Source organism: Gordionus sp. m RMFG-2023, chromosome 3 (genome assembly GCF_954871325.1).
Source record: "Gordionus sp. m RMFG-2023 chromosome 3, tfGorSpeb1-WG-v2, whole genome shotgun sequence".
NCBI lineage: Eukaryota > Metazoa > Nematomorpha > Gordioida > Chordodea > Parachordodidae > Gordionus > Gordionus sp. m RMFG-2023.
In genome coordinates, this window is record NC_088777.1 from 3,147,554 (window position 1) to 3,216,132 (window position 68,579).

At 25.0% G+C, this 68,579-nt stretch overlaps 1 protein-coding gene and 1 long non-coding RNA gene across 3 annotated transcripts; one reads left to right on the forward strand and one right to left on the reverse strand.

Moving 5' to 3' along the window:
* Positions 1 to 10,385: 10,385 nt before the first annotated feature.
* On the reverse strand, positions 10,386 to 19,144 carry LOC135927593 (uncharacterized). 2 transcript variants are annotated; one of them, XM_065463682.1, is made up of 17 exons: positions 19,034 to 19,144; positions 18,963 to 18,977; positions 18,750 to 18,782; positions 18,658 to 18,705; positions 18,564 to 18,590; positions 16,468 to 16,491; positions 16,383 to 16,412; positions 16,308 to 16,331; positions 16,230 to 16,259; positions 16,160 to 16,183; positions 15,803 to 15,835; positions 15,000 to 15,020; positions 13,216 to 13,251; positions 12,592 to 12,615; positions 12,502 to 12,534; positions 12,402 to 12,428; positions 10,386 to 10,563 (listed from the first exon to the last, which is right to left on the reverse strand). In XM_065463682.1, the coding sequence occupies exons 1-17, from the start codon at positions 19,080 to 19,082 to the stop codon at positions 10,544 to 10,546; spliced, it is 498 nt and encodes a 165-aa protein (XP_065319754.1). In that variant the 5' UTR covers positions 19,083 to 19,144; the 3' UTR covers positions 10,386 to 10,543. The 2 variants fall into 2 exon arrangements, with proteins under 2 accessions (XP_065319754.1, XP_065319753.1); XM_065463681.1 differs by lacking the exon at positions 10,386 to 10,563 and adding an exon at positions 11,677 to 11,798.
* Positions 19,145 to 25,433: 6,289 nt separating this feature from the next.
* On the forward strand, positions 25,434 to 43,960 carry LOC135927302 (uncharacterized). Its single transcript, XR_010572033.1, has 3 exons — positions 25,434 to 25,688; positions 30,322 to 30,371; positions 43,793 to 43,960. It is a non-coding gene; the product is annotated as an uncharacterized LOC135927302 (long non-coding RNA).
* The last annotated feature ends 24,619 nt before the right edge of the window (positions 43,961 to 68,579 follow it).

Sequence of the window (68,579 nt, forward strand, 5' to 3'; positions counted from 1 at the left end):
AAATGAAAAATATTAAGGATAATCAGTCATATAGTATTTTATAGTTTATTTATTTTAATTTATTTACATAATGCTATCAATCATCATCATCTGATTCTGAAGATGATTACAGAGAAATTTATTTACCATGGCCCAAATGTAATTAATACTTTTTTAAAATAACATCCTATAGATTGTGATACAATTATGAAAGGCCATCATGTTGTAGTGTATTGAGCGTCACATTAAAAGAAAGTATCCTATAAAACTCGTTAAATTAACAAAAAAAAATAACAAAAGCCAAAAGAAATATAAAAAATTGATTAGGATGTTATCTAGCCAACAGACATTTAAAGGAAGTATTTACAGAAAACACTCATAAATAATTCTCTTAGAAAGAGAATATTAGAAATATTTTAGTTAATTTTTTCTAATGAAAGTCGTCTAAATAGAGATAAAAATCTGACTATTGACAAAATCAGATCAGAGTAAAATGAGCCAAAATTATATAAATTGTTGGCTATTATATTGGGTTATATATGTTTTTTTGATGGAATAAAGACATAATTCCAATGCAAAATTTTATATAAAAAAGTTTAAATCCATTTTTAGCGGTTTGAACCAAACGGATATTGTTATTCTTTTACAAATCTAACAGCAACCATCATTTTCACCTGAACCGAGCCGATATTCGTCTCGACTCGGATTCCTGCATGTTTGTATAAATATATATTTTTCAAAAAAAATTAAATTTTTGATCGATTTTATTTTATTAATATTTTTAATGTATATTTTAAATATAAAAAAAAGGATACAGCCAATATTAAATTTAAAAAACAGTTTCGAATCAATTAAAGGAAACTGCCTCTCAGTTAGAAAAAATAAATTAATAATAAATAATATGAGAAGGTTATGCTTTATATTATCGACATCTTTAATACAAAATAATTAATAATAAAAAAATTTTTTAAATAAGTAATATATATTTATAATGATTTTTTTAAAAAAAACTTGAATATTGAATATTAATCATACTGAAATAAACATAGTAAAATAATTAATTTGAGATAATTCATTGTTTTAAACTGTAAATTTTTTGTAAAAATATAATTCATAGCGACGACGTTTTATATAAATAGATTATATAATAATACCTTAGAAAAAAATTCCATGGAAGATCAGCAACTTTGCTCTAATTATTCCTTAAAAATATTTGATAATTACGATATGAACTCGTTTATCAAAATTTTTTACATACTAATTTTGATTTCGGGACTCGTCGGGAACATACTCGGAGTAGTTTTAATATATGATCCATCCGTGATCATCGGTTTATACTCTCATATAAGGAATCTGATTAAAGCCGTAAAGAGATCGACTGGAAAATTGTTTTTGAAAAAATCGCCGAATATATTTATCACATCTTCACGCCCTCAAAACCTGTTGTCAATAAATACTGGATTTGTAACTAATAGTGCATTTCCAGTAAAATAAATATTCATTCTTTCTTTCTTTCTTTCTATCATAACATTCTTATAATTTTTAAATATCGGGAAAGTGAACTTAACTAATTTTTTGATATAAATAGGCGGGAAATTTTTTTTAAAACAACATCAATGGTCAGATGTACAACAGTTAAATATTTTTAAAACATTGGTGAATAGTAGTGGCAATCACCCGCCAGGAAAATATCACACCCCCCTGAAAAAAAACCCCCAGGAAAAAAAATCGCAGAAAAAAACTCCTAGGAAATAAACCCCTGGATTTTTTTTTCATATTTATAGAATTTACTTAAGACCTAATATAGTGTTGTTATACGGTTAGTTTTGAGCCGATTTTTAAAAAGGGCTAATTAAATATCTTAGCAAGAAAAATATTGCTTAAGCCTAGAGATTTTGATAATATATGTCTAAACCTTTGTTCCTTCTATGAGCAAATTCTTCAGGGTTGCGAAATATTTTTCTAGATGAAATATTGAGTTAGGCGTTTTTAAAAATCGGCTCAAAACGAGCTTTAACACTATCTAATAATATAAGTATATTTTTATTTGGATTATAATGGATATACTCATATTTATAATGCATAGAAAAATTAGTATTTTAGAAAAAAATATTATAAAAGTATAATATATTAATAAGCTAAATTTCTTTAGGCCCTAATTCATTATTTAAAGATTAATCATATACCCTTCCATAAAAAATGCTTAAACAAGATAAAATGCTGAAGTTCAAATTGGCACTGGGAAAAAATACCCCAGTAAAATAACCAATGTATTTCTTATTTTCGTAAAAATTATTTGCTACAGTAATAAATAAAATATCCATCCTTAATTATCATATTAAGTAGACTAAATTTGACAAAATTTTGCAATAAAAAATATTTATTTTATTGGTAAATCATGATTATGTAATACAAATTTAATAATTTAGAATAATAATTATATGGGTTGACATCGAAGGAAATCTCTCTTATAAAATCTGGAAGGCTTCGCACCCCATCACGGTATTCCGTTCTTTAACCGAATCTGGGTATTATAACTCTATTTTGTTTTCGGTGCCCAACTATCTACACGCCATCGTTCAAGTTTGGTTTCATCGGTAGCCATCTCGCATTCCATTTTTTTTAATCAATACTCAGATTGGTGTTTATTCACAACCAGATTAGAAAACGATGATTCCAACCCTCTTCATTGATTATTTGCGTTCTACGTCGGATAGAGTGCTCATTCCAAGTTTCTGGAGGAAATCTAATCTCAATTTGACGTGTTTGAAATGAATTGCTTCTTGTAAAAAATTCTATAAATCTGAAAAAAAATCCGGGGGTATTTTTTCCTGGGGGTTTATATTTAGGGGGCTTTTTTTCCTGAGGGTTTTTTCCGGCGGTTTATTTTCCTGAGGTTTATTTCCTATTACCTTAAAAAATATCTCTTTTTTAAAAAATTCCTTATGCCTGGGTGGAGTATAACTGCTTGGGTCTATATTTAGAATACCACTCTAAGAGATAATATGATTTTTTGAACTTATTTATTAAGGAGATAAGGAGATCAGAAACAAAATATTTAATTTACATTTAAATATTAAAGATTAAAAGAAAAAGTATCTAAATATCGAATTATAAACTTAAACATCACTTTTTATCGTAATATAATAATTTATATTAAATTTTGTTCATTAATTTATGATAATATTTTGCCAAAATAAGTATATGATGTATAAAAAAAAATGAAATCATTAAATACAAATTAAAAAAAAAATTCACCCATTGTGAAAAAATAATATAATAGTTAAAAGCAAAATTATAATTTAATAATATTGTATAATTTGATTATTATTATTTTTTTTGTAACTTATTTGTTAATTTCATAAATATATATACCTAATAAAAATTATAATAATTAAAGAAATTATGTGAACAATTTAAAAAGAAAAAAATATAAGAACTATATATAAAAAAAAATATATATACTGGGTTAGAGGTCATTGGTAGAAATAACTTTTAGGATTATGTAATAACCAGGAAAGTCAAGTTACTTTCTAATTTTTGACCTAAGTATATCTAATTATTAAATAATTTTTTATAAGTTTATAATTGCCAATACTCAAAAATTTTAATTTTGAAAGATATTTTTTAAAATTCGGGTGTATATCTTTAATCTTTCTATGATCAAGATTCTGTAATTGGAATTGAATAAAAAGTTGATATAAAAGGTACAGCTAACGTATATATATCTAAACGCTATAAAAACAATAGAAATATTAGCTAGAACATTCCGAGAATATTTGGTCACCAAAATATCGACTATCATTTGAACGATTGATATTGGTAGCAAAAGAAATATAAATTGAGATGTTAAGATGGTTAAAGTTTTAATGTTTTGCTTATTTTCGGATACCTTTTTGGAGTGCCATCTATTAGAGATATTAGTTCTAGAAGGTTCTATATTTAGTAATAAACTGATGACTCTATTATTTAAGCATTCGATTAACTTTGGTCCATCCTCAATTATATTAGAATTTTGGGTAAAGATGGAATCATTCCCAATTACATCAATATGGAGGTTCGGTTTTATATAATTGTCAAGATTATTTTTAATACCACAATTATCTTCTTTAGTTTCGTTACCAGACACGCTTATAACCTGCTTACTACTAGATGATTTATAAATATTATCAGCAACTTTTATACCTCTTTTGATAAGTATAATTTTGCATAAAACCATCAGGGAAAAGGGCATCAACACAGCAAAAACTTCTCTACAAATTTGATAAGTTATCCAAAGATACCTAAAGCTAATGTCCTGAGGTTCAAATCTACGGTATCGATAATAATAGATATAATCTTCTGTGGGATATTTATTTCCTCCGCTTACTGGTGTTGTACATAATTTTGTCTTATACAAAGCAAGCCATTTATAAGTAGGGAAATACCATATAATAGAATATATGAGACATAAGAGCATAGCAATTCTGACTCTTTTAATATTAACTAACGAGTTATAGTTGAATGGGAATACAACTGCAAGCAGTTGATTAGCGAAGAAAAGCAAATAAACGAAAAAACCAAAAATTAACAATGTATTAGATATGGGATAATGATAAGAGGTCAAATATGTTATCCAATTTTTAGAAGTCCAGAATGGGTTTTCTCGATGCTCACTGCCATAAATTTTGAGCAAGGGTGAAATGATCATGCCCAAGATATTTATAAAATTTACTATGTAAAACCACTTCAACAAATATTGATTAACATTTATTTTACGTTTTATTCCGCTGGATGGTAATGCACTATTAGTTAAAAATCCAGTATTTATTGACAACAGATTTTGAGGGCGTGAAGACGAGATAAATATATTCGGCGATTTTTTCAAAAACGATTTTCCAGTCGATCTCTTTACGGTTTTAATCAGATTCCTTATATGAGCGCATAAACCGATGATCACGGATGGATCATATATTAAAACTACTCCGAGTATGTTTCCGACGAGTCCCGAAATCAAAATTATTATGCTAAATATTTTGACAAACGAGTTTATGTTGTAATTATCGAATAATTTTATTGAGGAATAATTAAAACAAAGTTGTTCCTCCTCCATGGATTCCGTCTAAATGAGATCTAAGGGTATATTATATAAACTAATTTATTTAAAAAGCGTCGTAGCTATGAATTACTATTTTTTTTAAATAAAATTACAGTTAAAAAAAACAATGAATTATTTCAGATTAATTATTTTATTATGTCATTTCAGTCATATTTTAAGATTAATTTTATTACAATATGCAATTTTTTTTTAAAAATGAAAAATCTTTATAAATATCACTTATTTTTAAAATAATAAATTAAATTTATTAATTATATCTTGTTTTAAAATTTCTGATAATGTATATAAAAGCATAATCTCCTCCTAATATTTATTATTAATATATTTTTATTTTTCGCAACTGTGAAGCAGTTTCTTTTAATTGATTCGAAACAGTTTTTTAAAATTAAAAAAAAATGGGCTTGTATCCTTTTTTATATTTAAAATATGCATTAAAAAAATAATTAATAAAGATAAAATCGATCAAAAAAAATCAAAAAAAATCAATTTTTAAAAAAAAAATAAAATAAATATTTTCTAACAATATTTCAGGTAATCTAAGTTGAAGCGAATATAGGCTCTATAAAAATAACGGTTTAGACTAGATTTGTACCCTTACCCTAACCCTTACCCAGTTTGGTCCTAACCCTATAAAAACTGATTTGAAACTCTATTATATAAGATCTTGCATTTTAAAATTATGTTTAGAGAAGTAAATTTCTTTATTTCCTTATATATATATAATATATATATAACGTAGATTTTAATTGCACTTTATTTTTATAAATAATATCTATTAGAGAATATAACAAATAAATACGGATTATTAACTTCTATATTGAACCTTTTAAAAAAAAATATATTGAACTGTACTATAATTAAATATTTTCTACCTATTTATAAATTACATTTTCTATATGGAGAAAGTATTAATTTTATAGATGAAAAAAAGCTCTCTCTCTCTCTATGCTATTTTCTATCAGACAATTTATATAATTTAGCGTATTTTACTCTGATATTTTGTTAATAGTTTTGAGATTCTATTCTCTATTTAGGAAAAGGTTCAGTAGAGAAATTAACTAAAATATTTCTATCTAATATCTCTTTCTAACAGTTTTTACTGCAAGTTCTTCAAATGTTTGTTGGCTAGATGGCATTCTAATCTTTTTTTTAAATTTCTTTTTGGCTTTTGTTGTGATTTGTTAATTGTTTTAAGATGAAACTTTCTTTTAATATGGCGCTTAATATTTGCGAAATGATGGCCTTAATTGCATCATAATCTATAGGGTTTATTTTTAAAGTAGTGATTATATATGGGCCTTGGTAAAGTTAATTTATCTGATTCTTAATCTTCAGAATCAGATGATGAAATTCATTCATGCTTATGCTATTTCTAGATAATCTAAATAATCAAATGAATAATTTACACTATAGAACTGATTAAGTTTAATATTTTTCATTTCCAAATGAATTTAAAAAAATAAAAGGTTTTTTTTTAAATTGAACGAATGTAAAAATACGAAAATTCTCATCAAAAAAAAAGATTGGCATTCATATTCAAATTTTGTTAGAAATAAAAGGAACATCGTTTATCACTTTAAAAAAAAATAACGAACTTCGCAAAGTGGCTTATGATTGGTTTATAACAAATAATTATAATAATGTATAATATTTAATTACCCCCCTCCCCACTCCCTTACTTTGTTTTTGCATAATTTAATTAACTATCCATCAATGAATTTGAAAGCGCCGTTGAATACAAATCAGCTGTACCCGCCATTTTGGTAACCTAATATTGTAATTATTTACACTACATTAAATTGATAACTGCTTCCTTATTATCTCGATGATCAGGCAATTTAATAAATTGTGCGCCACTTAGGAATGAATTGACCTCTCGTTAAAAAAATTTTTAATAATGATATGGGTAACAAAAATGGCGTCCCCAGCTGTTTTTATTGATGTACACCTTTGATGAATGCATCGTCGGGATGCCCATCAATATAAAGCCAACAAGTTATGAAATTTTTAATTAACATAAAAACAAAATCTCTAAATATATAATATGGTTACACCAAAGATTCAATGGATGAATCCTGCAGTCCAAGTCTAAAATATCTTACCGGGATGTATAATATTTCTATTAAATTAAACTCGAATTTTTGAAAAGGATGATAAGCTTAGGTCGGAAAATCTTACGAGACTGGGAAACTGGTATTTCAGAATTTTTATTTGCAGTATTTGTACCACCAAAATATGTTAAATTCTTAAATCACAAAAAAAAATCATAATTTATTTTTTAAGATTTTCTCTTTTTTGTTCAATTAAAGAATTCAATCATTATTTTTTTTCTCAATAAAGTTATAAATAAAGTTTTATAAAAATTTTATTTTATTTAAATTAAACTATAAAAATCTAAATCTCATTTTTCCATTTTTTTTTCCTGCCTCAATTTAGACAACAAAATAAAATAAAAATTATATTTTATCTTAAAAAATTTCTTATTGGGAAAAAACTTTATGATTTCATCTTTATAAATTTTATTTTTTTATTTTTAATAAATTCATTTTATTATATTAGGAATATCATGGATTTATATAAAACTATATCACAATTTTAAAATAATACTTTGAACGTTTAAAGGTAAAACATATGTACGTAATTTAAAAAATATATATTAAAAATATCATGCAAACTATTTGTAAAGTAAAATCTATATAAAAAAACTGTATAATTCCATTAAAAAGGTAAATAAATTAAATAATAATCTTATTTCTTGTAATAATATCCATTGATATTTTTTTCATCTTTCATTTTTTAAGAACACCTTTAAAGTAACGTTGTTTAAACAGCTCAATTTAAGCCTTTTTAAAAATCAACAAACTTAATATTTTAGCTAGAAAAATATTGTCTAAGCCTCGAGAATTCGCTAATAGATCTTCAAAACTTTGTGCCTCCTATGAGAAAATTCTTAATGTGCTTCCATAATATTTTTCCTAATAGAATATTGAGTTAGCCGTTTTTCTAAAAACGGCTCAAAATGTGCCGTTTAACAACACTACGTTTAACGTATGCTATAAGTGAACGGTGGATCAAAACAACTTATTCATGATGAATATTCGGGAAAAAAAGAGGACGGTAAGTTGGAAAACAATATGGAAATGTGAAGAGTTTTATAAATTATTCATTTAGATAATCATGTGTTAGATGGTACTGAGGTCCTTAAAACCTAATGCTAATGCTAATTAAATTATAAAATCGTGCAGACACCTCAAAAAATATAAGCATTACAATAGGAGGGACTTTGCCATTCATTCATACTGCACCTCCACCTGTTGCATCGATAAAACGGATTCAGAGTGCTAGTCGCTTATCGGTTCCCATTACCTAGCTCATCGAACAATTATGATTCCCGATAGCTGTAGAATAACATGTTAGGGTTTGCCATTTCCTCAATATGACACCAATTATTTTTAACCAGAAGGGCCAGGAATTTTAATATTTGCCACCGCGCGAAATTTTACATTGATGGAGGAAAGCAGTTACTGGTAAGCAGGCTCCCTTTTTAAATTTTTACCACCTTTGGATCCTCCATGTTCTATATCATAAGACGATTGTATCCACCGTTTTTAAACTGTTTCAAACCCAGATTACATATATAAGGGACTTGGATGTAGTATTGTTAAACGGCTTGTTTTGAGCCGATTTTTAAAATAGGGCTAGCTCAATATTTAACTAGAAAAATCTAGATTTAGTAATATTATTCTGGATAAAATATTGAGTCAGCCGTTTTTTTAAAATCGTCTCAAATCGAGCCGTTTAACAACACTAGTTGGATGAGATAAAAAAAATTACATAGTAATCTACTAAACCCTATATCGATAATGATAGAATTTGATTAGGGGAAAAAAACTATAAGAGGTTGTTATTTTTTTTAATATAACTCAAGCAATTTGGAGGCACATACAAATGTATAGCGAGTTACTATCGCATTATTTAGATAAAGATGCGCGAGATGAGTGGTCAATAAAATTAAGACAAATGTGATAATTACGATGTTTACTTTTTGCATAGTAACGTGCAATACTCGGAAAAATTATATATGCTGTGTACTTTTTTTTATTTAAGATTCTCTACGTCATCAGTCCCTTAAAGGTCATCTATCCCGGACCATCCTAAAATAAAGGATAGATTATATGTGCCTTCAGTTTATTTTTAGAAACTCTTATTTTTAGTTGGTTCTCTATCTATTGACAATGGCAAAACTATTCTTTCAAATCCTAACCCAGAGCTAGGCGGCTTAACAAATCCTATGACTACATTCACCGCTCCACGTCCCTTACTCTAATTAATCCCATGACTTCAAATTCAACAGTTTACACCCTTATAATAATCTCGCACATGCTTTTAAAGATAATTCGTTGATTTTCATCTTCATTTGATAAGGAGTCGCAATAAAATATTTTTTTAAGTGCCAAAATGTGCTGCAATTTTTCATTCACCTTACACTTTTATATTACTTAAATTTTTCTATTCAAAAAAGTTTTATGTAAGGATCTTTTTAATCTCATTCACACCCTTTCTAATGAAAATCTGATCTCATTGGTCCTTCTACAAGAAAATGTATCTTATCATATTTTATAATACTTAGGTACTTCTTTTATTTGTAAAATATTTATTTTTGATTTCTCTCCAAACTCTCGACTGGTCTGAGGGCCACAAATATATCAAAACATATCTTTTACCTTCCATTGACAAATTTACCTAATAAGTTTAAGTACAAATTACCGCCACACCTTACTAAGTACTATTTAGACAAGGTCACATTTACGCGATATTTTTGCAAGATACGGCACCATTAAATTTTTTCCATTCATAATGGTGGCTGCATTCGATCATCTAAAATCTGCATAAATTCCCTTTGGAAATATTTAAACTCTCATGTGTACTGGAAGAATTCTTCTTTTGATCGCAAGACCATAAAACTCGATTTCTAATATCAAAACATACTTTACTATGATAAATTGTCAAGAAAAATATTGCTGTTACTAAAAGAAATCAAAGTTTTAAAGGAGACTAGAATTAACCGATAATCGTTAAAAACTAATCGTATCATGTTTTAATCGTAAAGAAATACTTGGTTAAATAATTTTTAATATAAAAATAAAGTATTTATTTTTAATAAATAAAATATAAAGAGAACAATCGCTATAAATATAAGCGAAAAATACAGATACTGTTAATGAAAACCTATCACTGGGTTTTCCACAATAAATTAAACACCAAAATAAAGATTGCAAAAATTTTGTTGGTTGAAAGTATATATTGATAACTTGTAAGCAAAAAATTTTATTGATAAAATGATCAATCCATTTCATTTATATTCATATATATATTGGTATATGATTAATGCAATCCCCAAGATAAATATAAAGTTTAAGCATTTCTAAGATTAATAATCATGATTTCTCCAATAGTATTGATCCATTAGAAGTTTATTGTGGTGCCTTTGCCAAATAAATTTAATTATATATAGTAGTGATATGTATTGTTTTAATGGGGGAATATATGTAAATATTGGTTATAAATTATGTATTAGTAAAGAAAATGAAATATTTATAAAATTAATAAATAGAAATTAAAAGATATAGGAGTTCTTTTTTATAATGCTTAATTCTTATCAAAGTTAGTGTTGTTAAACCACCTATCTTTAGTCAACTATAAATCAGTTAGCCATATTTTTATCCAGAAATATTCTAATCAAACTTCAAGTTTAGACTCACCTTAGAAGCTTAATTCAATTTTTAAATCTAAAAGTTTGACTAAGACCAATATGGTCATAATTAGGTAATTTAAAAACACTAATCAAAAATCATAATATACATTAATTCTTAGTAGCAATTTGTACAAAATTTATTTTTAGAAAATTAGGAAAAACTAATAACTGTTGATAAATATTATTAAGATATAAAAAATTTGATTTGCCAGTAAAAAGTATTTTTTTTCTATCTAGTAAATGTTCTCAAATTTTTTAAATTTTATTATTTTCGTCAATTTATTATTATTTTCGTCAATTTATTATTATTTTCGTCAATTTATTATTATTTTCCTTACAGTAAATATTATTATTTTTTCTAAATAATCAGGCCACAGGCGCAAATGTCAAATATATTTTATTTTTTAAATTTTATTTGGATTTTACTTCACCAGATGGGTCTTTAATTTTTATAAAAGCGCGCGATTATTTCCTTAATCTTGTGTCATCATTTTATACAAAAGATTATTAATATTGTAAATATTACAAATTAGATTAATCTAAGATAAGTATATATTCAACTAGCTGTAGCAGTTCTTCCAGTGAAATAAGAATTGGGGTAGAGTAATGGTAATAACATTGAATAAAATTAATGATGCCTATACAAATGGTAAGTAAAAGATCTCAATAAATAATTCCTTTTCAAATTCATTATGATACTTTGAACAATTTATCCTTCAAGAAATTTTCAACCAATAATATAAAAAATTTTATAAATATATTATGCAGACCTAAAATAATTCTATATATTTCTAATGCAAGCTTAGCAAAATTAAAAATATATTACTTCTAATAATTGAGTTATAATTAATTAGAATAATCAAAAAAATGTAGTTAGGACAATCTTTGGACTTTTGAATTCTTTTACTTCTAGTCTCTTTCTCTTATAATTGATACTGGAAGACGGTTTGACTGTTTCAATCCTTTCTATATAAAGATTGAGGATAAAAAGTAAACAGTGTGTACTAGTATTATAGTAACGTAAAATAAAAACTAATTATTTAATGATATCGTTTTATCATTTATTACAATTGAAATATAATGATTTGAATAAAAAGATTATTATTATAATGTGAGTTTTTTCCCACCCCATAGAACAAGATACTACATCATCTATAAAATAGGATATATGGCAGGTACTATTTTTTTTTATACCTAAATATTAAACAAAACTTCAAATTTAAGAATTTGCCAATTTTTCAGTATCAAATTGTCTTGATGTTGCTTATGTAAATTTTTGTTTTTATTTTTTTTTATAAATATGATCTTTATAGATGGTAATGAGTAGGAGGTAATATATAGGAATTGACTATTATTATTTTGACGCCTGCCTATATACTGAGTGCTGCTTAATATATTCGCTTAACAAGCCAATCGCCTTGGAAAAATCTTGGATCGTTTCATTTATTAAAATATCTTTAATTTTTTAGAGTTATATTTCATCTCCCCTTTTAACCATATTAATTTCGAGTCATTGAAATTTTTGTTTTAGTTGCAAACAGTATTAAATGATATAATTGGTAATATTACCGTTATGTTGAAGAACGTAAAGCATAGCTGTAAAAAATTAATTATTTTAAAAAAAATCCATCCTAAATTTGCCAATTAAAAAAAAAACGATTTTTTGTACTTCTATCGGATATAATTGTGACATTTCCCGAGACTAAAATAATTTTATGGAATTAATTAAGTATTTTATCATATAATTTACATAATGTACCTGACTCACTTAACATGGCAGTTCCTACAAAAAATAAGAAAACAAAATTTAATTTTTTTTTTTGTCATTTATATTTACTATTTTTTTTTATTGGCTTTATGAGTTTGTGTAAATACTTAATTAATTTGGCGGGGAAAGGGGGTTAGAAGGTTTGTGGTGGTCTCTTAATAAATTTAATTGAAAGGCAGTTTTTTTTTTTAATTTACTCATTATTTTTGTATATTTTCGGATAGGTCAGAGGGGAGGGGGGGGGGGTAAATTTAATAGTTTAAAATATACCTTCAGATCATGAGACCTACAGAGTTCAATATAGCCACTCTGTTGTGATTTATAAAAATTTTACATATTTTTACTATTTTATTTTTAATAAGCCCATTTCTGATTTTAGAAATTATAAAATTTCTTGGCCATTACTGGCGGGGTTTTGGACCACGCCTTGCAGGTAACTGGTGTTTAAATAAATTTTTCAAGCCCTAAAAAGGGACATTTTTACGGCGTCCCTAACACTCACTTTGTGAGTTACTATAAATGTATAAATTGTTTATACACGTGGGTAGTATTAACAAGATACAAAAGTACCAATAAATAAGATTATATATAGAGATTGATGATAAATCTAATTACCTCCAATAAATATGGTTAGGATGCCGTTTACAGGTCCTAGATAATTAACATATTTCATTATTATAACATATATTGGTTATTAATATATATGCTTTAGTTAATTTGCGTTCAACTAAAATTATTTGACAAACTACCATAAAAAGATATTTAAATCTTAAAAATAACGAGTTTGATTTATATAATTTAGCATTAGGCTAGAACAGTTTTAGAAATTTATAATCAACAAATTTAAATGTTATATAATATTTATTGCATTTTAAATAAATAACGTAAAAGAAATCATTTTAACAAATTTAAAACAAGATAAACATTAAAACTACTTTAAATTCGGTTGTAGATATTACTTGAGGAAGATTATATATTTTAAACGGATATGCTACTTAAGTGGAAACGACTAGTGATACAAAATTGCTCCATTTGAGCCAAATATTTATAACGGGCTAATTCAGTATTTTATCCAGACAAATATTACGACATCTATCTGCGAATTTTTCTTTAGGCTAGGGAAGTAACATTTTCCTGGCAGCCAATTTTAAAAAATTGGCACAGATAGAGGGCGTTTGCATCACTGAAAACCACAAGTCACCAAAGCTATCAAGATTAGCTAGAAAAATATTGACATTTCTAACAACTAGTACTTCTTCCTTCTAGTATTTAGAACATAGAAGAAGGTGTTTGAATCCTGAAAATGTGAATTCATTATTTATTGTTTTTTGCATTATAATTACAAATAATATAAATAAATATCATTTTATATTTATATTTGTTGAATGAATGGGCATATTTAAATTTTATATAGGCGGGCGTGGGTTAAAAATTTTTTATAAGTATAATGATATGGCTATCGGGTAACAAATTCTTGAATAATGGGTGTGTAAAGAATTTCATGGAATGTATATTCTTTTAAAACTATGAGCGGGTTGGGACGGGTTTGACCCTTCAGCGCTCGGCCTGGGCCACCCGTTCTAATTTATTATGGGAATTGAATGCTGGACAGTTCACAAAAGATAGGGAAAAATGTTATGGGCATTACAGAAATAAAAATGCCAAGATTAATGCTGAGAGAATCTAAGAATGGGCAGGTGAGGAATAAATCTTTTAGAAAAATTTTGATATTCACTCAAATTTTGGCTAAGATAAAGTATGTTTCGAATGATTTAGTCATATAGAAAGGAAAGAGACGGTATATATTGGAAAGAAAATAACTTGAATTAAAAGCTGAAGGTAAACCCAGAAAAGATTTTTAAATTAAAAAAAAATGAAAGTGTTATCAAAAATTTGCGGAGTGTAAATTTAATTGGTAAATGATAGAAATATGTGGAGGAATAGAAAATAGAATATAGGATACGAAGTAAATAGCCATTAATTATTATACTTTTTATAAGAAGCATAGGGGATAATTTTGTATGCTTCCTCATACTATATATCCAGTTAAACATAAACCTTGTTCTATATAAAATATCTATTTCCTCTATTTTTTAGCAATTTTTTTTTAAAAAACTCAACTTATAATAATTCCCTAGCATCTAATAATATTAATTTTAAATTTAATTTATAAAATTACATTTTTTTTTATATTATATATTTATTTTGCATAGGAAATTATAAAAAAAAAAAATTATCTAATTTATTATATAAAAGTAAACATATACAATTATAAAATGGGCATTAATGTATCGATGAATTAAAATTAAATTTGATCGACATATTTTTTCCCAAATTTGCCCTTAATTAAAATGCTTTCCAGGTATATGAAATCATTTATTTATTATTGCAAATTTTACTTAATAGTATTCTTCTCAGAACTTAATCGTAATAATAAAAAAAAAAATTTGATTAATAATAAATAAATACTATATGATATTTCAATAACAAATTAACCAATCATTCGCTTGGCTATTAAATTTATAATATGTTTATTGATATTAATCTGAAAATTTTAAAGTCTAAGCTTTTAACATCACCAAACTCGAAATTTGCTAAAGAGCAAACAATTGACAAATTTTTGCATAAATATTTTTGGACATGGTAAAACTAGATAGAATATATATTGAAAATACTATAGTGAACAACGATTGATACTTTAATTAAATTACGTATATCTTGAAAATACTGATAAAATCTTGAAGATATTGAAAAATAAACTATCAAAGGAGATTTTTTTAAAATTATTTGCATAAGAGTTTTTGTAAAAAGATATATTAAATATATCCTAAGCCCTAAGGATATAATGCTGGAATGGTAATAACGTCAAATAACCCAAATTTCTGCTATACTATTTAGAAATTAGGTTGACTTTGTAAATGTTTTAGGGGGGGGGTAACCAACACCATCCACAAGATTGTATCTTTTTAATAGTGCCACCAAACTTTGGATAACTGAGCTTAGCTATAAATTTATCTAAAATATTTGCCTCTATTTTCAAGTTGAGGGTTCAATTTGGAGGTTTATAGTCATTTATTAGAGAAGAGAGGAGCATTTATTAAGAGAAGAGCTTGATAAAGTTGAATTAGAGTTGGCCATAAAGGTGAAATAAATATTAATTTTGATTACCTTTCAATTTATATATGAAGTAAAATTAATCTACCTCTATTCCTAAAATTCATTGTTCTATTAGATACTATTATATTTAAAAAATACAATATATTATCTATTATATAATGATACATATCAAAAATTAATTTAAAAAAAATTAAGTGGAGTTGCATAACTATTTCTTAATAACAACAAATAATGCTTATAGACTAGATTATTATCTTGATGAAAGGTATCATTTGTAAGCAGTATTTGGATCTTAGGAATTTCACATAATTTTTTTTTAAATTTGATACGTATAAAATAGTACAATTAATTAGGTTATTATCTTATTGCAACTTCTTGAATGATCTTTCTTTCTTTCATCCTTCCTTCCTTCCTTTCTTACTTGAAAATAAAAATATTTTACTAATTCTGAGGTCCATTTCTTGTACTATATTTTAATTATTCTATAACAATTTATTTAATTTTTTTTATACCTAAATTAAACGTAGGATTTTCATTTGATTCTAAAGTATTAAATTAGATCACTATATTCATATTTTTTCCTAATTTACTCATTCCAATCCACAAATTTAAACCTGATAATAAAAGATTAAAATAAATCTATTGAAAATTTTTTAAATATGTACTTTCGATGCAATAGCTCATATTTAGAGAACCTATAAGAAATAAATAAATTTTATAATTATGAATTATCCTATAAAAGGCCAATACCTAAGATAACACCTTTAACATTTGCTATAATAAAAAAGAAAGCCATATATATAGAGAATTTTATACAACAACAATAAAAATAATATGATTTTCGTCCTGACCCATTTCAGATTTTTAAATATTTTGTATATTGATAGTTTAATAAATAAAAGTTATAAATTTTTGAGATTTTAAACTCAATAAGGGTTCGAATGTCTATCTTAGAATTGCGAAATATTAATAAACCGTTGAATATTTCAAATAGAAATATCACCGGATACTTTGAGCCAGGAGGACTAGTAGCTTAATAATACCTCTCTATAAATTTGTAGAGGTGTTTACAAAATATTAAAGAATATAGGGAAGTGCAAAATTGGAGCGTTTTTTTTTCTCTAATATTCATTTATATAATTATAGATATATGTAAAAAGATACATCTGTATAAAAAAAATAATGGTGGAACCATTTTTTTTATTAAATATATTTTTAAATATAACTCAAGTTTGAGATATAAAATCCGTAAATTTTTGTGTGAAATAATTAAGAATTTTAATTCAATATTTTGTTGAGATATTCCTAAATAATTTTAATTTACGAGCAGCATTTAATATTTTACTCTCAGAATAACTATGCTTATGGAGATTCAAACTAAGAGCTCTACAACTGATAAAAGATAAATACTCAATGGAATGGAGAGGGAATGGAGGTGTTAAAATATTTTTAAAACATTGGGCGAGAGTAGTGTTGTTAAACTACCTAGCTTTAGTCAACTATAAAACAGCGTGGCCATATTTTTATCCAGAAATATTCCAATCAATCTTCAAGTTGAGACTCGACTTAGAGGTTTAATTGAATTTTTAAGGCTAAAAAGCTTGACTAACCCACAATTGAGATGGTCAAAGTAAGGTAATTTAACAATACTAGGTGAGAGGGTTAATTTGAAACATGAAGAACATTTATTTAAAAAAAATTCCTTTTTTTTTAAAAAATATTTATTTCATAATATTACATATTTTATAAAAATTTAGCTGGAAATACATTTAAAATATTAAAAAAATAATTGTAAGAAAATATTAACAATTGGTCAATAATAAATAATTAATGGATACGAATAAATTGGCATTTATAGTATTTTTTTTTCATCTAAAATACCCCCACTCGCTATTGGCTGAATAAGCATATAAAAGTAATATCTTTTTAGTTTCTATAAATTACGTACAAATATTTGTGTATCTCTAATCGACCCCTTCTATACTTTAAAAATTAATTTAATATTTGAAAGTATGATTGACATTATTTTATACTAATCAGAGACCGACAAGTCCGATCCTAAGTCCGGCTCGGCCCATTTTTGTTTTAAATACCCGGTCCGGGCCGGGTCTATATATCCGGGCCGGGCCGTAAAAAAAAATTTTTTTTTTTAAATAAAAAAGTGGGTCGGGTAGTGTCGATAAAAAATCCTGGTCGAGCAGTGCAAATGGAATCTTTGCAGATCTCCGATACTAATTAAAAAAATATAAAGGAGAGTGTGATGAATAATCTCGCCTAAATTGATGCCATTAAATTATAATAATTTAAAAGTTATTTAGGGAAAAAATTCGTTTAAGAGAGAAAAGAGCTCTTTATGCCCCTTTAAATTGTCGTAACTTCAAAACCTCCAGAAATAATATCCGAATAATTTTTTATACACACGTGCCTCAATCTAAGGCTAATATATACATCCGGTTTTGTATTTCCCGTATTTTTTTATTAATATTATTTTTTCCTCAGTCATATATTTTTGAATAATATTATTATTGAGCTGGTAGATTATATCTGAATAAATATGCCAACTTATAATACATTCACAGTTACCGCAAGACATATTAGTTGAGAGCCCAATTATCTACCCCTTAGTTAGGGTATTCATCTAATATTATATATATATTTTTTTAGTAATCAGAAGCATAATCATTTTAGAAGATTTTAACATAAACTCTTGTTGATTTTGTTATGGAATCCAACATTGTTGAATTTTGGGAATAATGGAATTATCAAATATTTTTAATATTGGAATAATAATACAAAATATAGCATATTCCATCACAAATATTTAGTAATAATTTTTTTATATAAACCTTCGTTGGTAGTTTGAAGTAAGCCATCTTTGAATATTGTAATATAGGGTCATTTTATATTTCACTTTTTTTTAAAAAAAAGTTCAATAAATACCTTCACTTCCGCAAATTATTTCATCAGCCCACATAATTTTTCTAACAGCTTTTGGTTTTACATTAAGATAATAGAAATTTTAAATGACATACCCGAAGATACCTTCTTGCAAATGATAGTTTCAGCTAGTAAAAATTATTTTTCATTTAAAGGGATATATTGAATAAATGTATATATGTATGGATACCATTAATATGTATACTAATTAATATTTATTAAGATATCGGTTAGTCCTATTTTGTCGACATTTTATAAAAAAAAATTAAAATAACAATCAAATGAAAAATATTAAAAATTATATTTACTATTGGCTTCCACAACTATTAAAATAAAGCAGAATTTTTTAATGGTATATTATAGAGTTTATTTTAGTTACATCCAAAAGCTAAGACTAGAGCGGACAATAATATTATAATTTTATTCATTATTTTAAGAAAAATACTAATAATTTGAGTAAAATAATTTTAATTTATATTTGTTTCTCAAGGTTATTTACAATTTATATTCCATAAATTTGAAAAATATTACAATAATTGGTAATCTTTTAAAAATGTAAAACAATTAATTAATGTTATCTTTAAAGTTTATATATAAATATCTTTATTTATAAATTTTGACCTTGATTCAAGGTTAACTCTTTAACAAAAATAGATTAATATCAGAAATAAATTTATCCAAATATTTTCCAAACATATAATGGAAGATTTTATTATAAATTTATAAATTTATATAATATAATATTGTAGATGCTTAATTAATTAATATGATAAGAACTTAAGCAATACACAAAATCGAGATAAATAATATCGAAAATTATCTTAGTTTTAGGCCACCTTACCATAAAGTCACCCTCGCTACTTTCCATTAATTCATTCGTATTTTTAATTTTTGGAAGGTAATAATCTCTCGTCTGTCACACGAGGCCATTATACACACCCTCAGAAAACATCCTTACTCCTTGCTTCTACCGGCAATTGATCTACATAAATCTCTCCCATTAGTCGATCCTCACTCATATGCGCCACAGAAGGACTGAGATAATTTTTTAGTTGGCAACTCTGTTGTATATCTTAAATTGAAGATCTAACCTTAGGACCATTTTGTATTCTTCTCCACAGGTAAACAGTTACGAATTTCTCGAAGCTAGCTTTTCCATCGAGAAATCTTGACCAACTGCTAAGCAAAGAATTGCTATATGTATTACCCTGTCATTGTATTATCTGGCAAACAAGATCACCCAAAGGCCTTCATTCTCTACATTAAAGGCAGATTCTTTATGCTTTCAAAGTCCAATAGTAGTATAGTATAACCAGGGCCTTTAAATCTGCTAAAATTCTGTCAACCCTTGATGCCATTGGACTCTATAGATCCTATGGCAAACGGCCAGATGCTTTTGCTATTATACTCTGGAGAAAGAAAGGATTCCTAACCGAGAATTTGTTCTCAATTTGAGCTGCTATCTCTTCATGTAAAAATCCCCGAGACCATAATACTTTTTGATCCCGTTTGTGGTTAACGGTGAATATATACGTCACCTCCTATTCATTTTTAAACATAATAGCTTTTATTTAAAAAAGAAAATAATAAAGGTTTTTATATAGTTCAGAGTCAAACATTGTATTTCAAGAATAGAAAGAAAAATATAAAAAATATTTCTGTCCCTAAGAAGCACTTAAACATGGCGAATTTACGAGGTCCAAGATGCAAAGTTTTCTAAGTGATCTCACTAGTATACGATGAAAATTAATATTTATATTATTTTTATAGATATATCAATATTTATCAATCATTTTTAAATTTTTAAATAATTAAAATTTTGATTGGTAATTACATAAAGTTGACTGGTGCATATATGTACCGTTAACCATCTATCAGTATAAATTATTTTAAAAAATAATTCAAACAAAAAATTTAACACATTGAATTATAAATATTGATATTGTACATCCATACAGTCACTAGGGTGGGGGGGGGGAAGGGGGGGGATTTCGAGTTCCCTGAAAATCTTTTATATCTAAAAAAAGGTCATTTAAGAGGAAGATATAATAAAACTTGAAAAAGATTTGCATTGTAAAAGTCCATCATTTATATTTTCTAGATTTTCGTTCAACATTAATATTCCCTATATGTTGATCAAAGTAATATTTGAGGAAAAAAATGAATAGGCCTAACATATGTATAATCATCCCAGATAGAGATTTATTGGAATTCTATTATGATAGTGATATTAATAATCCAGTAATCCGGAATATAATGACCCAATTACAATTTTGAAATATAATATTTCAATTGGCAGCACGCAAGTCAGTTTGCATTTAAAAACCCAACTGATTCATCTGGACATTATTTATCCAAAATCATAGGCGGAATAAGAATTATATACATATATTTCTATAAACACACACTCAAGATATGTGGCTAAATCGCACTTCATATTAAATATTACAAGGATTTTCATAATATATAAACATTTTCTCATTTTAATTATGAATTACAAAAAAAAGAATAATGATTTCTATTATTTTTTTTATGTTATGGTATTAATACATAATTTATATCTTTATTCCTATTAATGGTTAACGGTGCAAATATGCGGCAAACATCTCCAACTAATACGTAAATACTTAAATATTTAATAACATTTAACTTTGCAATTAACTAATTGATCAATATTGTGATGGGCTCTCTTAAAATAGCCATTTGAAACAATGTTTTCATTATTTGTGAGCATTTAATTGGCAAAAGGGTATAACTTAAAAGAAAAATTAAGATTAATTATTGTAAGTCAAAATGAAAATTAATATAATTAATTTTGTTCCATTGAAAATTATAAGGTATCAGTAATATCTTTCTTTTTTGTGTTAAATTGTAAACTTTTTTATAATGTTTTTAGATAAGCAATAATGGTCAACTGAACTGCGTAGACGTTTATATATTATTAAAATGGAAGATAATCTTTTAGAAACTTAATATCTCACAATAAAGTTCTCGATTACTTATCTAGCTTCCATCATGTCATTTAAGAATTTCGTTTATATTCTCTTCTTCAAGAATTGTTGATTTGGTAAGGCCTATAAATTTTTCTTTATCAGTCCATTCTATAAAACATTGTCTAAAATGATAACAGAGAGTTATATTTGTTTCATGACCTTTTTTCAATGTAACTTGCTAAGAATTATATATCCTTAAGTGGTTTAAAAAATCATTATCAATTGAAGCATATATATGAATTAATTAACCTTTCAATTGTAATTCTTTAGACGCAAAATTTTTTTATATCAACAATCAAAAATTTTTTACTGTAATAAATAGATTTTGTAATAAAAAAATATTATTTTTAGAAATGTCTTGTATTGTTTTATTATTTATATTCTAGGTTTATTTTGTATGCAAAATATAATAAATGAAAAAAATATGAAATTTATTGTTTAGAGTTAGCAAATTTAAAAAAGGTATTATATATTAATATAAAATTTGGCCTTAGGCCGGGCAAAAGCGGGCCGAAGGTCCGCAGGGGAGTGTGGGGGCGAACCCCCCATATAAATTTTTGTAGTGTCCCCTGAGATTGTAAAGGCTAGCGACACCCCTGGAAGATACACCTCGACAAACACGCCAAAAAAATTATTTAAATATTTATATTTATTTTCGCAAAAATAAAACTTTAGACTTTTAAAAAAAAATAAAATTTAAAATAAATAATATACTTCGACTGATAAAATGCAATAAGAATAACCAAAATTTGTTAAATCCTTAAATTTCAAAATAAAAATAATTAAAATAATAATATATTTTCGGATTATCTCTTTTTGTTCAATTAAGAATTCAATCAATATTCTTTTTAATAAATAAAATATAAAAATTTATAATGAATATCTATATAATCTAAATTAAACATAAAATCTGAATCTCCTTTTTCTTATTTTTTTCCTGCCCTAAATTTAGACAACAAATTAAAATTATATTTTATCTTAAAATTTTCTCCTTTAGAAAACTTTATAATTTCTTTCCATAAATTAATTTTATAAATTAATAATTCCATATTAAAAATATATATATATTATTAATAATCTTAATTTTTTATATATATCCATTCATATTTTTCATATTATAGTTTATTTTTATTTTAAGAATACCATTAAAGTATGCTATAAGTGAACGGTGGATTAAAATAACTTATTCATCATCAATATATATTCAGGAAAAAGAGGGTAATAAGTCAGAAAACAATATGGAATTGTGAAGAGTCTTATAAATTATTGGTAGGTCATTAAATGAAGAAGTAATTCTTCATATATAAATAATCATGTGTTAAATGGTGCTGATAAAAAGGATTCAGTTTGATAGGTCGCTTATTAGTTCCCATTATCTAGTTCATCGAGCAGTTATGTTATGAATCAACCCGATAGCTATAGAATAACATTTTCGGGTTTGCCATTCCTTCAATATTATAGCAAGTATTTCCAACCGGAACTGTCAGGAATTTTAATATTTGCCACCGTGCAAAATTTTACATTGATGGAGGAAGCAGTTACTCTGCTATGCAGATGGCACATTTAAAACCTTCCTCTTAAGTTTTCACCACCTTTAGACCATCCATGTTCAATATCATAAAACAATTGTATCTACCGTTTTTGTGCTATTACCGTTTAAAACCCAGTTTACATGTATAAGGGCCTTGGATGAGGTAAAAATTACATAGTAATCTAAATCCTATATCAATATTGATCGAATTTGATAAGGGAAAATAAATGTCTTCACTCATTCATTTCCCTCAATAATTATAAGAGGTTGTTTCTTTCCTTCGTATAACCCAAGCGATCTGGAGGCATAAACAAATGGATATCGAGTTATTAGCGCAAGTTGTCGATAAAAATTAGACAAATATGATAATTACGATAGTTACTATTTAATAGTAACGTGCTATACTTTGACTTACATTGGAAAATGAAGGAAAAATTCTACGTGTGTCGTTCGCTGTGGACTTTTATATTTTAGATTCTCTACCTCATCAGTCCTTAAATCATCTATCCCGAACCATTCTAAAATAAAGGATAGATTATATATTGACATGTGTCACCTCTTTTATTTTTACCTATTTTTAATGGATCAACCATCTATTGACAATGGTCAAAACTATTCCTATTAATCCTAACCCAGAGCTAGCCGGCGCAATAAATCTTATGGCTACCCTTATCCTCTCCACTTGCCGTACTCAATTAATCCTATGACTTCAAATTTAATAGTTTAGAACCTTTTAATAATCTCACATATGCTTCTGAAGAAAACTCGTTGTATATAATCTTCCGTTGAAAATGAACTGCAGTATAATATATTTATTTAAATGTCAAAAGGTGCTGTAATTATTTATTCATCTTACCCTTTTATATTTTTCCATAGAATAATGCTTTATTAATATAATATAATCATCTATACTTAATTTTTCTACTCAAAACATTTTATGTTACAATATTTTTAATCTCATTTACACCCTTTCTAATGTTGCCAATGGTGATGCTTTAATTGAGTTTTTTTTTGTTAAATAATTGTTTGTTTTTAAATAAAAAACACAAGAGTCATTTATAGTCCTTGCCCTTCCTTTTATAACATTTTCTACCCTTCTTCAAAATAATGTCACATATTATCTACTTTTCTCCTACCCTCAACTACCCCATATCCTATTATTTATTAAATATAAGGAACTGCTTATCTCCAATCCCTTGACTGCTCTAAGGGCCACAAATGTATCAAAACATATGTTACTCTCCAATGACAAATCAACCTAATTGCATTAGATTAAGTACTAATCACCTCCACACCTTACCTAGTATTATTAAGACAATGCCACGTTTTCTCAATATTCTTTCATTCCTAATAGTGCCCGCATTCGAATATCTAAATTGCTTAAGGAAATATTTAACTCATGTACACTGGGATAATTCATCCCTCCATTGCAGGACCCTAAAACCCCGATTTCTATTAACAAAACGTACTTTACACACAAATATAAAAGCAAATTACTAGGTTAAATTATCAGGAAAAATATACTGGTACTAAAAAAAAGAAAAGTTTGAAGAGAGACTAAAATCATTAGGAACAAGCCAGAAGCTATGATAAATTATGAATAATTTTATGCTGATACTTGATTAAGGAAAAGTTGTAAAAGAGATTGGAAATAATGGATAATCGTTTACCTCTTCAATCATTTACAGAATTAAAACGCTAATCATTTACAAGTAATCATTAGAAACAATCAACAGAAGTTGGGATAAATTGTAAAGAATTTTATGCTGGTACTAGAAAAAACAAAAGTTGGAGAAGCGACCTAGAATTAATCGTGGAACGTTTACAGACAATCGTATTTCATGAATATGCCCTTATAATCTAGAATAATTTTTATATAAAGAAGTAAAATTTCAATATACATTTTTTTGTAAAATAATTCATGATTGTTAAAATTTGTATCTATAATATAATCAAAGTGGCATTAAATAATTGACATTTTCTGGTCATTCGTCTTGTAAAATATTTTTAAAAAAAATTGTTTGTTTTAATTTTAAAGAAATATTTTGGTTAATAATTTTAATATAAAAAATAAAGTGTTTATTGTTAATTAAGTAAAATGTAATAGAATTATCCTTATAAATATAGCAAAAAATATAGATACTATGAATGAAAACTGTTATGTTATTTTGTTATTTTCAATCGACATATGTTAAGGCGTTAATTTCTTATTATATTTTGTTTAATTTAATTTATTTTATTTGACTTTACATGTCTCTTAAATGTTTTTATTTTCAGACGTCAATTTAATGCCTATAATAGTTTTTGAATCCTTAATATAAAATAATTTAATAAAACTTAAATAAAATTATTTTTTCACAGTCAATACTATATCAAAATCGTTTACTCATATATTATTACCCCAACTCATTTTATACGACTTATTCCTAACTTATTGCAACAAAGACCTATCACTGAGATTTCTTCAATTAATAAACACCAAAATAAAGATTCCAATAATTTTTTAACTGGTAAGTAAACAATTTTATTGATAAAATAATTAATCCATTTATTTATATGTATTAGCATATGATTAATGCAATCCCCAAGATAAATATAAAGTTAAGCCATTTCTAAGATTAATAATTATGATTTCTCCAGTATTGAGTTATTAGAAGTTTATTCTGGTGCCTTTATCAAATACAGTTAATTATATATAGCTATATGATTATGTTTTGTTTTAATGGGGGGAATGTAAATATTGGTTATAACGTATGTATAGTAAAAAGGAAATAAATTATATTAGCGTATAGTATACACTTATATCTCCCACAATTAATAATGGAAATTAACAGATATATAATAATTGTCTCTTGTATAATACTTAATTCTTACCGAAGTATAAATCATATTAAAGTTTTAAGTAACAATTTATAAATTTATTTTTAGAAAATATAAAGATTAAAAAAATAAAATATTTTTTATTCTAATCTTTACTAAATATTCTCTAATTTTTAAAAAATTCTTATTTTCGATAATTTATTAATATTTTCAATATTTTCCTTATAATAATGCAACGTTGGAAGTTGGAGCAAAAAATTATTAATTTTCTAAATAATCATAAATTTGGCCAGAAATACAAGTGTCAAATATATTTTGATTTTTTAATTTTTTTAGATTTTACTCTATCAGATGGATAGTTTATTTTTACAAAAACGCGCAATTATTACCTTAATCTTACATTAATTTAATTGGAAAATTCTTGGATCGTTTCATATATTCAAATATCTTTAATTTTTTAGAGTTATGTTTCATCTCCTTAAATATGTTAATTCAAGTCATTGAAATTTGTTTTTAGTTGCAAACAAAATTAAGTGATATAATTGGTGATATACCATTATGTTGAAGAACGTAAGGCATAGCTGCAAAATTATTTATTTTTAAAAATAAATCATCTTAATTGCCAACTTAAAAAACGATTTTTTTTACTTCTATCGGATATAATTGTGACATTTCCCGAGACTAAAATAATATTATGGAATAGATTAACGTTCTTTTCATATAAATTACATTATATACCTGATTCATTTAACATGGCATTTCCTCCTAAAAAATAAGAAAACAAATTTTGATTATTTTTTCCCCACTTTTTTATTGGCTTTATGAATTTGTTGCGGCTGTGTAAATATTTAAATTTTTTGGTGGGGACGGAGTTGTGGTGTGTTATACGACTTGTAGTGGCCTCTTAATAAATTTGATGCAAAGGATGTTTTTTCTGAAATATTTTATATATTTTTTTTATAAATGATATATTGCAAGTTTATGAGAAGGAGGGGGTAGCGGTAGGGTGGGGAGAGTGTTAATTTAATAGCCTAAAATATATCTTCAATCAATAAGATCTACAGAGTTCAAATTTATAGCCACAATTTTTTATTTAATATTTTACGTTTTTTATACCGGTCCGATTTAAATTTCAATTTATTTTTTTTAAATTTTTAAGCAAGCCCATTTCTGATTTTTAAAATCATGAAGATTTTTCAGCCTTTCAGGAAGGGATTTTAGGTAATGCCTGCAGGTCTCCAATATTTACATAAACTTACAAGCCCTAAAATGGAGTCCCTAACACGAACATTGTGAGTTCGGTTTACAAATGTAAGTATTAACAACATACGAAAGTATCAATAAATAATGTTATATATAGAGATTGGTTGATAAATCTAATTACCTTCTATAGATATGATTAGGGTGCCGTTTACAGGTCCTAGATATTGGTTAACACATTTCATTATTATAGTGTATACATTTTGGTTATAACTTATATAATGGTTAATTTGCCTTCAACTAAAATTAAAAGACAAACTAATTGGAAACTTGCTATAGATTTCCTATTCTAAACTAATATTTTTTTTTTTACTGATTTGAAAAATAGAGCTAAAATTGTCATGGAATGGGTAATTATAAACAAATATCCTATTACATAATATAAGCCTATATCTTAAAAGCAAGTTATATTTGTCAATGATTAATATATTTATCATAGGAAATTGAATGCTGAACAGCGCACAAGAAAAATGTTATGAGTGTTACAGAAATGAAAATGCCGAGATCAATGCTGAGAAAATTTAAGAAAGGGCAAGTGAAGAATGATTTTTTTTAGAGGCTAGATATTCATTCAGATTTAGTCTAAGATAAAGGAAAGTATATTTCGAATGATTTAGTCACATAGAAAGGAAAGAGGCGGGATATATTGGTAAGAAAAACGCATGAATAAAAGCTGTAAAACCCAGAAGAGATTTTTAACTAGTTAAAAATAAATTGGAATTTTAACTTAATTGGTAAATGAAAGAAATAAGTGTAGGAATAGAAAACCATTAATTATTAATCTACTTTTTATAAGGAGTGTATGGATTTTATATGCTTCAAAGGCTACGTTTCCTCGTACCCATCAGTTAAACATAAGTCTTGTTTATCTAAGATAACATTTATATTTTCTCTATTTTTAGTAATTTTTTTAAAAAAACTCAACTAAAGCATCTATTAATATTAATTTAAAATATTTTTAGTAATTTTTTTCAAAAATCTTAACTAAAATATAAGCATTTTCACTAGCATATATTAATATTAATTTTATATTTACTTTAAAATTGCATTTTTTTTAAAAATATTATATATATTTAATTTGCATAGAAAATTATTTTAAAAAATATTTAATTTGCATAGAAAATTATTTTAAAAAAATATCTAATTTTTTAGATAAAAGTAAACATAAATCGTTAAATATATATATATAATTATAGTTATTAAATGGGCATAAATGAAACCATGAATTAAAATTATATTTAATCGACATATTTTTATCCAAAATTTCAATGCTTACCTAGTATATTAAATAATATAATTATTATTACAAATAAATAAATAAGAAAAATGTATACTTAATTGTATTTTTCTCAGAACTTTTATCATAATAATAAAAAAAAATTTAGAATAATAATAGATATGATATTTCATAAAAAATTAACCAATGCATTAATCTGAAAATCTTAAAGTCTATTAACATCCTCAACTCGAAAGCGCTACAGTTAACAAATTTTTTAAAAAAATATGTATTTTAAATTTTAAACATTTTTTGGATATGGTAAAGCTAGAATATTCATTAAAAATACTTTAACAACGATTGATCTTTTAATTAATTAAATAACATATATCTTGAAAATACTGATAAATATTATAAATAAACTACCAAAGTAGAATTTTTTTTAAAATTATTCTAGTATAAGAGGATTCATAAAAGTATAATATTAAATATATCCTAAATCCGAAAGACATAATACTGCAAACTAAAGCCGTCAAAGAACCCAAATTTCTTAGTAAGGGTAACCAACACCATCCACAAGATTATATCTTTTGAATAGTGTGATCAAACTTTGGCTAACTGGAAAATAGCTTAGCTATGATTTTTCTAAAATATTTGCTTCTAACTTCACGTTGAGGTTAAATTTGGAGGTTTAAATCATTTATAAAGAGAAGAGCTTGGTAAAGTTGAATTAGAGTTAGCCATAGGGTAAATTAAACATTAGTTTTGAAACACTTTCAATTTATATATGAAGTTTTTTTAAAGATATTTATGTGGGTGATAGTTTAAAATTAATCTACCTCTATTCCCAAAATTCACTGTTCTATTAGATACTGTTATATTAAAAATACAACATATTATATTGAATATACTATTATATAATGATACATAAAACTAATTATTTTAAAAACATCTAATAACACTTATAGACATGATTATTATTTTGATGGAGGAAGGCATCAATTGTAAGGGATGCCATATTATTTTTTGTATAATTTGATATGTACAAAATAGTACAATTAATTAATCTGACTATATCTTCCTAACTGATCCTTCTTCCTTCCTTTCTTGAAATAACAATATTTTACTAATTATGGGATCCATTTCTTGTTCTATATTTTAATTATTCCATAACAATATATTCATTTAAATTTTTTTATACCTAAATTAAGCCTAAGATTTCTATTTGATCCTAAAGTTATTATATTAATTCATTATTTTATAAATTATTTTTTTCCTAATTTACTTATTCCGATCCACAAATTTAAACCTGATAATGAAAGATTAAATTAAATCCATAGAAAATTGTTTAAAAATGTACTTTCAATGCAATAGCTCATATTCAGAGATCCTATAAGAAATATACGAAAATTTATAAATTAAGAACTATATTTATTTTTAATCAATACCTAAGATAACACCTTTAACATTTGCTATAACAAGTTGATTAAAGAAAGCCATATATAGCGAATTTTATATAATTCAACAAAAAAAACTATTTTTTTAAATATTTTGTATATTGATAGTAATAAAAAAGATATAAATTTTTAGATTTTATACTCACTAAGGGACCGAGATGTCGGTCTTCAAAGTGTCAAATATTATAAAATTGTTGAATTTCCAAATAGAAATATCGCTGGATGCTTTGAACTAAGGTATTTTTTTAATAATATCTCTTTATTAATTTGTAGAGGTGTTACAATAAAATATATTAAAGGAAAATAAAGGGAGTACAAATTTGAAGATGTCTAGATAAAGAAAATTGAAGCTTTATTTTTTCTTTGACTTTATTTTATATATAATTATAGATCTAGTTCAAGATACATCTACATATAAAATAATGGTGGAGAACTTTCAGGTTTTAAATTACCTAATTTACATCCTTATACACTTTTTTTTATTATATATATTTTTAATTTTACTCAAGTTTAAGCCATAAAATCTGCTTGAATATTTATGAGTCTATATTAAATCGTTTTTAAATTAATAAATTTTTTAATAATTTGTTGAGATATTACAAAAAATAATATTTATGAGCAGAATTTAATATTTTACTCTCAATATATCAAGGCTTAAGGAGATTTAAACTAGAGCTCTGCAACTGATAAAAGATAAACATTTAAGAGATAAAGGGGGGGGGGGGTATAAATGGACGTGTAAATATTTTTAAAGCAATCTGTGAGAGGGTTAATTTGGAACATGAAGGGACATTTATTTAAAAAATTCTTTTTCTTTTATTTCATAATATGACATATTTTATATAAAAAAAAATTTAACTTAGAAAAATACATTAAAATAATATAAATTAATGGCTAAATCAACCATTACAAAAATTTATTGGGTGGATGAAGGGCGGACTGTTAAATCTATAATAAAAAGAAACCATGAGGCGCATAAGAGAGGGTTATCAAAATAAATTTAAACAATGGAAGAACATTTGGGTTAAGTACCGGCCCATTGCATCTCTAACTAAAATGAAACAAGATCTATAAAATTCAAAAGTTATACATTTATGGTTTATAATGTATATTTTTTTTAAAAAAAATATATTTATTCTCTTTAAAATGAAAATATATCCTAAACCTAAAATATTTCGCTAATTTCAATAATCTCCTTTTATTAAACCTAATTTTATGCATTGTTTTTTATATATACTCATCAACAAAATTGTAAATATGAATAGAATAAATTGGTATTTAGTATTTTTCTTTCATCCAAAATGCCTCTGAGAGTTAAAAATTTTGCTCGCTATTGGCTGAATAAGCATGAATTTTTTTGGCTACTTCTTGCCATTCACTTACACTTACTGATCTTAACTATTTTTTTCTGGTTTTTTTTGAGGGCGAAAAGAAAAATGGGAAATAGAAGTAATATTTTTCTGTGTCACTATAGTACGTTCAAATATTTTATTTCTCTAATCGACTCATTTCAATTCACTCTAATTTGGTGTATATTTTAAAATTAAAATATGAATGAGTTGAGGGCCCAATATATGCCACCACTGAGGTAATAAATGTATATATTTTTTTATTAATCAAAGCCTTTTTCATTTTATAAGATTTTAAGGAAATCTGAGGAGGTAAAGCCTAAACTCTTGTTGATTTGTTATGGAATTCAATATTATTGTATTTGGGAATAATAGAATTAATTTTGTTTGGAAAAATAAAATAAAATATAGCTTTTATATAAACCATTGTTGGTTGTTAGTAATGAGCCATCTTTGACTATTTTAATATAGGGTCATTTAACATTTCACTTTATTTTAAAAAAAAGTTCAAAAATACTTTCTCCTCCGCATAGTATTTCATCAGCCCACAAAATTCTTCTAACAGCTGATTTTTTGTTTTTACGTTAAGACAATAAAAATTTTAAATAGCAAACCCGGAGTTATCTTCTTGCAGATGATCTTTTCAGCTAATAAAGTTTTTTTTTATTTAAAGGAATATAGTGAATAAAATATTGTCGATATTTTAGAAAATTTTTAAAATAACAATCAAATAAAAAATATATCAAAAATAATATTTACTACAACTAATATAAAAAAAAAGTAAGCAGAATTTTGTATATAAAATGGTTATCGAGTTTATTTTAGTTACATCCAAAAGTTAAGACTAGAGCGGACAATAATAAGATAATTTTTTACTCATTATTTTAAGAAAAACAACTATAATAATTTGAATAAAATTATTTTAATTTATATGTTTCTCAAAATTATTTATACATGAAAACTAGAGTTGGTAATCTTTAAAAAATTCATAAAAATTAATTGATGTTACCTTTATAGTTTTTAAATAAATATCTTTATTTATAAATTTTATTCTTAATTCAAAGTTAACTTTTTATATTTAAATAGATAAATATCAAAAAATAGATTTATTCAAATATTTTATATTCATATTATATAAGATTTTTATTATAAATTAATATAATGTAATATTGTAGAAGCATAATAAATGAATATTAAAATAAATTAAGCACACTATATCTAGATATATATAATATCGAAAATTATTTAGATTTTAGGCTACCTTACCAACCAAAGAGAGCGGCATTGGCATAAGGTAACCCTAGAGACTTTCCATTAATTTGTTAATATTCTCTAGTCTATTCTCTATTCTTCTCCATTTCTGCTTTCCGCAGGTAAATAGTTGCGATTTCTCGAAACATTTCCAACGAGAAATCTTGAACAACTGCTAAGGAAAGAATTGCTATGGTAATACCCTGTTCACTGTATTATCTCTCAAACTTGGTCATCTCCAAAGGCCTTCATTCTCTACATTCCGAGTGATGTAGAAGCAGATTCATTTTGCATTCAAAATGCAATGATGCTATAACCAAGGTCTTAAAATCTTATGACATTCCATATACCCTCGAGACTACTGGACTATACAGTTCCAATGGTAAACGCCCAGATGTATGCGGACGTAACCTGGAATTTCTCATATATTAATCCTTACCCCTTTTAATATAAAAGATGCCCTCATAGAGGCTGAGTCGAATAAACCTGCTAAATATTTGCCACCACTACCTAACAACTATATATTTCTACCCGTATTCGACAAAATATCGATATCTTCCGAATCTCAAATTAGCGATGGTCCCAAAGAGGGTTACAACCTTCGTAAGAGGATGACCCTAAACTTAGAAAAAAGTAATTATCTCACCTTTATTTTATGAACCCTCATAAATAAACATTCTCTACTTGAAATTTATTTAAAATTACTGAGCTAGGTGGCTACATCAACGATGTCTCCTTAATTCCAAATCGAATGAAAGGAAAATATATAGAAAATATTAGTGTTATTAAAGTTACTTTTGAAACATAACTAGTTACAGTTACTAGTTATATTGGCAAAAATATAACTAGTTATCAGTTTCCGTTATATTTCAAAAGTAACTTGTTACATTATAAGTTACTTTATACATCATTCATATAACGCATTTATTTACTGAACAAATTTATTTAATATAAAAAAATTATGAAATACAAATTATAATCATTTGTTTAAAAAAATATACAATTTATTTATATAAAAAAAATAAGTAAACCGAAAATAATATCGGATAATAGAATATTTATATTTACATCGTATAAAAATATCCTATATATTTGCATTGAAAAAAGAACATATTTATTTTTCATAAAAATTTGAGTTTAATAAATGTTTATTTGCTTTTAACAGCAATTGGATTTCAAAATTTTTATCTAGGAGACGCGCTCGTTTATCTCCAAAGATGAGTTTCCCAGACTGAATAAAAGCTCTACAGGAGCACTTGATGTAATAACAACATTATATTTAATAAAAAGTATATTTAAATTTGAAAAATCGTCATATAAAAATAATGTGCTGTTATTGGATTTAATAAAATTTTCAATAAATTCATCATTATCAATAATATTTTGACGATTTAAATGAAAAAATCCAACTACATATGATGTTTGTTGAGAACATGAGCCATTTGTGTTAGATTCACCGCGAGGTATTAAAGTATTTATTAAATTTAAAATTTCCATCTTTTTTGATCTATTCTTTTCTTGTCTTATCCAAGGCCAATCAGTTTTAAATAGTGGATGAAGTAGCAGCAATTATGTTATCATTATCATAAAGATTATGAAACCTACATCATTGTTAATTTATAAATAATTAATCAATTTAAATTAACTTTTTTAATACTAGCTAATATAGCATCTTTTAAAGGTTGACAATATTTTAATTCTTGAACACCTTCCAGTCCAGACAGATAAGTATCTGTGTTATTGTTTGGGTATAACCTAGATACATATATTTTTCACCTTCTAGTATATCAATAGCTTTAGCTACTGGTTGCATAATCTATTTTTTTTAATTGTAAATTATTTATAAGACATTAATTTAAATTTACACTGCAATATTCTTTAATAAAATCACGATCTTGTGATGTAAATCTACACAATCCTAATTCATCACATAATAAATCGAAATCCAAAGGCATTTTATTTATAAGTGGTAATGTTTTAGATAAAGATGTATAAAAAGAACCCCATCTTGTTACAATGGGATATGGCAGCGGAAAATGTCTCTTTTTAATTTGCTCAGCTGATGGCCCAGATTTGTTATGTGTATTCCACAAACGTTGACATTTAGATATAACTACCTTATACACTTTCCTATAATCCTCATTGTTTAAAAGTTTTTTGGCATCTTGTATTGCCACTAAGTTTAATGTGTGACAGGAACATCTTCGATGGGAAGGCAGTCGATTTTTCTTTTTCTTTTCTTTAACATTTCCTATATTATAGATCTAGATATTGTGTAATGCTTACAATCTAAGCATATTAATTAATTATGCTTATGTAATATTATATAATTTATTAACTTATAATGAAGATCCTATATACTATTACAGGAATATTAATAGATTTATTGTTTCATATATTTATTAAAACTATTATATATAGTATCTATCATAATGTTTTTAAAAAAAGTTGACATTAAGAAAAACATAATTAAGTTCTTAAAAAAGGAACAATAGTTAAATTTAAAAAATAATGATTATGTATGTTCTGTCTAAGGAATAGGAACTTCCTAGGTTCAATATACAATTATAAATGTCATTGTTGTAATTAATTCAATAAATTAATAACAAATGGAGTAATCTAGCAAACATGTCTTGGATAAAATAAATACTCGATACAATATATGCAAAAAATAATACCTGAACTAAATAAACCACCTTACCCGCCACTTTGCATGTGATTAGGTTTGATGGAGATTATCGACCAATGTAGGGTTTAATGATATGACTTAAACTTGGATCAGTGTATATTAAGACTATACTTAGTATGTAGACTTCTTTAGTGTCACCTTTTCAATGCTATTTAGACGACTGAATGTCGATATGTTTCTGATAAAGTGTGGTTAAAAAATATTACTACGCGAGCATAACTACTATATATGAGATGATTTGGTTTCTATGGATTTTATTTTAGAAGATAAGTATTTATTAAAGCCTGATATGGGTCAGGCTTAGATATGCTGAATTAGAGTTTATTAGATATTGAGATGGTTTTCAAGGTCAGTCATAAAATATTAATACCTAAAAATAGGTAAAAATATAAATAAAATAAACATTGTTTTATATAAATATATTTTAGTTTTATGCCTCATGGCATGATTTTTTAAAACATTTTAGTTTTATTTATATTTTATCGCGTGACAATTCACATTTTTATTTATTTTATTGCTTAACTTAAATTCAGTTTATATCAATCGTTCAAATTACATTTTTATTTGATTTTAATAGTGATTTGATATAAAAGAAAAGTTGTTTTAGAATTTGAGAGCTAGATAAATATTTTTAAAATCTAAGTAATTTATGATACTTATGATAATTTATGATATAACTTTGATACGAATAAATTTAGGATGACTAAAAGAGATTTGATTACACTACTATTAACTCGAACACCTCATTTAACCTACTGAATAACAATTTTATAAATTTTAATTTTTTTAAAAAAAAAAGCTACACTAGAATTGAAGTATTTAACTATAAAAAATAATTTTTTTTAAATAGAAAAACTATATAAATATCAAAGAAAATATATAAATTAATATTAAATTAAATTACTTATAGAGTGATGTCTTCGTATTTCTGATATCACTTTAAAATTTAATGGAATAATTTGTAGTATGTTTTCTCCAGAATTATTATATATAAAAAATTAGTTTCTAAAATTGTAAAGAATATATTATATTTTTAAAAAAATTAATACAAATTTTTGGTTAATATACTATTTTCTATCAAACGATGAACTAATAACAAAAAAAAAGATATAAAAGTTTGAATAAATATGTTTGTAATTAAAATCAAAAGACTATTTACTTTCTGAACCGGTTTCTAGATCTGATAAATTATAACAGAATCTAAATGTTAAAATTTAATGCATAATTAATTAACTTTTAATAGGCTTAATCACAAATAAAATTAAAACGAGAGTGGTTGATAGAAAAGTAAGAAAATTATTCATTTAAATTATTTTTTTTTTATTTGAGTGTAAATTTAAATTATGAAAATATTGTATTTCTCTAAAATTTATAAATTTGATGAGGTATTATATTTTATTAAATAAAATAAATTTTTATAAATATTCAATTACCTTCAATGTTTTTAAAGGTATTATTGAAACTTTTTATTATAGATTTATTTGTTTTATAAAGTTCATAATAATAAAAATATTACAATCATATAATTTTTAAAATTCGTAGCTTAAATCCAATTATTGAACTGCTAAGATAGGCTTTATTCTGCTTATTAGAGTTATTAATATGTAAGGTTCGTAGCCTAAAACATTTAATTAAATTTTATAAGATAGTTTTTGTTTAATAAGTTGGTAATAGAAATACAACAGGTTAAAGGTTATAATAGTATAGTACATTTCTTTTATTAATAAATATTAAGTCTATTATGAAAATAATTAAAAATTTAATCTTATTTAAAAAAACAATAAAAAAAAATTAGTTTTTTTTTTAACCCTTTAATGGTCAAGATTTTTCTAGTGGATAAAAATGCACAATTTTTTCAAATTATATTGATTGATGCTCAAACCCTAACCCTAACATGATATTTAAAAAAAATCAGCCCAAAAAAATAATCCTAAATAGAAAATCTTGCTTAGTGCATAACCGCACCGTTAACCATAAGTTAAAAAAGATAAAAAAAATAATTTATTCTTTTTATTTGTAATTTATGATAAAAACAAGAAAATGTTTATAAATCATGAAAATTATGGAAACATTTAATATGAAATGCGATTTGACATGTTTGACACATATATCTTAAGTGCATATGGCAATATATCTACCTTCGTCTTTTTCCATTTATAATTTTGGATAAATAATGTCTAGATGAATCAGTTGGGTTTCACTCTGTAATGATTAATTATGTTCAGATGAATTAGTTAGGTTTTCACTCTATAATGCAAAACTAGATGGCGTGCCCTATACTTAAATATTTTTCAATTTTTAATAGTGTTCGAAGGAGGTAGTTAGTAATTTCTCGTCTTAATGTAAGCAAACTCTTCTTGTCATATCGATTCAGGAATTTCCAAATTTTCCATGAATACATCGATAAAATTAATTAATATTGGCCACCATAATTTTTTCTCTCTTATGTAGATATGAGATTAACACACAGATCTACTCCACACATGTGTTTGTTATAAGCTGTTATCAGAGGAATTTTTATTTTAGAGATATTTTCTTGGAATACCTTGAAAAATTAAAAATCCAAAGAAATAGTGTGGCATATCGATGCAACGGTTACTACTGAGAACTATAAATATTTTGTTTAATTTTTCGAACCTATTATCATAATATTCTTTCTTTTTTTTGCTACAACCTTTATAAATTCAACTTGGTAATGCTCTGTTCTATTGTCTCTCACACAGTTGTTAAATGTCCCATTTGTTTTAGGTATGACAAAAGTTTAAATGAGGTAAAAAAATTATTAAAATATATTTTATGATAATTTGGTTTTGTAAAGCTTTTAATAATTTTATGATTACATTTCCACCTAATTCATATACATATTTATTTTCGCTTTTTCCTTGATATATATCAAATGAGAATACGTAACCGTCGGAAGAGGCCAATATCCAAGATTTGTATCCGAATCTAATTGGTTTTCCTTTTATGAACATTTTGCAAGAATGTTTTCTCTATATGGTATCATCTGTTCATCTAATTAATGAACGATGTTTAAAAATTCCGAATTATTGAAATTTATTATTCAATATATTAATGTAAGGTCTAGCTTTATAAATTCTATCATGTTTATCTATTTTAGTATTATTTGTCCAAATGAATATTATATTTCAAATTTCGAAATTGTAATTAAGTCATTGTATTCCGGATTATTAGAATAGAAATATCGCTATCATTAGACCAGTACATCCTTTCTTGTAAATAATAGAATTCCAAAAAATATTTTAATATCTTGGATGGTTATGCATAGGTTAGGTCTTTCATTTGTTTTGCGTAAATATTACTTTGTTCTACAATTCAGGAATATAAGTCTTCGTCGAAATTTTTTTTAGTTTTATTCCATCTTCCTTTTCCCCATTAAAAAGTGCTGAAGAATTTTTTGCATCTGTTTTTCTCTATTTTAAATTGTGAGAAATTCGAAAATAGCCTCTTGTAAGATAGTTCTGGAAGGTCGTCCTCAACTGGATTATAAATTTCCAATTCTCTAGCTGTATCTGAAGGCATAATTTTGCTCACAAATTGAGCATTTGCGTTTGCAGTTGAAAGCAGTACGTTTTTTCCTTGTTTTAAAATTGAAACGTGATTTATTTTTTATTATACAATATGGATTTCTTTAGTTTACAAGATAAAACTAATTGCTTATTTTAATTATACTGTTGGAATTGTATTAATTCCACGTTTTATCATAGATAATTATTTCACATTTTTCATTGATTATCATTTTATTTTTTAATCATAATTTAAATTTTATTATATGATATATTACATTTTTATTTTCAAAGATAAATTACATTTTATTATATGATATATTACATTTTTATTTTCAAAGATAAATTACAATTTTTTTATCTTTTTTAACAAAAACTTTCTCTATATATATCCTTTTTTTAAAAAAAAATAACTAATACAAATTGATGTATAAAAAAAATGTTAATATAAAATTTTCACCGATTAAATTTAAATACAAATTGATATATAAAAAAAATAAATCAATTGCCAAAATAAATAATAAAATATTGATCAACATATTCAACATATACAATGAGGAGAACATATATTTATAATTTACAAATAATGTAAATAAAATAATTTAATCTAACCCTTTAAAGCTCGACTTTTTAATATAAAACTAAAAAAAAATTTTATAAAAAATGTTCATTTATATGCACTAAGGATGTAAAATTTTTATTTCGACTTTTATTACATAGTATACAGGTAAAAAAAAAATCATGATGCAATTTGACATCATTGAGCACAATACATGTATAAAAAAATATTTATTTATTTATTATGAAATGTTTTAAAACAATTTCTATCTTGGTTAAAGCATAAATAAATTTCCCATTTTTCACACTTGCGCTAACACATAATTTACACCTTTTTCTAATGTTGAAAGTTTCTGGCCAATGCCCTATATTATCGAATCTAACATCTGATATTATCTTAGGTAACCTTAGATCCTTTTTGTATTTTAGGAGTTTCATTTGATGGTCTCCCTTTTTTCTTTTACTAATTTTACCTGCCATTAATAAAGCAGTAACTATTTGTGATTTAAATGTTATAAGTTTTATAAAAGATTTTTCATTTTTTTTGAAGTAAATGTCTTCGATACAATAACCATGCATTCACAATGCAGGTATCTATCAAATGAAATATTATTCGAAGATAGAACCTTCTACCTTTGATATCTACTTGTAGCATTCCACTAGCATATCGTGTAAATCTAATCCTGCCATTCCTTCATTATATTTTTTAAAATACTAGGCCTATGGATATGGATAAATTTTTTTTCCGTCAAGAATCATCGTCTCACATCTTCCATTGGGTGTCGATACTTTGGAGGATGATATAACGTGAACAAATTTGTTGTCAAACAATTTGACAATGATTATATTATTAGTAATGTCAGTTTTGTAGTCGAAACTACCTCTCCCCAATTTCTTAAGATAACGATCGCTTTTCATATTGCAATCTTTTAAACGATTTGATCGTATGGAACCGATCATATATATGCCCATTTCTTTAAGTCTTATAGATAAAGGTATTAGACAAAAAGAAATTATCAGTATAAATTTTATGATTCTCAAAATTAGGCACGTTTTGAACTAGGCGCATAACAATATCTCCACTTATTAATTGTGTTTGTGTTTTTATAGTTTGCTTTCCTATATACACTTCAAAATCATAAATAATTGCCGAGGCTCAGATGCATGTATTTTCGTAATTGTTCAAAACGTTTTCTAGACATTGTATCCGTTATCTGTGGAAATTTTAATTCCTGAGACCAATATTGGCGATATGATGGGACCTTTACCAATGAATAAAATAAATGAATACCTATGAATTGTTCAATCTCATTTTTATTGGTTTTAAAGATTGGCCATTTTCTTGAACGCAAAATAAATTTGATGATCAACATTATTATCTAATATATCATCATCCAAAAACATTTTAAAATAATGGCGTTGGAATATTATTTGGGGGATTAGAAATTTTTTTATAAAATGTTGTATTAAATGATTCAATATTTTTCAATACCCAATTACTACTTTAAGAATACTAGGACCTTCATGAATATTATCAAGTTCTATATGGAGTGCATTTGTGGGCGAATCTATATCCATATTATCAATGGTATGATTAAAATTATCCTCACTATTATTAATATCTGTTTCGGAAATATCACCTTCAATTATAATTATTTTATTTGACATCTATAAAAAAATAAAATTTATTCAATGTTAATAAAATAAACTTAATAAATTCCCAATGAGTTAATTTGGCATCATAATTTTAAATATATATTTACAAAAATATATAAAATTTAAAAAAAATATAATTCATGATGAGATACTTGAATATTTTATCTTCTTTATAAAATAAACAGTTTTCGGAATTTTCAATTAAAATATATTTAAATAATAGGTAAAATCAAGTAATTTAGAAAAAATCAAAACGGAAATATAGTCAAAAGTTAAAAGACAATAGAATAATAATATAAGAATATTTTTTATTTGATTATTGATAAAATGCGATTGAATACATTCTATATTTATTTAAAATTATTAAATTAAATAATTGAGTGGTTTTAAACGTTAAAAAATGGCATGAAATACGATGATGTCAAAATAGCTCACAGGACTTTAAAGGGTTAATTTTCAATTCTTTAATGATAAAAATGTATACTAGAACATGTAAGAGTATTAAATATATTATTAAAATAATATAATCATACCAACAGTATGAGAGTTTGAAGTCAGAAGCTTTTCAATTTTATTTAATTGGTCTTTGAATTTTTTTATTATAATCACATCATAAGGTGATGTCAAAATAAAATATAGTTAGCTCAATAAAACATAGTAAATTTTCTATATTAATAGTCAATATCTTAAAAAATCAAACACTATTATTCTTTTTACATACCTAATATTTAATTTCTAAAGATAATATTTATTATATGTCAATGAATCAAAATCCTAGAAATGCTTCAAATTTTGATCTCAATAATTAATTATTGTGTCAAAATTTATAATATATATACACTATTAAATCGTAATTGTACACTTCTCCCAATCATGTTACCCATGAATATTTTTATTTATTGTATTTTCATAACTTTTTACTCAATCTCATTCTTTATAATTTGATTATTATATTTATTTGTTTATCCTACATTAATATATTTATAATATTCTAAGTTTGCTTATTTATATATATTTTTCAAAAATGGACACTATAATATTGAATCTTTATATATAGAAATAAACATATTTACAAAAATAAACACACTAAGATAAAATTTATTTAATAAATCTAATGATGTTTGATTTAAAGTTGTTTCTGTTGAATTTGTTGGTGATTCAACAGTATTATTTTTATCCGTTGATTGCTCCATGAAATTATGAATTTTGATACTTCACATTTGAAAAAAGTATTTATTAGAATGGCTCATACTTTCCAAGCCATCTGGCATTGATTGTAGATACAATCTAAAATAATATTTATAGATAAAAAAAATATATTTTACTGGCTTTCAGATGACACCCTTTCCAAAAGAGCCAAAAGTCTTTCACAGTGCATGATAGTCTTTGGTGTAGTTTCTTTAGGACTAAAATTGTCAGTAGTTTTTCTGTCCTTTATCATTGGCTCCGTGAATTTGATATATTCATATGATACAGTTGTATCATGCTGTGGAAACTCTATCTCCATGCTAATAAAAATATAATTTATCACTGTTCATATATATATTTACCTTAAACTAATGGTTGATAAACCATCTAAAACTTATTCTAAAATGATAATAATATCAAATTAATATATTCTAAAATTATATAAATATATTCTAAAATTATATAAATATCAATTAATTTCTAAATGATATAATATATCAATTATATGAGATAAATTTTACTTACAATTTTGTATCCATTTCAAATTTTAGCGCAAAATTAAAAAAGCATAAAAAAATCAAACCAGTTTGCCTTTTCGCTTGCCGTAAAAAAATCCAATTTGCACAATACCATCTAAAATGCACTATTAGCTTTTAAAACGGAGCGTTGCAACGCTCAATTTGTGCGCACTATAACTCCATAATTTAGTAAATCACTTTCGTCGAAATATTCTTTATCACTAATTGCAGAGAGGTGGGGGAATTATAATTATAACTCTTTCTTCAATTGGTTCCTCTTCAAAATGTTGAGCAAACGCTTGTTCAATTGTAATAAAACGATTCATTTAATAATTTTACTAAAAATTTAAATATTTAGAACAAATTATTTTTTCGTATAAGAATCTTGATACTTAATTGTTCATCGATAATTTTGATAATTTCGATTTTAATTGAAACAAAACAGATGCAATAAGAAAAAATAACTTTAAAAAATAAAAATAAAATGTTCAGCAGGGAATAGGTTGCAAATAATTTAAAATTTTTTAATGAATAATTTTAAATATTTGTGAACCGAATATTTGCGAATAATTTCTTATAATTTGATAGAGATAAAAAAATTATAAAAGGATTAAAATCTCATGTTACTCAAAATTTTTTATTATTAATTTCAATAGATATTTTTTGGGTATAAAAATTTTTTTTTTAAATTTTCAGGGGCTCGAGCCACTCCCCTCACATTAGTGGCGGTACTGGTACTAAGTATAATATAAAAAAAATTATAATTCATTATGTTAAAATTGATTTGCTTGTATTTTATAAAATAATTTATACTACTAGATGGTTAAAGGTGCATATATACAGCTGGTTACCTATTAAAATTTTAATTATTTAATTATTTAAAAATTCAAAAATGATTGATAAATATTGATATATATATATATATAAAGAAAATATGCAAACTAGTTTCCAACTAAATAATTTCATAATATGCTCGTGAGATCACTTAGAAAATTTTGCATTTTAAACCTCATTTTCATGTTTTTTTTTACCAGTTTTAAAAGTACAATGTCTGAACTGAACTATATAAAACCTAATTTAATATTTTTTTAAATAAAAACTACTATATTTATAAATGATATATAGGAGATGGTGCTATCGGGTCATGAGAATAATTACTATATGGGTTACCAAAATGGCGGGTCCAGCTGATTTGTATTCAGGGAACACTTTTAAAATGCATTATTATGAACGCATTGTCAGTCTAGGTATTATAATATATCATTGATTCTAACTAACTTTCACTTTCCCTTATTAAGAACCCACTTTTTTTTTTAAATTAAAAAATCAAAATAATCCCATTTTTCTTATTATAATTTTTTTTTTGTCCGTATTTTTATTATATATTCCTTATGGCATTTTTTTTTACATTTTTTCTTTGTAACTTCATAAATTCATTTTAGTGTTGATAAATCACCTAACTCATGACCAATTCCAAAGGCTCTGTAAAGTTTATATCCTAAAGAATTAGTTCCAATATTTAAGTTTAGGTTCAACTTAGAGAAGTTTTCAGTCTATTTTTTTAGGTTAAAATCTTGGCTAAGCTTTACTGGAATTTACTAAAGTTATGTGACATAACAACACAGTAATTCATTTTATATTTTATCTCAAAACACATCATATATATCTTATATTCGCAATACTTTTTGATTTATTTTTTTTTGGATAAAACCTAATATAAAAAACCAATAATCATCTTTATAAGGATTAAAACGATTATACAGTTTTTATTATAAATTTTAATTATTTTAAAAATAGAAGCATTTATCTGCACAATGACTTAACTAATCTTCAGTGAATTTTTCATGTGAATATGAAGTAACCTATATTTCTTACTTATTTTCTTTTTTTTTTTAATTTTAGATTTGTTTCTATTTATATTAATTAAATGTTAATTTTTTAAAAAAACTTAAATATTGCATATTTAAATATTTATTAATCAAAATATTTTTCTATAATTATTTTAATATATATAAAAATGAAATGAAAAGATAGTCTATAATCATAGAATAATCAAATTGGAAAAAAAAAATCCTCTCCCAAAAAGGCGGGGAAGATGAATATTCTAGAAAAATAAAATCAATTTTTTTTACTCTTTTGCATCGCTGAATTTTTATTATTTGGTAATTCCTAAGATTTCTATATATATTTTTTTATGTAATTATATTTTTATAATATTTTGACAAAGGTATACGATTATTTATTTTTAGTGAAACATTATTATAAAATTTTTTTTTTAATAATCCATATTTTTGTTCCATATGCCAGGTAAATCTAATTTTTTATATCCAAATCTGATATCAGTATTGATATCTTCTGAAGTTAACCTTACGGAAACTTTATAGTTTAAATTAAATAAATCCTCATTCCTTCATGCTGCCCCTCTACATATTGCATCGATAAAACGGATTCAGCCTGCTAGATCGCTTATCGGTTCCCATTACCTCTCATCGAACAGTTATGATCTGGATCAAACCGATAGCTATAGAATAAGATGTTCGGGTTTGCCATTCCTTCAATATGAAAGCAATCATTTTTAATCGGAACTGTCAAATCCACATCGCAAAATCTTATATTGATGGAGGAAAGGAGTTACTGCTATGTAGATGCCTCATTTATAACCTCCCACTTAAGTTTTTACCACCTTTGGATCTTCCATGTTCTATATCATAAAACTGTTGTACCCACCGTTTTTGAGCTATTACCGTTTAAAACCCAGGTTAAATATATATGAAGGCCTTGGATGAGATAAAAAGGTTACATAGTAATCTAATTCCTATCGATATTAATCGAATTTGAATAGGGGAAAATAAATATCTTCACTCATTCATTTCCCTCAATAACTATAAGAGGTTTTTTTTTTAATATACCTTAAGCGGAGGCACATACAGATAACGAGTTATTAGCGCATTATTTAGATAGAGATGCACGAAATGAGTGGTCTATAAAATTAGACAAATGTGATAATTACGTTTGATTAAATTGTCTATGTTTACTATAGCATAGTGATCTGCTATACTTTGGCTTGCATTGGAAAATAAAGAAAAAATTGTATATTGACATGTTTCGTTCGCTGTTCACTTTTTCATTTTAGATTCTCTACTCATCATCCTCTAAGCTCATCTATCTCGGACCATTCTAAAATAAAGGAGAGATCATATATTGACATGATCATCCTCATTTATTTTTGGATACTCTTATTTTTATTGATTCTTCCATTTGTTGAAAATGTCAAAGCTATTCTTCCACATTCTAACCCAGGGGTAGCCAGTGTGCTAAATCTTATTGCTATCCTCATCCAAATTTAACAGCTTACACCATTCTAATAATCTCACATATGCTTCAGAAGATAATTCGCTGATCTAAATCTTCAATTAAAAAAGCTCCGAAATGAAGTTAATTTTTTTTTAAATGTCAAAAAGTGTCATTCACCTTACACTTTTTATTGATTTGCCATAAAATAAAGCTTTGTTAATATCATATAATTATCTACATTTAGTTTTTTCTAATGAAAACATTTTATGTTACAATCTTTTTAATCTTATTCATACCCTTTCTAATGTTACAGACGGTGATGCATTAATTTGAGCTTTATTTGTATTTGTTTGTGTTTTAAAAAAAAATAACAAAAATCATTCATAGTCTTTGCCCTTCATTTCATAATTCATTCCACCCATCTAAATAAGGCAAAATCTGATCTCATTGGTCCTTATTCGAGATAATGTATTTTATTATCTACTTTTCTCTTACCCTCAACTACCCCATATCCCATTATTTATTAAATATAAGTAGACTCCTTATCTCCAATCCCTCGACTGTTTTAAGGGCCAAAAATATATCAAAACATATCTGTTACCCTGCACTGACAAATTCACTAATTGCATTAGTTTAAGTACTTCCACACCTTACTAATAATTAATTAGACAATGCCAAGGTTATGTATTATTCTCTCATTCCTAGTGGTGCTCTCATATTTGCATCAATTCCCTTCTGAAATATTTAGGCTTTCATGTATGCTGGGAGAATTCTTCCCTTAATTACCTAAAACTCCGATTTCTAATATCAAAACGTAATTTACACATGTGAGATCTTTATAAAAAAGCAACATACTAGGATAAATTGTCAGGAAAAATATACTGGTACTAAAAAATAGAAAAGCTTGAAAAGAGACTAGAATTAACGATAATCGTATAAAAGCAATCGTTAATCATAATTATGATCAATGGTATACAGAGATAAAGTGCTAATATTTTACACCAGATTGTTAGAAACTAGCAGCAGAAGCCAAAATAAATTATGAAGAATTTCATGCCGATACTTGACGAAACAAAAGTTAAAAAAGAGACCAGAACTAATCGTTAATCCTTTACCAGTTATCGTCGATCATTTACAGAATTAAAGCGCTATTCATTTACAAGAGATTGTTAGAAACAAGCAACAGAAGCTAGGATAAATTTTAAAAAATTTTATGCTAGCACTAGAAGAAACAAAAGTCGGAAAAGAAACTAAAATTAATCGTGAATTGTTTACAAGCAATCGTACTTTCATTATTATACCCTTATATTAGAATAATTTACATATAAAGAAGTAAAATCTCAATATTCATTTTTTTTAAAATAATTCATGATTGTCAAAATTTGTATCCTCATTATGATGAAAGTGGCTTTAAAAAAAACAATTTACCTGGTCATTCGTCGTGTAAAATATTTTAAAAAAAGTTTGTTTTAATTGTAAAGAAATACTTTGGGTAATAATTTTAATATAAAAATAAAGTATGTAATGTTAATAAAGTAAAATGTAACTAGAATAATCGCTATAAATATAGCAAAAATTACAGATAACATGAATGAAAACCTATCATTAGGATTTCCTTAATAAATAAATACGAAAATAAAGATTGCAATAATTTTGTTTGTTGATGAAATATAGTTATAACTTATAAGCAAAAGATTTTATTGATAAAATAATAAATCCATTTTTGTATATGTATAGGCATATGATTAATACAATCCCCAAGATAAATATAAAGTTAAAGCATTTCTAAGATTGATAATCATGATTTCTTTAATATCGATCCATTACAAGTTTATTCTGGTGCCTTTATCAAATACAGTTAATTATATATAGTTATATGTTATGTTTGTTTTAATGGGGTAATGTAAGTATTCGTTATAACGTATGTATAGTAAAAGAAATAAATTATATTAGTGTATACACAATGGAAATTAACAGATATATAATAATAGTCTCTTGTATAATGCTTAATTCTTACCAAAGTATAAATCATAATATATATATTAGTTTCTTAGTGTAAGAATTTATACATAATTTATTTCTAGAAAATTAGAAAAAAACTAAAAATTTTATTAAGATATATAAAAATTGCATTGCCAGCAGCAAAAATAATTTTTTCTTTCTAATCTTTACTAAATATTCTCAAATTTTTTAATTTTACTATTTTCGATAATTTTTTATTATTTTCCTTACAATAAATGCAACATCTTCGGAAGGAAAATTTTTTTTATTATTTTTCTAAATAATCATAATTTTGACTACAGACGCAAGTGTCATTAATTTTATAAGGATTTTACAACACCAGATGGATCTTTTAATTTTTACAAAATAGCGCAATTATTTCTTTTAATCTTAATTATTTTATACAAAGGTCTATTATAATGTAAATAATCCAAATTCGATTGATCTAAAATAAATGTATATTCAACCACCTTCTCACCCTTGTCTTTATAGAAATTATGCCGGATGAACTATTATATTTATTATTAAAATAGCCTTTGGTTTAAATCTAGAGAGATGGCAGACTCAGTGGAATATTGGGGAGAGCATTGGTAATAATATTTAATGAAATCAATGATGGCTACAAATGATAAGTAAAGATGATATCACAAAATAATCTTTCTTTTAAATTCTTAATGATATTTTAAACAATTTATAACATAGATAAAATTTTAACAAATAATTAAAAATATCTTATACTACAAATAATAGGATGATATTAAATTAGAATAACACAGCAAAAATAAAATGTAGTTGGAACAATCTTTGAAGAAGTGAATATTTTCTTCTACTAATACATGTTTAACTTTCAATATATAAAACCACGCCTAAAATAACTCTTTCTCTCATAAATGATAATGGTAGACAATTTAACTTCATTCTATATGATGATTGAGGATAAAAAAATTAACACTGTTCAAATATTAGAGTAACCAAATACACTAAATGAAACGTTTAAAAAAATATTTTTTTAATTATATCATTTTATACAATTGTAATATGATAATTTTAAATAAAAAGAAATCATTATAATGTGTGTTTCTCACCCCAATTAGCAAGAATGCTACACCATCTTTGGAATAAGATTTATGGGAGAAATAAACAAAACTTTACATGTTAAAATTTGTCATTTCCCAACATCAAATTGTCTTGATGTTGCGTAATCTTTTATGATATTAATAGATATGGTAATGGGTAAAAATTGACCCTTATTATTTTGAAGTCCTACCTATATACCACTTACTTAATATATTCTCTTAATAAACAAATCGCATTGGAAACATCTTTTTCGTTTCATCTATTCAAAGTTTCAGTAATTTTAATACATTTTTAGAGTTATATTTCAATCTCCTTATCCATATCAATTCAAGTCATTGAAATTTTTTTTTAGTTGCAAAACAAAAATTAAATGATATAAATTGGTGATATACCATTATGTTGAAGAATGTAAGGCATAACTGTTAATTTTAAAAAAAAATTCATCGTAAAATTTCCAATTAAAAAACGATTTTTTGTACTTCTATTAGATATAATTGTGACATTTCCCGAAACTTAAAAAATATTATGAAATTGATTAAGGTTCTATAAATTATATTATATACCTGATTCATTGAATATGGCAGCACTTCCTAAAATAAGAAAAAAACAAATCTTATTTTTTTTTTAGTTTCATTTATATTCACTATTTATAGTGGCATTATGAGTCGTTTGTTTCAGGGCTTGGTAAATATTTACTTATTTGAGGGAAGGCAGAGGGAGTGGGATGGGTGGTGTATTTACCTACTAATAAATGATTGAAAGGCTGTTATTTTTCCGAAATTTTTTTCATTTACTTATGATTTTAAAATATTTTTTTTTGTGAGTAAATTTAATAGCTTAGAATGCACACCTTCAATCAATAAGATCTACAGAGTTCAAGTTAATAGCAACTCTATTGGGATTTATAATAATTTCATATTTTCAAAACCGGCCCAGTCAGGATTTTTTATTATTATTTTTTAATTTTTTATTGTCCATTTCTGATTTTTAAAATCATGGAATATTCGACCGTTTCGCGTTGTATTTTGGTCCACGCCCTAAGGTCTGTATTAAACTTTTAAGCACTATAAAGGGTTCTCAAGACGTCCCTAACACTCACTTTGTGAGTTGGACTACAAATGTATAAATTGTTAATACACGTGCTATAATAGTTAAAGTATTAGCAACATACAAAAGTATCAATAAATAATGATATATATATATAAGAGAATGATGATAAATCTAATTACCTCTTACAAATATGGTTATATTGCCGTTTACAGGTTCTATATAATGGTGTTAACATATTTTTATTATTATAGTATACGTATATCGATTAGCTTATATAAATCATTAGTTAATTTGCGTTCAACTAAAATTAATTGACAAACTAAGGGAATCGGATAAAGTTTTTCTATTCTAAATAAATAAACTATTATTTTTTTATATTCTATTTCGATTTTGAATGATAATTTACTAAAAAAAAACGTTTTTTTGAATCCATGAATAAAATTTGTATTTGATTGACATAATTTTTATCCAAATTTTTCCCTAATTAAAATGCTTTTCAAGCATATTAAATCATTTATATATTATTGCAAAATTTTTATTAGAAAAATGTACTTAATTGTATTCTTCTCAGAACTTTATCATAATAATAAATAAAAAAATTTAGATTAATAATAAATAAATACTATATGATATTTCAATCAAATTAACCAATCATTCGCTTTGCTATTAAATTTATAATACGTTTATTGATATTAATCTGAAAATTTTTAAGTCTAAGCTTTTAATATCTCCAAACTCGAAATTCGCTAAATAGCAAACAATTGACAAATTTTTTGCATAAATTCATATTTTAAATTTTAAACATCTTTGGACATGGTAAAGCTAAAATATTTAGTGAAAATACTTTAGTGAACAACTATTGATCCTTTAATTAAATTACATATAACTTGAAAATACTGATAAATATTTTAAGACTAAATCTTGAAGAAATTGAAAATAATAAACTACCAAAGAAGAAAATTTTTTTTAAATTATTCTTGTATAAGAGGATTTGCAAAAGTATATATTAAATATATCCTTAGCCCGAACAATATAATATTGGTAAGGTAAAGCCGTCAAAAAACTCAAATTTCTGCTAGTCACTATTTAGAAATTATATTGACTTTGTAAATGTTTTTTAGGAGGGGAACCAATACCATCCACAAGATTACATCTTTTAAATAGTGTCACCAAACTTTGGATAACTGGAAAATAGCTTAGCTATGATTTATCTAAAATATTTACCTCTTACTTCAATATGAGGTTTAACTAAAGTTAAAGTGAAGAACTCGGTAAAGAGTTGGCCATATGGTGAATTAAACATTAATTTTGATTCCATTTCAATTTATATATGAATTTTTTTTTAAAAAAATATGTGGGTGATAATTTAAAGTTAATCTACCTCTATTCCTTAAAGTGACTGTTCTATTAGATACTATTATAATAAAAATACAACATATTATTATTATTGAATATACTATTATATTATGACACACATTAAAAACTAATTAAAATAAAATTATTTGTAGGTGTCTAAATAGTTGCAAAACTATTTTTCAAATAACGCTCATAGGCCTGATTATTATTTTGATGGAAGGCCTCAATTTTAACCAGTATTTGGAATTTTTTCCCAATTTGATATGTATAAAATAGTTTAATTGATTAGATTATTATCTGTCTGTATCCTTCTTAACTGATCCCTTCCTTCCTTCATTACTAACTTTCTTGAAATAACAATATTTTACTAATTATGGGATCCATTGCTTGTTCTATATTTTAATTATTCTATAACAATATAATTATTTAAATTTTTTATACCTATATTGAGCGTAGGAATTTCATTTGTTTCTTAAAAGTATTAAATATTAGACCACTATTTTCATATAATTTACTTATTCCGATCCACAAATCTAAACCTGATATATTGAAATATTATAATAAATCTATAGAAAATTGTTTAAAATGTACTTTCGATACAATAGCTCATATTTAGGGGACCTATAAGAAATATAGGAAAATTTATAATTATGAATTATCTATAAAAGGTCCAATACCTAAGATAACACCTATAACATTTGCTATAATAATATTGATTAAAGAAAGCTTATATATATATCGAATATACAATTCAACAAAATAAAATTTTTTCGTCCCTACCCCCCTTTCACATTTTTAAATATTTGTATATTGATTGATAAGTAACTGTAAACTATAAAAGATATAAATTTTTAGATTTTAAATTCACTAAGGGACCGATATATCGGTCTTCAGAGTGCTAAATATTATCAAACCGGATGCTTTGAGTGAGGATATTCTTTTAAAATATATTCTAGTTGCTTAATAAATATCTCTTTATTAATTTTAGAGGCGTTACAATAAAAAAAATATTAAAGGAAAATACAGTAAGTGCAAAATTAGAAAATGCCCATAAAAGAAAATTGGTGTCTTTAATCTTATTTAGTAGTTTTCTGTTAAATAATTATAGATCTACTTCAAGATACATCTGTATATAAAAATAATGGTGGAGAATTTGCAGGCTTTAAATTACCAAATTTATATCCTTATACCCCTTATTTTTTTTTATTAAATAATTTTTAAATTACTCAGTTTTAAGCAATAAAATATATAGAATTTTGTATGAAATAATTACAAATTTTAATTCAATATTTTGTTGAGATATTTCTAAAAAATTATATTTATGAGTGTTGTAATGTTTAGATGAAAATGAAATGTCTTATTCAAGCTAGAAGAATTATTCCAATATTATTTAATATTACAGACTATATAAATGTTTATTATTATTATTTATTTTCAAAGAAAAGATATATATAATTGAGATTTTATGAATATTATAACACTTTTGGAAAGAATTCTTTTTTTAATTTCGATTTAACCCTTTGCCATTTATTTTTATGTCTTATTATTTTATAATTATGTTGACTCATGTAATAAAGTGTAGTAAAAATATTTATCCATATTTTTTATATATATAATGCTGATTATTATTTTACAGTTCTTTCTATTCAAACTCTTCTCCAATTGTTACCTCAAACATGCTTATTAGAAAGAGCAGCATTCAATATTTGCCTCACAATAACAAGACTTAAGGAGATTTAAGCTAGAGGTCTGCAACTAATAAAATGATAAATATTGAAGGTGAAAAAGGGTGGTAAATGTACGTGTTAAAATATTTTTAAAACAATGGGTAGATGAGTGAATTTAAAATATGAAGGACAATTCATTTAAAAATTCAGTTTTTTTTATTTCATAATATGGCATATTTTATAAAATTTAAATTACATTATTAAAATAATATAAATAAATTTATTGGTTAGCGGGTTAAACAGTGACGGATAAATTTACAATAAAAAGAAACCATGAGTGGCATGCGAGAAGATTAAAAGAAATTTAAAATGCCAATTAATGATCTCTAACTAAAATAAAACAAGATCTATAAAAATCTAAAGTTATTGCATTGATGGTAATAATGAATATTTTTAAAAGGTATCTTTATTCTTTATAAAATGAAAATATATCCCAAACTCAAAATATTTATTTAATTTCTTTAATCCCTAATATTGTGCACTGTTTTTAAATATTCATCGATAATATTCTAAGACGATATTAACAATTGGTCAATAATGATGTAAATAATTAATGTGTTTTTCTTCTCTCATCTAAAATATCCCCGAGAGTTGAAAATTTTGATCGCTATTGGCTGAATAAGCATATAAAGGTAATATTTTTTGGGTCTCTATAGGCTACTTACAAATATTTGATTTCTCTAATCGACTCATTTCAATTCACTAATATGTGTCGTATATTTTAAAATTAATATAATTTTTGAAAGTATGATTGATATTTTTTTAACTGATGAATAAATTTTACAAAATTGATGCCATTAACTTTAATAATTTTAAAAGTTATTTAGGATAAAATTCATTATGAGAGAAAAAACTTTTTATGCCCCTGTAAATTCATAACTTCAAAACCTCTAGAATCACTGTCCCAATATTTTTTATACATATGTGCCTAAATCCAAGCTCATATTTACTTCCGGTTTCATATTTCCTGTATTTATCCTTAATATTTTTTTTTGTCTCAGTAAAATATTTTTGAATGATATTATTATTAAGCTAGTAGATTATATTTAAATAAATAAACTTATGCATTCACAGTTATCACAAATCGGCAGCTAAGTATACAAAAATACACACACGACATATTCTGTATACTTATTGATCGCCTATATATATGTGATTACCTAAGTTAGATATAAATCTAAAATTATAAATATATTTTAAGTAATCACAGGAATTATTATTTTTGAAGATATATTAACAAAACCTGAGGAGGTAAGGCCTAAATCTCTTGTTGATATTATTATGGAATTCAACATTATTGTATTTGGGGTAATGGAACTATTACATTTTTTAATAGAATTATTTATTTTTTTTGAAATGATAATACAAAATAATAGCACATTTTTCAATTACAAATTTTTGGTAATAATTTTTATTACTTTGGTTGGTAGATAGTAGCAAGCCATCTAAATATATTGTAATATTAATATTTCATTTTTTAAAAAAAAAAAAATTCAATAGTTACTTCTTCCGCATAGTATTTCACCAGATCCCAAAATATCTCTAACAGCTTTTTTTTATATTAAGATAATAAAAATTTAAAATGGTATACCCTGAGTTATCTTCTTGCAAATGATCGAGTCAACTAATAAATTTCAATTAAAGGGATTTTAGTTAATTTTTAAAATAACAAATCAAATACAAAAATTATATTTACTATTGAAATAAAGCAGAATTTTTTGTATATATGTATATCTAGACTAGAACTAAACATAGGGATTGTACTCCCACAACTCAAAGCATTAAATGAAAAGAAATGTTTTAAACTATTTTTTTATTATTCTAATGAGATCATTTGCATATATCCTGCACTACCTTACCTATGCATAGGTGTTCAAAAAATATTTTTCACTTTCTTCTGTATTTTGCCGCATTTATTTTAATGAAATTGTTTTTAACAAACTATGAATTCATCTTTGTTTTTATAATGTAAATATAATAGGATATAAATACAAAATCTTGGTAAAAAAGACTGGACATAGGCATGCAGTCTTCTAAGCCATTGGTGATATAACCCCTACATACTCTCTATGATATCAATTTTAATATAGGCAAACCCCCCCTTTAAAAACCATGGCAAATTGATGATATTACCAAACAAATTACCTAGGATATTATTCGTAAATAAACTAATTGGGCCACTATTCATAAATAACATCGATTCATAAAGTCATATTCAAAATTATTTCTGACATCATAATTTAAGATACTGTCAAACCCATAAAATTTTGGCACCGTTGTGATCATTTACCTAACTTAAACAGACATTCAATTATTAAGCGCCCAAATTAGATAAGTTTTAATGCAGTAATAAAAAATATTGGTAGATGATAATCTAGTAAACCCAATAGTCTTCAGTGTGTATAAAGCTAAATTGTGTGAAAATGGGGAAATTATCGATAGCTTTTATTGCTATTTTATGTATGTGTTAATAATAGTTTAAAATTTAATTCAACATTAAAATTGAAATAAATATCTATTAATTAATTAGAATCCTTTTTACCAATATATTTTCCCCTTTACTACAAATAGTTTATTTTTTTTTACTTTACCCCATCTCCTAGTCTAAATCTTTTACCCCTTACATAAATATATAAGATATAAATTTCTCTCGCTCCTCTTTCATTAAGACGCTGGGCCTACCAATCCTACCCTAAACCAAAATTAGCAAAATAGAAAATCCAAATCTAGGCAACTCCATACTCCTCAGATTCAATATAGATTTTTTATCATAACCCCTCCCCCCAATATTTGTGCAGTTTTAGGGGGTTGATACTTGCTCTATATAAATATATTTTAACGGACAATCGAATCAAGTATAAAAAATTTTTCGGCGATCTTATGGTGAAAGAACCACACGGAACTAGGTTATAAATAATTTATTTCTTAATAAATATTTAAATAATTAATGAAAAATTAAAGTATGAAAGTATAATGAACAGTATTGATTTATCATTTAATTTTTCAACGTTGTTGATATTATTCCAATATTCTTAATTCATTTCGAATCATTTTATTTATTCCTATATATACTTATTTTTTCAAATTCTTTCGCGATTTTCATTTTTTTTATTTTTATTCTTTTGTAACTTAACTTAAATTCAGTTAAATCATAGTTTTAATTACATTATTTCTATAGCGATTTATTGTGATATATATAAAAGAAAAGATGTTTTTTTGAATTTGAGAGCTAAGATATATATTTTGAGATGCGATTTATGATCTTTGATACTAATAAATTTATATGATTATGATTTAAAGAGATTTGATACACTATACCATTCACACGAACACCTCAATTCCCTATTTAAATAACGATTTTTTTAAATTTTAAAAGAAAAAATCTTACAAAAGCATTGAAGTATTTAAATAAATTTGTTTTAAAAAAAACCATATAAATTTAAATGAATTTTATAAAATATACAATTAGATATTAAATTAAATTACTTATAAAGTTATGTCTCCGCCGGTTTGTTAATATTCTAAAATTAATTGGAAGGATTGGTATTGTGTTTCTTCCTTCAGAATTATATAAAAATTAATTTCTAAAATTGAAAGAATATATTATTTAAAAAAAAATAATAAATTAATACATATTTTAGGTTAATATAATTTTTTTCTATCACAAACGAATCAACTATTAATATATAAGATATAAATAAATGTTTGAATAAATATGTTTGTAGTTATAAAATCGAAATCTATTTACTTTCTAAATAGGTTTCTTGATCTAATAAATTACATCAGAATCTAAATGTTAAAATATAATAGCTATTAATTTACTTTTAACAGGGTCAATCCCAAAAAAAATTAAAACGAAAGCGGTCGATAGAAAAATAAAGAAATTATTCATTTTTTAATTTTTATTTTTTTTATGAGTAAAATTAAATTATAAAAATAATATATTTATTCTAAAATATATGAATTTGATATGGTATTATATTTTATTAAATAAAATAAATTTTTTATAAATACTATTATTATCTTTAATGTTTTTAAGGTAAGTAGCTTAAAGCCTATGGTATGATAATAGTTTTTATTTTGCTTATTAGAGTTATTAATAGAAATATTATTTTTAATGTAATTTTTAAGGTTCGTAGCTTAAAACATATAATTGAATTTTATAAATATAGTTTTGTTTATAGAGTTGGTAATAGAAATACTAAAGGTAAAAGGTTAAAGTACACATTTCTTTTATTAATAAATATTAAGCCTATAAAAAAATAGTATAAATAAAACCTAATTTTAAAATAAAATTTTAAAAAAAATTAAACCAGAAACTGCATTAATTTTCTATTAATTTTTCACTACTCTAACGTCGTTCAGCTCTCATGCCCTAGACTTCTTTAAAGAGCTAGGAAAACGGATCTCTGCTAGGACCTAGGATCCCAACGAGGGATTCTACCAACGCCAACGATTAGCCATAAACATAGTAAAATACAATTATCTCAGCTTTATTTTTTCAATATCCGAAACCCCATAATTGAATATCCTATGCATAGTATAGACTTTGGCCATTTTGTTGTCTTATTATAATGTTAGCGCTAAAAGGGAACTTGAATCTCAATCAAAAAAAAATAGAAAGAATTAAATGATTATATATAATTGTGATTTACTAATATTATATTATTTTTTTTACTATTAAACTTACCTTGATATAAATTGTCGATATATTAAAAATTATAACAAATGGACATTATATGAAAGTTAAATATTTATTAATAAATTAGAAATTTAATATGAATAGTAAAAAAAAAAACCAAATTTTATTCCCCTTTTGTTTTCATTTTCGCTATTCTAACCAATGACACATAATAATACCTAGACTAATAATGCATTCATTAGAAAGTGTGCGTCAACGAAAAACAGCCTGGGGACCCCATTTTTTTTATCCATTCTTTTTTTTTAAATGAACGTATTTTCAAATAACATCAATCTGGATCATAAAATTGGGATAATATATATATTCGTTGTTTTAATTTTTTAAAAAAATTAGAAAATATATAGTTTTTTTTTTTAACATGAGAATAATTACTATATTTGTAATCAAAATGGCGGGTGCAGCTGATTTGCATTCAACAAAATTGTTAGTCTATTATATGTCATTGATTTCAACTAACTTGCATCGTGAACGGCGATTGCAGGAGGTGGGGCCTTAGACTAACTGTCGAAAGATCCAACCTGGCTAGTAGGTTGAGCTCTGTACCATCTGTAGTGTCGATACTCATCAGCCTGAGTAGCTTATGGAAACGCCCAATCGTGACGCTGTCTATTAAGAACGTATTTTTTTGCCCAAACCTTTATTATATATTCTTTGTGGCATTTCTTTTACATTTTTTTTTTGTAACTCGTTACATTTTATATTTTATCTCAGAACCATTTCATTATCTCCATATATCTTATATTCGCAAATCCATATCATTTTTTTGGATAAAACTTAATATAAAAAAACAAAATAATCATCTTAATAAGGCTTAAATAAACGATTATTCGTTTTATTATAAATTTTAATTATTTTTTAAAAAAAACTATTTATCTGCATAATGATGACTTAACTAATCTTCAGTGAAATTTTCATGTGAATATGAAGTAACTTATATTTCTTACTTATTTTCATTTTTTGTAATTTTGGATTTGTTTCTTCTATTTATATTAATTAAATGTTAAATTTTTTTTTAAACACAAATAATTGCATATTTAGACATTTAATTTATAAAATCAAAAATTAATTTTTAAATATATATACAAAAATGAAATGAAAAGATAGTCTATAATTAGAATAATCAAACTGGTAAAAGAAAAAAAAACCCTCCCAAAAAGGCGGGGAAGTTGAATATTCTAGAAAAATAAAATCAATTTTACTATTTGCTAATATTCCTAATTTCTTTATATATTTTTTTGTTATTATATTTTTATAATATTTGGCCAAAGTTATACGAATTGTTTATTATAATTTTTTTTTAATAATCCATATTTTGTAAAATATTACCCAGGAATTTTTTTTTATAATTGTGTTAATTCGATTAAATCTAATTTTCTGAAATAATCTAATCTGGCCACAGAATTGATATCCTCTGAAGTTATTTACGGGAAATTTACCGCTTGATTAAATAAGGAGAAGGACCGTTCCACCGTTATTCACAATAGGTCTAACATCAACCATGTAGTTTTTTTCGACTGATAATTCTTTGTCCCTCAGATCTAGTGCAGAACATCCTGTTTGCAAACTAAAGTATTTCATTGAAAACTGTTATAGTATTAATCTATATCAAAGGCTCAAGTTATTTTAAGATTTTTGCGGTTACCTATCAAATTGTCGAATAAAATATTTTTTAAAAGAAACACTTTTATAGGTGATTTAAAAAAATAAATTGACTTAAATCATTTATTGTTATGTGGATTTAAACCTTAAATACTTATTCTATCCAATAAAAAGTAAACTATCTGTTTCACGCTACATACACCTAGGTCAGAAAGCAAATATTAGATGGAAATAAATTCCTTTAAAATGCTTGTATTTAAAGCTGTCATATTTATATTTCCAAACCTATCAGCGTTTTCGGAGGGTAACGCAGACGAAGGATCTGTCACGAAAACTTAGAGTTCTAATATAAAAATTAGTAGTAGTCTTTTTTAACAAAATATATTGAATGTAAAAAAAATAAAAATTACAACTGCTGTTCAAACCTAGAACAAAATTTGTTAATGAGTAGAAAAATGGCCCAACTAAGATTATAGCCTAAATAATATTATGTAAGCCTCAAGCTTTAGTCAATAGATTTACAAATCTTTCTGACAGCTATGAGGAAAATCTCCAGGCTTCCATAATATTATTTTGGTTATAATCTTAATGGGGTCGTTTTAAAAAAATCGGCATTTGATCAGGTTTTTAACAACACTTAGTCGGCTCAAGTTAAAGGTCTCAAACTCATTCAGAGTAGTGAAGGTCACGGTCCGGTCCTTGGTCCGGACTAGACTGATACCCTCGGACCAGACCGGACCACGGTTCTTAAGAAAAATATCGATCCAGACCGTGGTCCTAAATAAAAAGATCGATCCAGACCGTTGTCCTAAATAAAAAGATCGATCCTGATATCATATGTAAAATATGTCTTTTATTTTGAGTAATAATAAATTTCTATATTTAAAAGGGCTGGTAAATTTTTTTAAAATAGTTTCGGGTTCGAGCCGGGCTGGCAAAACTTTTTAAAAAAATTTCGGGTTCGAGTCAGGCCAACAAAACATTAAACATTGTGGGAGGAAGGGGTTAAAAAAAAAGGACTTTAAATAGGCAGGCCTGTCAATCAGAAGTATTTTTCTGGCATAATGAGTCGAGGGACTTATATTTGTGCATATTTTATAAGTTTAAGTAATAAAATATATTTAAAAAAAAATTAAATAAAGAGCTAAACCAACTAATACCAGGAGTGGCACGCATGAGAGGTTAAAACCCGCTCATTGCAAATCTCTATATATAAACAACAATAATTTTTTTTACTTTAAATTTAGATTAACAAGTTTTTAAATATTAATTTATTCTTTTCTCTGTTATCTGTAGTTATGGGATGCTATTGTTGCCCAATTGTTTGAGTATACATTTAAGGGTCTGATCTTAATAAAATATTTATTTTTTTAATGATTTACCACTGATCATGATAAATATACTTAGTAACCATTTTGTAGAGTTTTATGCACACATACTTTATAATTATTTCCTAATGTAATGTTCTTATAGACAACTCATTCAAAGAAACAATTTTTTGCTCTTATGCAGATCCCGATGACTCAACTATTCCTCCTGATATTCCAAGGATATAAAATTATGAAAGGCATAAGTCAATGCTAATTCTGATGAAGCATAGACATCTCTACCTATGAAAGTTATGAGGCGAACCTAAAAAATTCATAGCTCATAAAACAAATAACAATGACAATATTTTGAAGATATTGGAAGCAGGAAACTTTATTTCTTTTTTTTTTGAGAAAATTAGCTAGTAAAAATTTATCAGCCTTGGCGAGCTCCGCTTCTAGGTGAAGGACTATTATATATGGCCAATAGGCTTTAGAAGAAAAGCGAACACAAATGAAATATTAAAAAAAAACATGGACATTTTTCTCTTTCTAAATACAAATTTTGAGTTATAAATTGTAATTATTTTGTGAATCGTTTACTAACTATATTTATATTACAACATATCGTATGTTAGTTATAAGGATAATCGAATAATATTTACAACAAGTATATATATATAAATCTTAAATTAAATACAATCTAAAATATAGAATTAGAGAAATAAAAACAAAAAAGTGTAAAAGTAGCTGTAAAATTTCGAAAAATTTTAAAACACCACACCGTTAATTTTTTAGGTTTTAAGGGTATGATCAAAATTTCGTCTTTCATTAGCGGGTAGACCGGGTCAAAAATTTTAGTAGTAGGCGGCGAAAGGGGGTGAATTTTTTTTATCCTGGAAATAAAAATTAAACCTCAGCGCCCATCTCTATTTGTAATACACAATGATGGGGGGGGGGGGGAGTAGAAAATTGGAAATATTAGTAATATATTTATGGGATCTATGGGCCACTCACAAATATTTTCGACGTGAAATTCACTTTTTAATGTGTCTTGTATTTCGGATTGATATTTTATCTTTATAGTAATTGAACAATATAAAGAGTGATGAATAATCATATCCAATATCCTAATTTTTTTCAGATATCTGCCTCAATCTAAGACTCCTCTTCCAATTTTTATTTCATGTTATTTTCTTTAATTTTTATTTTTTGAATAATAAGAAATAGTTATTATTAAGCTAATAGAATATATTTAAAATAAATATGCCAGATGCTAGCTTAACGAGATTTAGAGATATCTGCATCTCAAAATCAATGATTTGAGAAAGAATTTGAACATCCATATTTCGGCCCCTGTATTAAATATAAATCTAGTAAATAATAGGTGGAATTATTTCACAAAATTTTAACAAAACCTGAAGGTCAGGCCGAAACGTGGAATAGTTGTGGAATTCACCATACATTGTATTTTGAAAGGATATTATTAAATTTTTATTAATAATATATTTTTTTTCAATGATAAAACAAGAAAACATATTTTCTCAAGGGTAACATGCTAAATTAATTATTCTATATATAATATACCTTCTGTGGTAATTATTAATGCGCCATCTATAAATCAATATTATATCGATTTTAAATAATTTATTTTATTTTTTTTTAAAAAATTCAATAAATACTTTCTTTTTAGGAGAGAATATCATCAGCCGTTAAAATTGTTTGAACAACTTTTCTTTTATAACAATTGAGAAAAATTTAAAATTTTAAAATGTCTGTTTACTAGGAGATATCTTCTTGCAAAAGATCGTTTCAGCTAATAAATGTTTTATGATTTAAAGAAATATATAAATATATATAATGATAAGATTGCATTAATTAAGTAAAAATATGGATAATAATTTATATTTTTTTAAAAAGTATCTGTTGACGGTTTGACTAAGCTACAAATGCTAAGGTAAACTACAACTGCTTAAATAAAAATTCTTGATATATTCTCTATTAATTGAAGTGATATTCATTTTCTTAAATTATAAATAATTTATAAAAATTAAATTATTAGATATATTCAATAATAAAGGAATATACATTCAGAGTTGGGCAGTACCGCGAATACTTGTATCTAAGATGACCCTTTTGTATCTTCTGCTCAGTATTTTATTGAAATATACTAGTATCTGTATCTAAGATCCTTTATTTTGAAAAAAAACTTTTATTTTTTTCATTTTCTTTAAAAGATACAGATATAGATTCTTTTAATTTTCATGTTTAGAGCATTTACATATCACACAATGTAACTTTATTTTCTTCGTGGAATCTTGCATTATTTCTCTTTAATTTTTTCCCGCTATATTTGAAACATATTGATAACCAAAATTATTTGGAAATTTTACAAGGTCACAAAGATATAGATAGATTAAAAATAAAAATAACACACCAAAACTAATTAAGTAAAGGATATATTTTATGTGCAATATTTTTTAATTTGTAGAATGATTAACATTTTATAGTAGTGAAGGAGAAAATAGTGAACATGAAATTATGGAGGTAGGTCCTCCTGAATCAAATCCAAATCTTAAAATTCTAGATGGAAAATTCTATAAAGTCATGTGAAAAAGGACAAGGTACACATTAATAGCTGTATTTCCTTTTATCTCATAATAAATAGTTTAAATTTTTTAATATAATTATATTAAAAATAATTATAATTACATTTTTAAATTTCAATAATATTAAATCCGCAAGTTGGCGTATTCTTTTAATTTATTTTTTATAAAATAATAACACGTTAACTTGCGGATTTAATATTATTGAAATTTAAAATATAATTATAACTATTTTTAGTATAATTAAATTAAAGTATTTAAACTATTTATTATGAGATAAAAGTTATTATTAAATATATAATAAATTTAATTTTTATAAGTTATTTATAACATAAGAAAAATGAATCTCACTCCAATTAATAGAGAATATATCAAAAAAGCATTTACAGTTTACCTAGGCATTTGCAGTTTAGTCAAACCCATCTGATGATCCTAATTTTGTCGATTACTTTAAGAATAAAGCGATCAATAAAAAATATCAAAAATTATATTTACTATTGGCTCCCACAACTAAGAGATAAAGCAGAATTTTATAATACTTAATAAAAATACTTAATTATAGCGTTTATTAATTGTCATTTATTTTAAGAAATAAAGTTTACTAATTTGAATATAATTATTTTATTATTTATGTGCTTCTCTAGTTGTTTATAATTTATATTGCTTAAATTTGATACACCCATTCAAAAAAGGCACTGTACAAAAATACGTTTAAAAAATAAATTTAAAAAAAAACCCCTGGACTAAATAAATCCAACCCCACCTTAGATCATATTAAAAGGATTTGTGAGGGGGGGGGGAATACTAGGGTTGAATATTTTTAACCGAAATTATGCATCTGATGGAAAGGGTTCCGGTTATTATATCTAGGATTAGGGGATAATAAAATGACGTAAACTAGGATCAGTATATATCTAAGGCCGTCAAGTGTTATGGTAGAAAGTGTTTAGAGTGTCTTAAATTTTACACACGGGAGAGTCTTAATGTTAAAAAATTTTTGAAGAATGTTATTATATTATTAAAATCTAGCAGTTATTTATAATCATCATTAAATTATACATTTTCTTTGTATATATAAATTATTATAATCTAACAATCATTTTATTTTTAAATTATATATTTGATATATAGATGTGATTATCAACTAAATAAATTTTTTCGCTCACTTCGAAATTTAAATTTTAACAATGGAAACCCTAAGTTAAGCATTTTGCGCGCCCTACTTAAGTATAATAAGAATCATATCTGTATCTATTTGTAAAAATGTATATTTGATCTATATATGCTTGATGATGTATTTGTATCTTTAACATTTTAATTAATATTTGAGATGATTCGGGATATATATATATATACCTTTTTTTTACTTCTATTATGATACTTTTTCAATATCAATAGGATTCGATTAGAAAGCTAATTTTAAAAAAAAAGACATTATTAGACTAATAAAGCTACATATATCAATGCTCGATTTATGCTATATTTTGCTAATATATATTATGGATCCTTTATTTAGAAACATTCAGTGGATCCGCTGGCCCCACTTCTAATGCCAGCCTTAAAAAATGTAATATTTAAAATGCAAAATATTATTATATTAAAAATAAACACGGAGCCGGGCGTGGTGTAAAAACACATTTTCGAAACGGGGTTGGTTGATTTTTTTTTAAAATTCAATTATTAAGATAAAATGTTTGAAAATAATATAATGGATCTTGTCATTATTTCATTGATCGTTTTTTATTTTGATTTCCCTTTAAAAACAGTTTACAAAAACTCAAGGAATTTTAACAGTATATGGGAAATCACTGTCACACCCATTTTCAGGTAATTCCTAAAAATTTTTATTTTAACCAAGGGACGAAATTCTATATCACCATAGTCCTTTACAATTTCTGAAGGATGATAAAGACTTATAAAATGGTATTATCAGAACTAAACACAGCCATTGTCTCCCTCAACTACTACAATCCCTATTCCATTCCTGTAAATTTTTCTGACTCATTTCTATCCGCCAATAGTAGATTGTCGGCTTGGATAATCTTCTTTACAAAATCAATTACTAATATAAAAATAAAATAATAGAGGGATTAATGTTCTCTCCCCTAAACCAATATTTATCGAAAGTGAATGTTAATTTGTATACATAGCCTTAAAAATTTCAAATCGAATCCATTAGTAACAAATATAAATAACTAAATAATCCGATTTATGAAATAAACATTTATTTGCATATCACCCTTGGCTTCCTAACCTATGAAAATTGAAGGTTCAAAATAAATTTGTTACATTAATTTATTAACATTTTAATGTGAAATTTATTTCCGACTTTGATACAATGTATATATCTTTGATTTTATATTATAAACACATGTATGATATTAATACAAAATCAATACATGTTAAAAGATGTCTGGTAGTGATACACTCCCCTAAGCCAATGACGATACTATCCCCTACCCTCTTCCTCTCACCCCATGATAGCAAATGTAATGGAGGCAAACCCTCTCCAAAACCTTAGGAAATCTATAATCCTACCAAAAAAAATATCTTTTAGGATATTATTTATAAATATTATGCAAATCAATTGAGTCATATAAAAAAACTTCCTAATAAAATCATAATCATTTCTGGTATCATAGTTTAAGAGTAGTAATAAGATTATCACATTGGTTCTTGAAAAGATAATCTATTACTAACTACAGTCCTGAGTGTGAAGCAATTACATATAATGATACCCAGACTGACGATACATCATAATAGAGCATTTGAAAGAGTCGTTTGTAGCCTGTCATTTTGATTGCCCATATAATAATTATTCCTATATAAAAAACTACTATTAAATTCATAACTTGCTTCCTTATTATCTCGATGATCAGGAAATTCTTTTCATAAAGTTTGCATCAGACATAGGAATAAATTGACTTCTCGTTTTAATTTATAATAAATATATGGGTAACCAAAATGGCGTCCCCGGCTGTTTTTTGATGTACATTTTTCCATCGTCAGTCTATTTATTATTATATCTCAAAAGTTTTAAATTATTTTGAACGGGGTAATGAGGTGTAGCTTTGAAACGTTATTGATTATTGTATGTGATTGTGTTAAAATTTTATCTGTGATTTGAATGATTGAAATAAATTATCTATATTTTGAATAAAATGCATTAAGGTTTTAGTTTACTTTGTAGCCACCCACAACCAGAGGTTGAAACAAGAATTCGTATAAAAGTTAGAATATTTTTTATCGAATAAAAAATAATAATTGATTCGAATATTAAAAAATGAGAATATAATACTTTATAGATTATATTGCTGATATAGGCTTGTTTGTAGATTTCTCAATTTTAATAGAGTTCAAATCCTAGTTAATATTAATATTGTTCTTATATAAACAATTAGTGAAAAGTTAAATTAAAATTTATTTCTAAATATAAATATAAATTATAATAATTTAATTTAAGAAAAAATTTTAACCACATAAACGCATTGCTTTAATGCATCCAGGGTTAAATTTAATGTTCGTTTATTTTAGTTTTGCTTCATTTCAATAAATTAACCATATATATTCAAAGTTATTCATTTTAAAATTCGTTAATTTATACTCTTTATTTTTTAAGAATAAAGAATACACCCAAAGCTATATTTAAAGAGCTTTATATTTTTAAAAAATTAACCGTTTAAATGAATTACATTTAAAGTTAATTTTTGCTTTATATTTTTTAAAAAAATTAACCGTCTAAATGATTAAAATCATGCCTATATTTAAAGTTAGTTAATTTTTTTGCTTTATATTTAAAAAATTAACCGTTTAAATGAAAACATACAAGGCTATATTTAATTTATATTTTTAAAAAATTAACCGTATATTATGAATTACATTCAAAGCCAAATTTTAAAGTCCGTTTAATTTTTGCTTTATATTTTTAAAAAAATTATACCGTTTCTAAATATTTCGTTTATTTTTTGCTTTATTTTAAAAAAATTATAGTGCAAATTAGTATTGTCGATTTTTAAAAATACGAACAATCCAATATTTAAGACAAGAAAAATTAAGCAAGCATCGCGATTTCGTTAATAAATGATAAAGTCATTTTACTATCTATAAGCGAAATCTCTAGCCGTTAGTAAAAAGATATCGGCTTAGCCGTTTTTAAAAATCGAGCAATTTAACACAATTGATAAAAGATATTAAAAGAAACTGAAAGTAGAAAATTAATAGTAGGGATTTTTATTTATTTCTTTCTTTCTTTCTTCCTTCCTTCCTTCCTTCCTTCCTTCCTTCCTTCCTTCCTTCCTTCCTTCCTTCCTTCCTTCCTTCCTTCCTTCCTTCCTTCCTTCCTTCCTTCCTTCCTTCCTTCCTTCCTTCCTTCCTTCCTTCCTTCCTTCCTTCCTTCCTTCCTTCCTTCCTTCCTTCCTTCCTTCCTTCCTTTCTTTCTTTCTTTCTTTCTTTCTTTCTTTCTTTCTTTCTTTCTTTCTCTATCCGTTTCTTTCTTTCTTTCGTAATCAAATATTTCGGGCCGGTTTGAGCCCTAAAGAATAAAATAAAATTCGGGGCCAAGATTATTAATCTTATAAACTATTTAATGAGATTGGTAATGAAATAAGGAAAAATTAATAATTTTAAAAAAAAGGGTTAAGTAAAATAATGAGTTAAATCTTACAGGGATAGCGGGTTGGGGCAAAAATTTTATTAAGGAGTTTATCGAATCTTATAATAAATTAATTTTTATCATTATTTGTGTATATATAATTATATTTAAATAATTCGTTGATTATACGATTTTATTATTTTAAAAGAATAATGGGTTTCAGGGGCATATATTTTCCTCTTTATAAATTTTTGCATTATTTTCTCTTTATATAACGGTTCTCTTACTTCAGTCATAACTTTTCTATGTTAATGTTAGTATGTTTCTATATGATATGATTGCATGATATATGATATAAACGGGATACACTAACAGAAATCTACGCTCATCAAAAATATTTGTAGGGAGTGTGTCTTATCCTTTTTTTATAGAATCAAGTCATAATAATATAATCATGATAAATTTGAATTTGTTCCGTCACTCCTCCACATCTCTAGTATTAGTGTTTTCAAAAATTCTGAAAACATCCTGTTTAAGGGTTCCTTAAAAAAAATAACGCTGTTTATATTTGGAATGAAAATTAGTATAAATGGGAAAGGGAA

What these genes read in the sequence shown, in the direction of transcription:
- LOC135927593 (XM_065463681.1), bottom strand. Translation starts at nt 19,082, where the DNA reads ATGAATAAAATTATAATATTATTGTCCGCTCTAGTCTTAGCTTTTGGA. An exon ending in TCTGAGAAGAATACTATTAA is followed by an intron (nt 13,252 to 14,999) that starts GTAAAATTTGCA and finishes TTAATTATCTAG; the next exon opens with GACCTGTAAACGGCATCCTA. An exon ending in TGCCATGTTAAGTGAGTCAG is followed by an intron (nt 12,535 to 12,591) that starts GTACATTATGTA and finishes AAATTATTTTAG; the next exon opens with TCTCGGGAAATGTCACAATT.